At 46.0% G+C, this 71,039-nt stretch overlaps 1 protein-coding gene across 2 annotated transcripts; it reads left to right on the top strand.

Moving 5' to 3' along the window:
- Positions 1-11,204: 11,204 nt before the first annotated feature.
- Positions 11,205-32,893, top strand: ACKR3 (atypical chemokine receptor 3). Of its 2 annotated transcripts, none has more exons than XM_075094134.1 (2): positions 11,205-11,228; positions 30,912-32,887. In XM_075094134.1, the coding sequence occupies exon 2, from the start codon at positions 30,939-30,941 to the stop codon at positions 32,031-32,033; it is 1,095 nt and encodes a 364-aa protein (XP_074950235.1). In that variant the 5' UTR covers positions 11,205-11,228; positions 30,912-30,938; the 3' UTR covers positions 32,034-32,887. The 2 variants fall into 2 exon arrangements, with proteins under 2 accessions (XP_074950235.1, XP_074950234.1); XM_075094133.1 differs by lacking the exon at positions 11,205-11,228 and adding an exon at positions 26,444-26,557 and having other exon boundaries at positions 30,912-32,893.
- Positions 32,894-71,039: the final 38,146 nt, after the last annotated feature.

Genomic DNA, 71,039 nt, shown 5'->3' with positions numbered 1-71,039 from the left:
TGGGCTGGACTTGTAGTCATCCCTGCAGCACCTGGATTGGTCTCCATGTTTTGTTTGAACATCATTGCACCTATTAAGCATCCGGCCAGTGCAGTGTCTATCCATCTGTAGTGGTTTTGTGACCACTTTGTCCAAAATTCAGGAGCCACAGGGGATTCTGGAACACCTCCCTCTGTATCTTCCAGCAGCAGAGTTTAGGAAATAATGTTTTTTTAGGTCTGCAAAAGGTAGCAGAGAACCTGCACAGATACTGATCTTCAGCAATGTCCCACTGTGGTCTGATGTCCTCTTAGGGTGGGATCTCAACAGGAAAACAGCTCTTCAGAGGTGTTGGCTTTCTGTGCCCATTGCCAAATACACCCCTCAGCTTGTGTTTTTGTAGCCTCTCAATTTTGTGGATTTTTATTGCCCTTCTGATAAGGGTGATTAGATCTGATTTGTTTGAATTATAGCATGGCAGCTTATAGCTCTCACAGACGCAACACTGCTGCGCTGGGCTCACACCAGCTTGTGTATGGGGGGAAGTGAGGAGGGGAGAGCCTTTCTCCTCCTCTGATAATAGCTAGCAGATGTGATATTGTTACCAGGTCAAGGATCTGAAAGTATCAAGCAGCAGAAAAAAAGCTGTGCTTGGATGGTACTTTCAAGCTGTAAAGGGGAGGATGTGGCAGAGGCTGAATCATCCTGTGCTCAGCAGCAGGTCTGAGCACTGCTCTGCAAGGTTTCACAAGCTGTAGTATATTTAAGTAGTCATTGTTTGGCCCCAGGAGCTATTTCTTTAGGTCTGTGCTAAACCATTACTAAACCATTTCACTTCATAAAAATCAAGTCTGCCTGTGGCTCATTTAGGTATTGGGAGCTGCATGCAGTCAGTTTATTAGTGTGTCTTGTTTTTCTGGAGGTGCGATGCCCCATTTTTTCCCCCTTTTTAGAGGCTTCTGGGCCACTAGAAAGAAATTCCCCTTCTAATCAGGTTTTGTCCGAGGTTGGTGACCTGCTGTGAGCCAGACCATGATACGTACAATATTAAAACCTCATTCTTCTATGCTATTACGAGGGTTTTTTTTCCTAAAGGCCTTGCAGTAGCTTTCCAGGCTAGTTCAAAAAATCTGGGGCAGGTCAGACTGCAGGTTATTACTGTGCCCCTTGTGCCTTTGTCCTTTGATCTAGTGGCTGAAAATCTGAAATAAGACAAGATTCAGCTGTGCGTTTGGTGCCATTTCAGGCTCTGGGAAGTGGCTGAGTTCTGCCTGTACGTGCATCTTTTCTACAGGGCTTGACCAGGTGCATCCCTATATCTTGCTCTCCTCTTCCCCCCAGTCTCCTCTGCTAAGTGAGAGTGGCACCAGATCCTTGTAGGATCACTCTTTAGAAAACAGGCTCTGCTAGTGGTCTCAGTAAAAGCAATATGATTTAAAAGCCATGTTGCAGTCCTGGGCTTTATACAGCTCTTGGAAAAAGAGCTTCCCAGGTTCTGGCTGAATGTGGTCATTAAAGAGTAAGTTGTTGCTCCTAGCATGAGGCTGGAGAGATGCAGGAGCTTTAAGGAGAGAACTGAGTGTGCCTACAGCGTGCCAACAAATAACAAAATATCTAAAAGTACAGGAAGAAGTTTTGAGGAGCTGCTGTGGGGTAAGAGAGGACTGAACCTTACTTGAATGCGGGTGAGTTGTATCTTTGAGAGCTTCCATGGGGAGGAGGTATGGGAGTGGGCTGGAAGGGAGGATGTGGCAGCAAAGCAGCATGACAGTTTCATCTTACATGGAGGTGTGTGTTGGGGAGGAGCAGCTCAACCTAGGCTATCTTTTCAATACTGCAGTGGGTGGCTGTTACATGCTGTAGTGGTGGCTTCATGACAAAAAATGTGTCCCTTTCTCATTCCTCTGCCTTTTGTCTTCCCTCCCCCGTCCCTCCGCTCACCTCACCTCCAGCAAGGTGCCCTCCACCTTAACTTTAAGATAGAGAAGCAAACTCTGTGTTTAACTTAATGGCTGTTTTCAGTACATGCTGCGTGAATACAGAAAAGGGGTTGTAAGTGCAGCCAAGAAAATACCGTGGGGACACAAGTGTGTGTATGTGTGTTGGGAGAGGCTATAAAGAGCATATAGATATGCATTGTATTACATTGTAGTTTGCTTTTCTCGTATGCTGATGGCACATTTTCTGGCTGCATAGATAGCAAGCCCTTCTGTGTGGTATTTACCAATATTGAGAGCACTTGAGAACTCTTATGCCACTGCAATTTGCCATCCAATGGACACAGGAAGAAAACTGCAGTGCTTCCAGTGCGCTTGCTCTCTCCCACCTCCCCCCTACATCTTCTTCCCCAGCTGATTTGACCAGGTCACTCCCCGTCTTTGATTCTTTCCTCTTATTTAAAGACCTCCCGTGGCTGCATTGTCTGGAAAAGCTCTGGTAGAGGCTTCAGAGCCGTACTTCCCCCTAACTAGAGAACATGCTCTCATTAACAGCCCTCGAGGAGGGTGAATATTGCTGCTACCTTCAAAGGAGAGACAGAGGCACAGAGCAAACTCCAGGCCCTCAGTCAGATGGAGCTCTGCTGAAGACATCAGCAAGATCAAAACATCAGCTGGTGAGAATAGAATTGATGCAGGTATTCCTCTATGATGCAGGAGCTGTGGTGGCTTTGTGGTTCCTGGAGACACGATGTGAACTGGCTTTAACTAGCTTTGGTACCGATAAAAGTGCAGCAGCCACTTGGGTGAACGGCCCAACTACTTGCTTAGCCATTTGGGAGGGTTTCAATGTACATGCTACACTCTGCTGCCGCTGTCAGCAGTGACTGATAGTTATCTTAAAGTTAGCTTAGGACTGCCTGTGCTGTCTGCAGCTGCACCATCTGCAGATGAGATGTACCCTCAGTTGCTGTCAGGTGAAACTGCGCTGAATCTTGGGAACCAAAACCCTCTTCCCAGCTGGTATCTGAACACCTTTGCCAGGCACTCAGTCTCCTTCCTCAAAGCTGCACCTCAAAGGATGAGCTCCAGATGGTTGAGTGGGAACCTTGCCAAGCACGGAGGGTTATCAGCAGCGTTAGAGATGACTGTAGGCTTCCTGCTGGGAAGTACGTAAAGATCTGTTAGCTTCTTATTTTAGTCCCCTAAAAGAGTGCTCTCACAACTACTTTTGGCTTTCCTTTTAGCTTAATAAGTTGTTCTCCCTTTTCCAAAAAGTCTGAGGCAAGTCAGTCCTAAACTATCCACAGCATCTATTTGTCTGATTTCCCCCTTCTCTAGAAGCGTATCAGATGAGTGCGGTGGGGTTGGAGGTAGGTTGGACTTCAGCCAACCGTTGGCTCCTGCCATGAGTGTGTATACTTTTATCTTTTCAATGTGACTGTTAAGGAGAAAAAGGAAATTAAACCACAAACAACTTAAAAAAATAATAATCAAAGCCTCACAAAGGCACACAAAACCCCAGTAAGCTCTCTGTTCTTTGAAACTTGAATCTTATCTCCCCCTGTCAAGGTTAATTGTTGCTGAGTTCAAACCATGGACAAGCTTTCATTACGCCTGGAGAGCTGAGCCATGGCTGGGCTAGGTTCATCTGCTGAGTGGTTTGTAGCAGGGTTGAGTTTGGTCCAGTCAGTTAAGGAGGGAGTTTCATCTGTAACTGTGCATTTCATTATATTTGTGGATTTAAATCTGACCTTTAATGTTTCTTGGGTATCTTTTCCCAGGGTTATAATCTGTGGAGCTATTTTAAAAGTGGACACTTTATTGCTTTCCATATTATGTTGAAGACTACAGGATGGCAGTGTGGTCAGACCTGGAATGCTTAGGAACAACTGATAGAAGGTCTCCTAACATAAGAGATGAGAGACCCTTCTAGTTTATGCAGCAGAGACTAAATAGTATGTTCTGGGAAGCAAGTCCTCCTAATTTCTCAGTTAATTAACCTACCAAGAGCCAAAGACTGAGGTTTTTTTTTTTCGGTTGGTTGGTTTTGGTTTTTTGAGGGGAGGGGCGGGTGGGGTGTGTTTTGGGGTTTCTCTTTTGGTATTTTGACCACTGCAGAGTCACTGTTGCAGCCCAACCTGCGTGTTCTGGATCCCAACTCTTCTAAATGTGGTTTTCGCTCCTGTAGTTCATGTTCTTCTGAAGGGGTGCTTGGAGGAGATGGGCCATTAAGAGCATTAACAATGAAAAAATACTAAACTACATCACAGTATTAAAAATACATTAAAGAAATGGGCATAATGAGTATTGGAAATAGTTGTATACTCCCTTGAGCTAGGAAATATAAATATACATATAATAAATTAAGTTCCACCCTGCCCCCCACAGTGTTGTATTTTCAGCTGGCTAAGTTAATTTGGGAGACAATATTTCACATGCAAATAAGTTGGGATTATGGTTCTGCTTGGGTAAATCACAGAAACTGTTCAATGCCTCAATTTACTCAACCTTAAAAGGGAGGTTATCAGTGTTCTCTTCACCTCTGCACTGTCTCCTGGGATCCTCAAGCACAAAAGGGGGCTGAGGAAGTGTTAGAAGAAAAGAAAATGAACTTATTTTCTCATTTTCAGCCATTTTTATGAGGTGGATAAGAGTTGCTTGTATCAGTACTGGAATCTTTCCTTGTGTTTGTGTTAGAAATAGCAATGGGGAAAACAAACTTGTTTTGGAAACAATTTGGGTTTTTTTGATTGCCCTCACCCTGGAATTTTCATGACTTTTATCAGAACTTTCCAGTTTTTAATACCAAACAAAATTCATTAATTCCTATCTGAACTCCTTTCCCAGAATTGCATAGTAACTTTGTAAAGCATCTTTGAAAGCGTTGATTTTACAGGACTGAGCCTTCGCTGGTTTCCAGGTTCTCCTGGTGCAAATCAGTGGAGTCGTGGAGCTATGGGATGTCTAGCTGCTGGCTGCCGATGTCTCGAAGGAGCCTGTGCCTGACAAAAGAGCCCAAAGTGCTGCAGGACTGACCATGCAGAATTCTTCCTTTGCTATGGAGGTGCTATTTTGACATGAGGGACCCTCAAACACAGCTAACGGGATGTGGCCGGCCATGACTTAACATGGTTGCTTAGCATTGCATTTCCATATTTCCCCCCAGCCCACTTCTTTCCTGTGGCCTGTTTTTGCTAATTCAGGCATGTCTAATGCTAATTCAAGCATGTCTAATGTTAGCAGGAGTTTTTATATGGTGTGGATAGGTCATGGAGATCTGCCTGAGACTGTATTTTACAGGTGACATCCATAAATACAGGTAGGGGAGTAGGACAACAGAAAGGTCAGGGGAACGGGACCTGTGAGAAATGCTGTTGTAGGTGGTGGGGAAGTCTGAAGGTGAAATGCGTAAGAGTAACTTGCAGCAGTGGGTGAAATGAGGTTAAAACGCTTGCGAATGGATGCAGATGGGTGCAATCCATGGGGATTTGTATTACTTTCTGCTGTCAGAGAGACGCAAGTGCCTGCTGCCTGTCCTCAGGCACCTGCCTCTGGCACCATGTGCCATCACGCGCTGTCCTTGGCCAGTGTAGAAGTGCTGGTGATAAGCAGATGTCCCTTGCCGGCGTGTGGAAAGAAGAGTCAGCTTGCCTTGCAGATACTTTCCTCAAAGACAGCTTCAGTCACTGCATTTGTAGGGCTTAGTCTATTCACTCTTGCTGTGAATTACAGAAACCAGACCTCTCATTTTTGTATGGACTATATCCACTAGCAACTAGCTGGTGCTGGTATTTGATATCAGCTGGGAACCAGGTCAGGAAGCTTTGATTTTTTAAATTTTTTAAAAAACTTTTTTTAAATTTCTACCACCTTCTCAGCCTTGCTCCCCACACCCTGCTTGGTCTGACTGGTTCATCCACTTACACGTGCCCCAGCAGTACGCTGTGGGTAGGTGTGAGCAAGCTTGGCACAGGGGACCTATGCAGTGCCAAGCTATAGGAACTTCCCTGATGCATCTCACTTTGGGCAGCCTGAATTCAGCGTCATTTCTATGAAGCTGGAGAAAAAGGCTCTGGAACAGATTTGTTTTTTTTGCCTAATGCATTTCCATGCCTGAAAACAGGCAGATGTACAATTTATTAGAAACAGTGCTTAGAAACCTAAGGGCTGTAGCTTTTAAATGTCTTGTGTGTTTATTTGTGAAAAAAATCCTGTTTCCTCCGTTAATGGATAGTATTTACTTTAGGAACAGCAGAAATCTGATGTTGAGTTTCAAATTAAGTAAATCTCCATTTATGAAAGCCCTAAGTGCTTCTTTCTAGGTCTCTTCATGGTACATTTAGGCTCTGTGTCTGTGTTGGAGACTTAAAGCTCAGCAGCCTGAGCTTGGATCTAGCAGGAAGGGAACTAAACATCAGTCTGACTTTTAGGCTGTATTAAAGACTGGTGCCGTGGCAGGGTGTGAAATGCCCTTCATGTGACTGAGGAGGACCCTCCAGAGACAGCCTTGATGGAGGAAAGTCTAGGAGCAAGATGAATACAAGAATCCTGCCTGTTGGAGGCACAGGAAAAGGTTTCACTTCTGGGGGTTGGTTCCTTTGCTAAAGCAAACAAAACATTGCTTTTGACTTTGCTCATTTGGTTTTTCTTTTCCTGGAAATGTATTGCTTTATCAAGCGGTGCAGGAAGCTTCCTGAAACTCAGTTTGCAACAGGGACACTCAAGAAATTTCTTTTCGTTTTAAAGGATTTCTGTGTGTTGATTCCAGTGAGCTGAGCATGGACCACCGGACCCTCTTACAGATTTAGTGTTTTGGGGAATTAGTCATCAACAGCATCATCCTTCAATATGTTATTCATGGTGGCCATCACTTTACCCAACACCAGTGGCATGAGAAAGCTGTTTCGCATGTATGTTTGCTGGATCAGGACCAAAGTACGTGGCATTTTGCTGGATGGGGTATGAAAGTTCTGCACTCCCTGTTCTCCAGTTTATTAGCAGTTTCTGAGTAATGAAGTTTAAAGGAAAGGTAGCACACACCTCTAGTGCCAGCGCTGTTGTGCTTTCTAAGCTCAGTGTGACTGTGGGCCTTGCAGCAAGGGTCGTTCGCAGATAATTGTCCTCTTCTGAAATCAGGTTAAGCCTTTGGACTTGCCTTTGATTTGTCCAATATTAAATGAGTGCTGTAAGGCTCTCAGTCCTGTCTGGAGAGGATTAGCTCCCAAGGATCTCAAGATGAGGGTTAATAGCAACTGTGAAAATCTGTCCTTTTTTTCCTAGCACTTGATGCTGTGTTAAGGTGGCTGAACCAGTTTTTAGCTGGCGCTCTCATACCCCTTTCCAGAATCTAGTGTTGGTTTTATTATTCTGAATGAATATTAACCAGAACTGATAATAATAAAAGTAAATAATCAGCCAAAAATCAGTCCAAGGAAAAAAAAAAGGCAACCAAAAGCTCCAGAAGATGTTGACATCTTCCCACCCCTTCTTGTGTTAAAAATGTCAAAAAAACTTCTGTGTACTATCGGCTTTGGAAAAATACATTAGCAAATGAGTACTGCTGCTGTTAGACTGTACAGGGACTAGCATCCAGATGCCACGGGTGATGGTTGTGAGGAGCTCTGTCCTCTGCACTCGCGTGTGGAGGCCTCCCTGCAGCAGTCTTCCTGCCCTAGAATGATGAGGCATCATTCCTGCCTAAACAAATCACATTAAATACCATACCTTCTCCACATCATCTCTGCCAGGCAAAACCCACCCTGAAGTGCTAAGCATTAGCATAAGCAAAGCTGATTCACCGACTTATTTCCAGTGTACCAAATAATTTATTTCATCAAAGAACATCTGTGTAATAAAGCTGTAGAAGCTAAGGGAAAGCTACAACTTAATTGTAGTTCTGCCAGGAATCAATTTCTCATTTTCTTTCTTGTTTTCTGACAATTTCTGCTTGGTGGTGAGGGCCAGAAAGGGTGAAGATTTTACAGATATTGATATCCTCTGCATTAGTGGCGTTTCATATCCAGACCAAAAATGAAAGGAAAACTTTGCAGATATTTTTTTGGATCAGCCACAGTAGGGAAGCATCTGGCTCAAACCAGTTGTCCAGCAATGAAGAGCTTTATTCTTGTATAAAGCTAAATACGGTTTTTATCTGTAAGTTTTTGTTTTAGTTCTTTCTGTAGTTTCCCCTGAATGCAGAGTTAAGGACGAAATGGATTAAGACTAGCTTTTTTTACACTGTCTCCATTTCAGAGACACAATAGAAATTTAAAGCATAGTAAGAAGTTAAAAAGTCAGCCCTATTTTGCTGAATGAAGATGTTTAGGAAATGTTTTGGATAAAACATCTGCGGTGAAACTCTGCAGTCGTTCAAGCTGACAGATATTTAGCTTTTCTTTTGTTTTCAGTTCAGAGTAAATACCATGTTCAGGAGGAAAAAGGAGGGGATTGGACCCCATTTTCGGGGATGCCTGGGTAGTCAGAGGATTGATGGATGCTGTAGGTGAACGGCTGTTGCATAGGCATAAATTGCCTGTGAAATATATGCTGTGGCAGTGCAGCCCATCCAAAATGCAACATGTAGTTTTTTTCTCTAGATGGAACTGTTTGCCTTCCGGGTGCTATTTTAGAAATGGCTTGGATCTGTTCAGTGGGTATGTCAGCTGCAACTTTTGAAAGCTTTACGAGGCTGATTCTTTTAGAAAACCTCCATTCTACTCAGTCTCTCAATTTGTTGCTGCTTTTCATAACTGGAGTGAATGCAAGATATGCTTTGGCCAAGTTATAAACATTTTCAGAGGAAGATGCTAAGGGGAGTGGCGAAGTGAGAACTGGCATCTACTCTCTCTAATCCTGTCATCCTTGGGATTTTACTGTGGGCTGAGTAAGAGGTGGCTGCTCAAATGGAAGCATCATCTCAATTCAGATGGCATATCTTGCTGAGACACTAGTTCCTCTCCAGGTAGGTTGAATGTGCCAGATGCAGCAGCCTGGGTTCAGTAGGGTTTTTATATTTTTCTAAAGCAGTCATACCACTGCAGGCTTTTTATTTTGGGGACGCCCCATGTTTGTTCTGCAAGCTGAGAGACTGCACAGATCAGGAACAGTCAGAAGTAGAAGGAGCAGGAAAAATGAGCGTGCTATCCAGAGCCCTAAATTTCTCTCATCCACCATCCACCTTGTTCTCGAGCTGACCTCTAGCCCATGTGCTGCAGAGCTGGGCTTCACCAGAGATACTTCTCCTTCCTCACTTTGCTTACACAGCTGGTTTTTAAGTATGCTCTGGAAAAACATACATTCAGTACAAACATTATGCCTATACGTCCTCCCTGTTATTTCTTGCGTGCAGGATCAGCAGTTTGCAGTGCGTACCTCAGATTCCTGAGAAACATCGCCTTAAAAAACAAAACAAAACAAAAAAACCCCACCAATCAAACAAAAAAACCCCACAAAACCAAAACTTTTGTTGGGCCAGCTAAGAGGAAAATGCAAACAGTGACTGAAAGGTACAGCAGCGCTGGTGTGGGCATTGTTCAGCCAGGTCATAAAAAGGCAGTGGATCCTGAGAGAGGTTTCAGTCTGCGGGGAGAAATGGCGACATGTGAGATGGCTGGCTTTGTGCAGCTCATTACATTCCCGTTGCTGATTTCTAAGTGGAGTCCTGTTGCTGAGAGAGACCAGGTTTGCTTTTACTAAAAACATAGGGGTGGGGTTTTTATTTTTCTTGTACTGAGGTATGTAACTTTAGATGGCTATCTCTGTGCCTGGTCACTTCTGAGATTTTTTTCCACTGACATTCACCTTGACAAGCTACAAAGAGTTTGACAAGCTACAAACTACAGTGGCTTGCCGCATCTTGGCTAGTGTCTTTCTTTGATATAAATCCTCAGGGTAAAAAAGCACCTTGTGCAGCAAAAGCAAAGGCTGAAGTAGCTTTTGTGAGGCAGGCTTAGTTCCCTTGGAGGACTAACATCCCCATTTTTGAGGCCTAATTGCATGAAGTCTCCTGTGATAATTTTGTAGACGGCGAGGGAAAGTGGCTGGAAGCCAGCCTTTGCCATTGACTGGTATGAGCCCAGCAGGTTGGTATAGTGTCTTGATAGGGCAACAAAGAGATCCAAAGACTTGAACAACTGTGGTCCTGTCGGATGTGGTTAAAGATTTTTTTCATCCATTGCTAACACAGATTCCTTGGGTTGATCAATATTAAAACGCTTCACTTAAAGGTGCATTTCCTTTGCAACTTGCAGTGATATTCTCATGACAAAGGAATGCTCTTGTATGAAGTTAACTGTTGTTTGTGAGCGGAAGTAGTGCATTTAAGAGTCGTCGGTCTGATGCTGGGCTGATATTGTCAGCTTGGCCACGTGGGACTATTGCAAATACCCATCAGCAGCATCTGCCCCTGTGCTAGCCTGGTGGGACCATGATCCAGGCTCCTTCTCACTACCCAGATCTGTAGCAGGAACCTGGAGGTCCTGTGTTAGGAGCCTCCCCTCCTTTGCTCTGGATTGCAGGATCAACCGATGCCATGCTTCCTACCTGCATGCTATCCTGTGCAGAGGGGGAACGGGCTGCGCCTGGGCCTGCCAACATATCCGTTCTTAGCTTTGCTGGTGATATAATGTCATGACTCCCCAGCTCAGCTTATAGCTATGTGTGGGGTATTGATTTCTGTTTCACAGAATGATAGCCTTCAAAGGATGGCTGGGCATAATGAGTTGGGCAGCTGCCAAGAGCTCAGTGTCACCAAAAGCCTATAACATTCCATGTGTTAAAGCTTTCCTGCTCTTCAGTAGTTCAGATGGCTTTGCGTCTGTAAGAGCCGGCACAATTTCTCAGGTTCTTGGGGTGTGCCTACACCTTCTGAACCCTTTTTGAAGCTATTTCTGCATTTGATTTGACAGCCTAATGCCCACAGAAGGGAAGAACGTAGCTGGTTTGTAGGCATGCAACCCCCACGTTCAACTTGGACAGCATAGCCTGCTTATAAACCCTAAGTAACAGCCGTTTTGAAAGCCCTCTGCAGTATTGATTTATATTTTTCTGCAGCATCAGCATCACTTTAAAGGACAAGGGATTTTATAATGCAGTTGTAAATTATTCCTGTAAGTATCTTAAGTGCCTCATGGGAGTGCATGATCACTCAAGATGCTTTGTAATTTATTTCTTCTCATGTTTTCCAGCTGTGCAATAAACCATTTGTAAATACCCAGAAATGAGGGTCCTTACAGATGGCACTGACATGTACCAGGCTTGCATGAAAACCCTTGTATCATCTGTGGAAAAGAGAAAAGGAAGATAGCAATGGTAAGTCTAAAATTTTCCTGAACCTGCATGGCAAGTGTGTGCCACTGAAGCTCCTGAAAAGGCTGTAAACATGGATCCTCTTCCTGGGGTCCCCATTGGAATCTCTCCTTGTTATGTTGTGGCTCGTGCTCTGAAGTTAGCTGCTCTCCTGACCTAGTAAAAATCTAGGCAGGTGTGAGCCAAACCTGCTAAAAGCAATTAGCATCAGTGCTTACATCCCCCAGTTTGTGCTAATATGTATCCTGATGATGAAGTACAGGTGAAAGACTTAATGGTCCTGTTGTTCCTCTGAGAAGCAGAGGGTTTTGTGAAGGGGACTGTCTCTGCCAAGTACAACTGCTGCTGCTGGGACTCAGCTGCACAGGCAATGAAAAGCTCAGGTTGTTCTGTGCAAGCCTTGGTGAGCAATTCCTTTTCTCAAAGAGTGTAATTATCTGTGGACATAATCGGTTATATTTCAAAACTATACAGCTTTACAGTTGGTGGTAAGAGTATGTTTGTACAGATCTAACCTTGGATGGCTTGGACAAACATAACTTGTATTATCTTCAGCAGAGCCATGTTTTAAGACTCAGTAGTGTCGTTTTACCCTCTTTCTGATTAAGTACCTGATGGGCTGTTTTCTGTTGAGCTGGTAGTATCAGGTCCTAAAGGATGTCAAAAGTGACCATCCGGTGTGAAGTTTCAGGTGTAACTCGGAGAAGACCTTAGTGACCAAATGTATGCGAAGGATGAAGGGCCTCAGTTGCTTCTTGCTGGTGAGGGAGTCTTATGTCATCCCAGATAATTTTTGAAAGTAAAGAAAGACATGGCTTTGCTTTCCATTATTTGAGAGAAGCCCACTGTGAAATTTGCTGGAAGAGTGTTCTGCTGACTTCTAAAAAGATAGGCACCTGAAGGGACTTTACTGTGCAAGAGGCTTGAAGCTCAGCAGTGCTGTGTAACAGCACTCCAAGATATTGACCATCTGAGGTTTTGAATCAGCACAGCAGATCTGCTGTTTTATCTTCAGTCATTTCTCTAAACTGCCACTTTGCTTTCCCAGTGCTCCTTATCACCTGTATTTTGTAGCTTTTAACAGTAATGACCTCAAACACTCGTAGGCAATCAATCTAGCTGTGTTCGTCTGTTAAAGTTCTGTGTTAATCTGTGGGGATTTGTTACAGGGATGCAAATGCTGATGGAAGTCTTACAAGGGCATGTTTTTCTTGAGCAGGGAGGACAAGAGATTGCTGTTCAGTAAGTAAACAAAGAGAAATAATCTTTTTCTGCCTTGATGTTGGGATTTCTAGCTAACCACTCTTCCAGGTGCACTTACTGAATGCTAGCAAATTCTTGTAGGTAAGGCAGGGCATGGTGGTCCTTTGGCAAAACTAATCTTGAGGGGTTGAGATATCATTAGTACCCTCCCTCCCGCACCCATCTGCTTATATTAGCTGGTGCAAAACTGATAGTGGTTGTATCGCTTGCGGCATAAAGTAAATACCAGTCATGGCAGGATGTTGATCTTTGTAGCAAAGGAATTGTTTGTGGCATGTTGACCTGCCCTGAACTCCTGGGTGATCACAAAGCATTATTGACAGTTAGAGCACAAGCGCAGTAAGTGGTACCTTTTGCTGTGTGCAAACATACTGTGCATGCTTGTGAGACCAATTATGAGCCCCAGTGAGTGAAATTCATTCTTGTTTTGCTTATGACCTCCCAGCATGTCCTCACTTGCACAAGAAGTTGTTCTGAAGCAACTGGTCGTGGACTCCAGATGTTTGCCCTACTGCAGCTGGCTGCCCCTGCTACCAAATCCCAATAAAACAAAATGTCTGCCTTGAAAAACCAGGAAAGTCCCAAAAGAGTGTGTACTGTCTGTTTTGCAAGACCAGTCATACTTGACATGTGGGACTCTTGCCTTGAACAACTAACTGCTTGGTGAAGATCTTGCAGACCAATTGGAAGTGCCTTTTGACTCTGCTTTCATCCATCTGGCCATTAATAGTTTGCTTGGGTATCCAGAGGATTTAGACTGACCAGCAGAAGTTGCAGCTGGTCTGGTGGCTATCCTGCTGCTTGCAGCTCTGTCTCCTGGCTTCATGTAATAATTCATAAATAACCCGCCCTTGCTTCTGGAGTCAGTTGTGGGTGTGTGCGGATTACACTGCTGTGGTTGACATCATCTTAACTCTCATCATTGCAGTGCAGCTTAACGCACAAATGTATCATTTTCTTTTTCGTGTCAAGAACATGATTAACTCCTCCTGTTTCTGTGCAAGAAACACCATGGGCCTGTACAAGAAAAAAGTAATCCACTTGGAGCAGCTGCCTCCATTCTTCTCTGGCCGGACTGTGTTTCTCAAGATAGAGGAGGGATGCCAATGAAGCAATGTCTCTCCTGGGAGAGAGTTGGATGAATCATGTTAAAAGAGCTCCAGCAGAAAGCTTCACCCGCAAAGGGTGGGGAGTAGCAGCTGATCTAGACCAACTGATGACTTAACCTTGCCTGAAGATTAAGATGTCGTTCCTTCAATTTTTTTCCTGCTGGAAAACTGAAATATTTCCATGAAACCCAATGTGAAAAACTTCAGTGTTTTTTTTTATTTTCTCTACAAAGCCCGCCTGTTGGAAGGCTCCCCACCAGCACTATTGGTGGGCCAGAGAATTTTCCACGGCTGGCCTGAAGTTTCTATTAAGCAATGCAAGGCATTGTTGGGGTTTTTGTTTGATTGGGTCTTTTTTTTAAGACAGCCAAGCAAAACAACCGCTGGTGAGAACTTTAATACCTGATTTGTCTTTATAAAATTATCTGCTAAGTGAGAAGGCATTTTCCAGAGTGATCTGCAACTTGTTTTTAAAACTTAATTTCCTCTAATGCCCATAAGTAGGCATTAATAAACAGCTTGGTTGTTTGTTTCATTTTGGATGCTTAATCAGTTCTCAGTTTGTTTCAGATGAGACATGTTACATTTATCGCATGACCCTGTAAATATAATCTTTCTTTCCACCCCTTAAATAGCCACCCGCTCCTTTCAAACATTATTTTTTGTTCATCTCCCTGGCATCCAGTTTTAAGGAAATATTCTAAACTCAGAGGTGCGTGGTTCTCTGCTTTCTGCTCTCCTGGCTTCCTTGAGGGACAGCAGGGTCTCCCATCAATTTATGCCTATAGAGTCGAAATCAGCTCCAAACTTCTTCCTGGCCTTTCATTTGAAAGCTGTTCTGGTGAAGAACAACTCTGGCTATTTGAAGAGTGGAAAGGAGCCTTGGAATATCTGTTTTTTTCTCTCTGACAAGTGCTAGTAATATCATGCTTGGAAAACAATTACTTTTTTCTTTCTTTTCTTCCTTGAGAACTTGGTGTGGCTGAAAGGTGGTAGAGCAGACCCTGGAAATGAAAGGTCCTGCAGAGGAGGAGAGGATGGGCCGTCCTGCTTGCAAAGGGTAGAGTGAGGTGGCTGCTTTAGCTCTACAGTAAATCATATGTAACACCACCCATCACATTCTGTGGATGACTTTGCACTGGCTTAGGGTTGATACTTTACTTGCATTTTTAAAGCTCTAGACAGAGTCTCTGGTCCAAGTCTGGTTGGTAGCATGTCAGTGTGCACTGGGAAGGCTTGTGACTGAGCTCATAGCTTTTTATGTTTTTGAGAGGGAATGCTTGGATTTCACTGCTTCACTAGGGGTTTTTTCATATGCCTTGAAATGTGACTATCTGTGAGGTAGTCCCAGGTTCCCCCCACCCCTTAGTGACTTCCCTTCTTTGCAGTTCTTGTCATGTTCCCTCTGCTACGGGCTTAATTACACTGATTGAGATAGAGTTGAAATGGCTGCAGCTTTAAGTTGGAGACTGTTTGTTGCCTTAAAAGAACCCTTAACTCTCTCTCCATCAAACTTATAATATTGAAATCAATAATTCTCCCTCTCTTCCAGTCAGTAGTATTGGTGCTAGTTGTCATGCTGTGCAGAAAGGGCTCAGATAATTTGACTACAGTGCACTTGATACCTGAGCGGAGAAGGGCAGGTAGTGGATAAAAGACTATGCAGATCCCCTCATCACTGTGACCTCTGCTGATGGGCAGAAAAAGTCCAGGATTGGTTTGCCTCACGTTTTCGCTGATGTGGACAGAACTGACTGTTAAAAAGGAGGGCTAAGTAGGTCCTGCAAACCTATGTCTCAGGGAAGGTAGAGGTTGAGAAGTAGAGCTGCTGTGGTGATGGATGTTTTTTGTGAAGGAAAGATGTGTCCATTAAAAAATGCTTGTATTTCCACGTGTATAACCTCTAGGCCTGTCCTCAGCACAGCAATCCCCACTGCACTGCTGGTTAGATGAGAAGAGATCATCCCAGAGCTCCCTGAGATGGCTGGTGTTTGGGAACCTACCTGTAAAGCCACTGTAGGGAGACTGATCCATGCCTTTCTTCTCTAATTCCTGATATGGAGGAGAGATGTGTGCTGGGAATGTCTGTGCTAGAAAGCTGCTGTTAGATGGCATTGGTTGGCTGTGAATATTCATGTGCGACTCATTTTTGGAGCAAAAGTGTTAGCAGGGCTGTGGTACTGCTAATTGCAATTGAAAGTGTTAATTTTCACATGGTGGTAAAAGAAATCCAAATTTGCAAAGATTTCATTTGAGTTGGGGTGAAGTTCCTGACAGTTTTAAAGGGTGTAGATAAGAAATGCTGAGTTTGAATATTGAGTCCCTCTTAAAATACTTTATTTCATCTGAAAGATTCCCAGGCTCTCTGTGTGTTACTTTGTCAAACCCACCTTTTTTCTTCCCCCCCTAGAGAAGTTGGAGTCTTATTATTCAACTTTCTATTGCAGCTTTGTTTAATGGAGTTTATACATTCTTAGATCAAACATTATACAATTTGACCAGGAATCATGCAATCACAGCGGGAGATGGGAAGAAGCTGCATAGTCTATCCTATAAACAAAGGGATCATCTACATTAGAGCACAAGTTGGTTAATAAAATGGGTTTTAGTGAAATAAAAAAAAGAAATATGTAGCTTTTCCTGGGCTGTGTTTAGAAACAGTTGCACTCAGATGGGGAATGTGGTGCTTATGTCTTAACAGGGGATGCAGTCGGTTTCTATGGAGAGTAGCTACCCTGGTCAGACTTGTCTGGATTGAGGTCGGTTTTGTCTTGTCTGGGTTGATGTGTCCTTGGTGAAGCTCCTGCCCTGTCTGTGTTGCCAGGGCTCCTGGGCACAGCCCCGTGCATCTCTGCACTGCAATGAGCTGAACTGCCCTGTGTCTTTCCTGGTAAAGCACAGAAGAAGGTGTCCATCTGCATGCTTGAGAGAAGGGGACAATGAAAGGGACTGGAAAGACTAGAGGAGTTTGACCAGATCCTTACTGCAAAGTGGGGTGGATAAGGAAAGCCAGCAGAAGGACTAAACTACATTTCATGTTTATCCTGAGATGAGCCTGCTGTTCTAGGTTGGAAACGCGTGCAAGCTTGAGCTGGGGATAGCTCTGAGGACACTTATCAGGCACAACAAAAGGTGATGTTCAAGGCCCACTAAATCTTGTTACTATCTGTGACTTGTTCTAGGGTTGTATGTGTGGATTCTTGTAGGACAGCTTTGCACTCTGAAAGTGTTAAGTTTGGTAAAGTTACCAAATTACTGTGGTTTGACTGCTGGGTGGATAGAGGATCTTCCTGAGCATTTGCCTGGCAACCAGCAGCTCCAGCCACATTAAGAAGCTGGAAAACTTATTGAGTGGGGTATATGTTATAGGTCTGGGCAAAGGGCTGGTGAGTCAAACTGCTGCTTCTGGATCTCAGGTCCGGGAAGGAGGAGGGTCAGGGGATTTTCTTCTTTTTTCTGAGGATATGTTGCAGCGTGGGTAGGAAACATCTATCAGCTGGTTGAAAATTTGCTTTATCCAACAAACATTAAAGAAACAAAGCTCCTGAAAGAGGAGAAAGGCTAGCTTTAGTGAAGTTAATGGTACAACTCCCCTTAGCACGAGCCAGGAGCAGGATTTTGTCTTGGAGCTGCAGCAAGCACAAGCAGCATTTCTCCCGGACCGTAAACTGAAAGTTGCTGAGAGTTATTACTCACACGTGCACACAATAGTGCTCAGAGCCCGTCCGCCGAGATCTTTCCTCAGGGATCCATATAAAATGCCTCTCACAAAAGCTGCCCTGTGTGCAAGCAGAGAAACTCCATCTAGTGACGTTAAAAAATAATAATAATAAAAAAAAGCCCACAGAACCTTTTTCGCACACATATGCGTCGTGTACCTCTTATCTTCCTGACGGTCTGTTGAAGATATCAGCACAGCTAAACAGCACGCACTTACCATATGGGACACTAAAAGTGCTGCCTGGGAAGCACTTTTCAGTCCCTGCTCTGAATTCTGCCAATGCAAAAAATGTCCCCTTTGTCATGGTGGTGAATGATTTTTCTTGTTCCCCTTTCTCCTTGGATTTACATTAACCCTGGGTTTCAGACGAGTTTGATCTCCTCACTTTATTGTATTGCAAACAGTAGTCAATAGCTCTTCAGCTTAAGATTGCCTGGATTTATTTTCAGGTCAAGTCAACTCTCCTTGACCCAAGCCTGAACCAAAATACATTCCCAGAAGATTCCCCCACAGGATATCACATCCAAAGACAGAGTGACATTGTAATGAGTTCAAGGTTTCAGCTCAGTACAACGGAGTCCCTGTTGGCGTGGGGAAGGCAATGGAGCCATCCTTCTTATTTCAGAGCTGGGACCTCTCCTGGGGCAACTCACAGCAGATTTTGTTATCTACCAGTCACTTCTCTTCATTAAACAATGTCATCAATTGCATTCCTGGTGTTTGTGGTCTGAAGGAAAGCTGGTATGTACGTGTTTGCGTGGCTCTAACATGCATGCGTGGAATTTGGTGTGCAGGCTTTGAGCAACTGATGATATGATCTGCATTTATGCTTGCTCACTCTGCCTTTTTTTTTTTTTTTGTTTTATGGAAATGTGGGATCTCTTTTGGGGACCACCTGGCACAGAGGCAGAACCAACTGATACTGCATCATGAAGTAAAAACACCACTTTGAAGACTGGGGACAAAAATGGAATGAACTAATGAATTTATCCTGGATGATAAATCTTCCTTCAAAAGAAGGCAGCCTTATGTTTAGTACAAAAGGCTGTTTATTTCTTCTATGGAAAAAAAAAAGCAGCAGTGTAATCGGATAGGATTAACTTTCCAGGGGCCCTGGACACAGAAGCTAAAGCACAGGCTGCTGCCTTCTTGTGCTCGCGTTGGATAATTTGAGTAGTCTTAAGACCTCCCTGGCTTTGTACGGCATTGGTCCATGAGCTGCTGCCAATGTGCCTTGCACCTAAAGCTAATATTAAGGACCCCAGCAACAAGAGTTTCTACAGAAACTAAAATTGTCCAAGTGTTTGGCTAGTATAAACTGAATGTCTTAACCGGGAACCTGGCCCAGGTATGGAGAAAAACACAGCCTTATTAGTGTTTTTCGTCTTGCACAGGTAGTTGAATACACCTATGGCAAATACATAAATAACATAGAACTGACTTTATGTTGCATTAAGAGTCTTTGTAGTTTGTGTGTGGTGACTTTTTTGTTTTGACTGTTTATGGTTCATGTTTCATAGCCCTTTTTTATTTTACCTAGTTATCTCATTACCTAGGAGCAGTCTTGGGTGCAGTTTTGTCAGTGGGAGCAATGACGCTTCAAATTTTACACCTCATTGGCATGGATGGGGAAGTCGTTATGAAGATAGCTGGGTTGGCAAAAGGAAGGAGAAAAGTGAGAAGTCCAGCAGGAGTTTTCACGTGTATGCTCTCTTGTGCAGAGTGTCCCGTGCAATTCAGGTGAAAAGAAAATCCCATCTGTTCTTATGGGTCAAGTTGAGTTATCTGTACCTGAGCTGGTTAAGAGTGTGACATGGTCAAACTAGCATGAATGGTGCATTTATGGTGCAAAAGCTGCTTGGCAGTTACTGTTATTTTGTGCAGTAGAATCACAGAATATCTCAGGTTGGAAGGGACCCATAAGGATCATCCAGTCCAACTCCCTGCTCCTTGCAGGGCTACCTAAAACTAAACTATATGAGTAAGAGTGTTGTCCAGATGCTACTTGAACTCTGACAGGCTTGGTGCAGTGACCACTTCCCTGAGGAGCCTGTTCCAGTGACTGACCACCCTCTCAGTGAAGTAAGCTTAGGCTATCTTTTCGCCTTGTTCCTCTGGAAGAAGGTACTTTGGCGAGTTGTCACAGAGGAAGAACATGGTTGTGTATGGTAACTTGTATGTGTGCTGAAGACCTCCCTGTAGCTGTTACGAGAGCAACCATATGGCAGAACAGCACTGCTTGGGATGATTGGGAGCGTGCTTATGGTGCTGTGTGAATTTGATTTGAGTTCAGATCTGCACATGGGTTTGGGTTTGCTGGGGTGTTTTAGTTTGTTGGTGTGTGGTTGGTTGGGTTTTTTTGTTTTTTTTTTCCTTCCTATGATCCCCACAGCCTTCTCATGAGATGTGCTCCAAGAGACAGCAGGCTCATCAGGGACCTGAGCATGGGCTGAGTGTGTGGAGAACATGCACAGTGCGCAGGAGTCCCATCCCCATTTCCTCCACACCTCCTGGAGCCAAGCTAGAGGAGATTTGAGCCCATGTCACCTGTGGGGCTGTACTGACCAACACGCTAAAGGTACGGATGGAGAAAGGGGGGAATGATGCTCCCATTTCAAAGGAATACAAGATTTGTGGGGTCAGGAGAGAGGTGGGAAGCCAAAGGTGGAGTATGACTGTAGCTGGGAAAGGGGGCCATGAGACCAGTTCCAGCCCAGCATTGTGTGGAAGCTGCCTGTTGTGAGGAGACCTCGCCCATATGCTGTGGCTGGCTGTGTGCAGGGTGGTCCCCAAATGTCTGCCAGGTATGGTCCCTCAGGGGAGGGAGGTGTTTATTGGCCTTGATCTGCTTTAAATTTAGGCAGGAGATGGGTGTCAGTCTGCTGCGGACACCTCTGGGTATTTGCCACAGCAGGACTGGAGCCTCCTGGAGAATGGAGACCAGGCACGTAGGCAGTCTAGGTTGGGCAGCAGCCAAAGGAGGGCTTTGGTGAGCCCATGCTTTGTAGCTGACTATCCAGTTCTACCCAAATCCTGAGTGTCTGTCTGGACCGACAGCCAGGAGAGCTCAGCAATTTCCACTGCTGAGCCAGAAGTGATCCAGAAGATGGCCAGATAGTTCCCAACCAACGAACATCAAACTGAATGTGGCTGTAATGTCTTTGTCTTCTCACTTGCTGTTGGTGTTTGCTAGTGGGCAAACAGTGACTGTTCACAATGGCCCTAGTAAAGAAATACCCTTTGGTGTTCAGTTACTTAATGTTTTCAAGGAGTTGCAGCTAAATGGAGGTGACCTTCATTCTCAGCTACCATACATGGGCTTAGCTCCAGCAACTCCAGTCAAGCTATGCTGACTTTCTGCAGCTGGGACTTGGGCCCTGCTTTTAATGTCCCTTACTCAGTGGTCATGCAGTTAGTTTTCCTTGCCAAGTTTATATTTGCTTTCCTTCCTAAAGGACTGCTCTAAATATCATACTTTAAAACAATATGTCTTTTTCGCCTGCAGAGAACAATATGATATGCCACCGTTGAATTAATATGTCCATGAAAAGCGAACATAATCTCCCCAGTAGATCCCCTTTCCAAAAGATTTACGATTTAATGAATTTTTTTATTTCTTACTGGTGTATAGTATTTAGTCGTTTTACACCTAGCAGGACTCTTTCCCATGGAAGCAAGCGAAGGCATGGAAGAAGGGGGGATCCCATCATACTAATTCGAACTCCGTTCTTCCCTCTCTGTCCCCAGTGTGCCACTTGTAACCTTTGCTGCCAGTGCAAAGTTAGAGTCCAGCTTTCCATAGCATGGCTTCTGTCAAAACCTACCCCTGGCACATTAATGTCACCTTACTAATTTGAGACAGAACTGTGTGGAGAGAAGTTTATGAAATAGTGTTTATGTAAAAATCAATGCCTCTGAAAAATCTTCACTGATGGCTGCTTAGCTGCTGCAGGTAGGATTTCTGGCTCAGGGTCCTACTTGATCTTCCTTGCGGTCACGCTCTGGCACACTCTCAAATAAATGGCAATAATGCCTGTGACAGTAGATTATGAAGCTGCAAATAACATCTATAGGTAACACCTTTTATTTAGTGGAAGGGTAAGATGGAAATGAACTGTGAAGGAGAGCGCCATCTTTGATAATTATTAGCTACATGGGTAATATTCCTTAGCTACATGAGAGATATTCCTAATTACACCAGCTGATTTCTCCTAAGAATTGGTAAGTTGATTGCTCTGCCAGCCCTTTCTTTAGCAGATCCTGCTGGGACGTGTGCCGTACCAGTGCTTGGCTTTTGGGAAGCTCGCTGGGGATGATGGCTGCAATTCCTGCTGGGATTGATGGAAGGTGTGCTGCTGGGTGGCTGAATGAGGAGTGTTAGCCTCTCTCCTCTGTGTCTTTGGGGGAGAAAGACAAAGAACAGTTCAAATCCTGGGTGGCCCAGTTGATTGAGACCCACGTGAAGTGCTGTGTGCTTTGTGTTGTCTCTCTGAATCAGTGCTGTTCACCGTCACTTGTCAAGAGGTGAATGCTGACAGCAGTGTCCCTGGGCTGAACAGTCTGCCTGGAAAACACAGATCTCTGCCGGCAGGTTTTCACAAGCCTTTCGGCATGCAGTGCTTCAAACCACAGATGCTGGAGGCCTGTGACATCCTAAGGAGCTCAGCTTTTGTGCTCTAAAATCTTCCTCTTAAATTCTGTCCTTATTGTTGCAGCAGGGAAGTTAAAAATACAGCTTTGGAGCTACAGCATAGATGGAAACTAGGCTTTCTGCTGAAAGACATGTATCTCATGAGCTTTTAAACTAATGGGTGGGTGGTATGGAGGAGAAAGGGTGGCCCTGCACTGTGGTTTCTCTTTAATTGCTTCATTTGGTGATTAGTCTAGGCTAGGCGATGCTGGAGCCTTGCCCTGGGATGGGTTGTGGTCACACTGGCAGCCTCTGCCTGCACATCTCTTCCTTTGCTTTTCAGTTTTAAGAGGTCATCTTCTTTCTGCCACAGTTCCCCTAGCTGTAAAATAGGGTAATGTTGTGCATTTGCAAATGTTGAGCATGGTGTCCCAGGGCATGCTGAGCAACCCACCCAGCACCACCACTGCCTCTATGGCCTCTGCTTTGGCTTTCCCACTCTTCTGGGCCATGGCAGCTCCTTCACTTTGGGGCACTCCTGGCTCTCTCCATCCTCCAGTGGGGAAGGTATTTCTCCTTGTTCTCTTCCCCTCGGTTTCCTCATCTTGCATCTCTTCCAAACTGTACGGGACAGAGCTGGACAGGAGACCAGCCCTGTGGCTTTCCTCACAGCTGTCTGGGGCTGCTGATGCTGCTTTAGGCATGGTTTGGCATTAAATGACTTGATTGTTTTCTGTCGGTAGGGGAAGTGAAGCTGGGCAGTACCACAGTTGCTGCCTGCTGGAAATTCACCATTCGTTTCCTTTTTGCCTGTGATTTCAGAGGTGACTCCTGATGTAGTCATCTATTTATTCCTTTCGTTAGTCCAGTGGCTTGTTCCTCCATCCATCATCCAGCTGATGCAGTGAGGAACGTGACCGGGAGAGGACAGAGAACTAGCTGTCTTGGAAGAGGGAGGAAATGAGCACTGCGTTTTCATCCAGCAGCCTGCTGGCGCTGGCTCCCAGGACTGCAGGAAGCTCTTTTTTACCTTTGTACACTTCACGGATCACAGCCTGATTTCCTCCAGGGCTCTCCCTGGCTTTATCGTCTCGATGTGGGTGTTTGCACTCCTGGCCAGCACGTTCTCCGCCTGCGCGTGAGACTGCTGCTTTTGGACACCCGCTCAGTGATGCTGCTCCCGCCTTGCTCTTGCTGCACGCAAATCTTCTCTTGTGTAATGGAAAAATGTTTCCCTTTTTCCCTTTTTGACATTTGCTGTGCTATTGAAATGCTTCCCCACCCAACACATATATGCACTTTGCCTTATTGGCTTTCTCCCTCACCCCCAAAAAATATTTCTAGCACTTAAAGCTGCCAACTTGCTTTTCTTTTTTTCATCTTTTTTTAAATTTCTCAGTTGACTTGAGTAGGCAGGGCTGGGTGTTAGCTTCCATCTGCCTCCCAGTTGGAAAGGGAAGCCTTAAGAAAAAATGAGGATGCTTTCAGCCCACATTCCCAATGCCAGCATGGAGAGGCCCAGTAAAAACCTGTGCTTTTGGAGAAAAAAAATCAATATATTGCTGTAGCTTAGGCAGCTAAATAAAAAAAATATAAATGCAAAACAATTGGATAAGCAGTTAAAATAATAATCTGGCTTTCAGTGCCACATTTTGCCCAGGACCCTGTGCCTGCCCCTCCTGCTGTACCTATCTTTGCGGGTCAGAGCTCACCCTTAGGTGCGTTTTACTGCAGCTCTGAGCCTGTTGGAGCCTTGACCTTGCGCAGGGCCCCCTGCGGTCCTGCCCATGGTCCCCATGGGGATAGCAGAGGCTTGTTATGGAAGGGACCCCAAGAAAAACCCAGTGAGGTGAATATTGTGCCCTGTGAAGGTGACTGGTCCCTCCCCAGAATGTTGCCACAGATGACTCTGTAGCAGGGTGAAGAGCTGCGGAGCTTTTGCTTTCCCCTTTTCCTAAATATCTGGAGCCAACTCCTTTTCAGTAAGTGCTGGATCACCTTGCTTGGATAGCTGCATCTCCAAGGAGTTTCTGGTCGCTGTACTATTGCATCTCTCGCAACATCTGCTTGGACTGGCTGTAGCAGCAGCCTAATGGCAGCAGATACGAATTAATCATGGCAAGCAGGTAGCATCAACCCTCTGCTGATCTTATCTGGGGTGCTCAGCTTCCCCCCAGTTCTGCTTGCTGGGTTGTAGGGGGATGGTTTCATACTGAGCAGTTGGTTTTTTTCGAGACAGCGTTGTTTTGCTTACCGCCCAAGCATTTCATCCCTGAACACTGAGCAAAATCTGGCTTTCATAACGGAAAGGGAATGGGCTCCATCTCTCCTGCGTGAGGAACGTGCTTGCTGTGAAAAGATAGCTGGAGGGAGGAACCTGGAAAGGGCAGCAAGGGCTCTGCTCTCGTTGAATGCAGGAGAGGGGAGGTTGCCTGTGACTCCTGGACAGCCAGCAGCTTTGTGGTTGCAGATGCTGGCCAGTATTTTTGGAGAGCTGTGGAAGAAATTGTACTACTTGATGTTATTTTCTGGCACACTAAGTAAGGAAAAACCACTCCGCTTGCTTTTTTGGCCAAGTGACTTGAGTTCTGCTAGAGTGCCTTTATTTTTATTTTTTTTCCCTAGGATTTGCAAAGCCCCATTTAGCCAAGAGCTTCAGTACAAGCTTATTTTTAAACCTAGTCCTGTTGTCGTCTGAACTCATTGTACTTCAATTCTGCCAACATCCATGGACTTGAGTGAGTGCTCAGAATTTAAGCAGATGCCGAAATGCTTTTCCTCACTGACAGCTGTGAAGTTTGGAGGATATGTCTGCCTTCATCCAGGGAGTGTGGAGGTCAGGGAGGGCGACAAGGGTCCTTACATATCACCCTCTCCATCTGTGGGATGGCAGGAGACTCCCCCCTCTATTCTCCTCCTTTCCTGGCACCGAAACCTGCAGCAGTGTTGTGACCATGGGATGGTCCAGGTGGACCTTGGTGGCTTCTTGAGGTCTTGATACAGGGTGGCACTGTGAGCTGGTGGCAGCCCAGATCTCGGTGGGGACCGAGGCACCACCAAATGCCCAACCGGTCTGGCCTTTCTCCACCATGTTTCTTTGCCATGTGCTCCCCAGGACACCTGGTGAGGTGACAGCTGGGAGATGTTGGAGGTCTCTGGGGATGCGCGGGGCTGAGGGGTGAGGCAGCACAGGGTGAGCACAGGGCAAGCTTCAGTGCATGCTTGGAGCTGCAGGAAATGTAATATACCTATGGTTTAATCTCCTCATTGCTGGTAGAGAAACTGAAGCTAGTTGTGCCTTCGCTTGCAGGGGTGTAAATTTGATGCATTTGACTCCGCTCCTTGATGGGGGCAGAATTAAGGCATTGTGGGCTGAGAAATGGAGCACATTAACAATGTCAATTTTTTTTTTTTAATTTTAGAATTAAGACTGTTGTGCTGGCAACTACAAGACCTTTTCACCCCCACCCTCACTCTTTTTACGTGGGTCCCTTCTGCCACAGATCAAAACGTCTGGTTTTTCCGCATCCCTGACTTGCTTAAAGCTTGAAAACTTGTGCTAGGCGCTTTTTCATGGGAAAATACGTTCTCTTTTTTTAAGCATGCATTTCCCAGAAGGTTTTAATGCGAGCTTTTCATTGCTTGTGGAAATAGGATTTAAGCATCTTTGGGGAAACCAGTTACATACTTTCTGGGGGTGTTGAAGCCCTCGGATTGCAAGTGCTAAACTGCCCTGTGTCTTCCAAAAAGTGCTGGTTAAAATGTGTTAGCTAACCCATTTCTCCTGGCTGGACGGTGGCTCAGTAACAATGAAGTGATTTAGGCTCTCGGAGCCGTATGTGTCTACGTGTGCTCCAGCAGCAGGGCTTGGGCAGGTGGGAGCTAAGCCCGTGCCCTACAGGTTATCTGGTGTTCTTGGAGCAGCCAGGTGGTACGTGCATCAAATCCCTCAGAGCTGTCAGCACCGTTGTCAGGCTTCAGCAAGTTGTATCATGCGACCGTTGTGTTGGTAGGGTAGACAGATTATCACCTAATCCTAACATTTTACCCGGGGCAGAGAGACAGGCTGCCCCACTGGAGCTAACACAGACCTACTCCTTCCCTCTCCATGGGCCATTTTAATCACCTGCCTTCCCTGTGCTGAGGAGGAGTGCCGAGGAGTTAGGGAGTTCCTGGCTTCCTGTCACTTCTCCTTGGTGTTCATTTTTCTTGCCCTGGGTAAGGGAGTAGAGGTGAGAACCCTTTGCCTCCCCTCGCCTTTTCTTCTCAATATTTTATGGGGGGGGCGGAACCAAAACAAACCTGAAACCACCTAGAAACCTGCTTCTCTTTTTTACTTTTAAAGTTAATGTTTTAATTGGTTTTAATTTTCTTCCCCCCTTCTTTCTTTTTCTTCCACCCCCCCTTAACTCCTTTCCCTTGCCGGGGTGCAGCGGGGCGCCCCCTCCGTGCTCCCCCGCCCCGGGGCTCCCCCCGCCGGGCCCGGCCGGGGGCGGGCGGCGGGGCCGGGGCCGCCCCCGAGAGGCGGGACCCCCGCGCCGATATAAGGGCGGCGGCGGCGGGCAGCGCTCAGTCGTTCCGCCGGCGCCCGGTGCCCAGGCTGCGGGAGGTAAGAGCGGGCCTAGGGGCGGGGGAAGCGGAGCCTAAACCCGGCTGGCTGTGGGGAGGGGCAGCGGGGCGGGCGGGGGGCGCGCCACAGGTGTCCGTGTGCTCCCCCCGTCCCCGTGCAGGGTGAGAGCGGCGGGAGGCTGGAGCCGCCGCAGCCGAGCCCCCTCGGGCTGAGCTCACCGGTGCCCCCGCAGCCTCCCTCGGCTGCGTCCCAACACCCCCCTCATTTTTTTTAGGGGGGAAGCCTCCTCGCATCCCACTTGGTTTTCCTGTGGCCAGGTTAGCGGACTGGCACACGTCGCTGTGGTGGAGGGTGGTGGCATGCTGTGAGGGTCAGAGATTTTGGAGTCACCTGCTTCAGGCCACTGCAGCGTCCCGGCACTGAGCGCTGCTTGCTTCTGGGTCTTCCTTTCCCCTGCGTGCCTAGGTGTGATCTAGAGCTGCATGGGACACTTGTTTCCCAAATAATTTTTTTTCGACTTAAAACGGCAGAAGAGAGTTTAAGTGTGCTGGGTTTAGTCTTGCAAAGCTCCTTGGGGGCATGGGTGTCCACTTGCAGTGGCCAAACGGCCTGGAAGGGGCTGTGCTGCCCACCTTCCCGTGCTGGAAAACTAGGCTGGACCTTTGTCATGGGAAAAGCGAAGGTGTGTAGGTGACAACCCAACCAGCCATCCTGGCTTTTCCTGGCATAGCTCATTTTCCCCTGCACTCAGGAAGGGTAAAGCCCAGTTTGCCTGCACCCCTGAGCTGCCTGGAGGCAGGACTGGGCTGCAAGATGCTCTGGGTGGAAAAGAGGGTCTGGAGAAGTTCCCAAAGGCGTTGAGGGCTTGAATGCTGCCGCGTGGTACTAGGCTGCCCTCCTAGGCAGGGATGCTCATGCCTCTCTGCTTTTTCACAGCCTGCAGCGGGTCCTTGGCAGGAGGTGGGATGGGGAGGGTGCAGTCCTGCAGGCTGCATTGGGCTTCAGGGACACTCCTGGGTGTCTGGAGCAGGATTTTGGGTACACCTCCTTTCCTTCATGCGATAACACCTGTGAACTAGCAGTGACTGGCCATGCCACACATGCCGGCCAGGTGTAAAGGGTGATGGCCTGCAAGAGCTTGCAGTGCCGTGGATAAAAAGCATAGTTCCAGCTGCCTTCATGAGTTTTTAGGATATTGTGCTGTCTGCAGAGAGCGCTAAAGGTATTTTTTTAGGAGCAGCACAGAGTGGCTTTATTGAGTTTGTCTGGTAGATTCTCCCCACACCACCTCCCAGCTAATCTGGGTGGGAAGCAGAGATCATGTTACAGCAGCTAATCCCAGACTATAGAAAGCCCTGTCTCATAAGGCTGTAATCTCTGAATATGGCCACTCTCCGCAGCAGGACTTCGAGCCTGGGAGGCCGTATCAGTTTCAGATTTTTATTACCACATGGGGGATGTGAAAGCACACAGGCATGCGAGCAGCCCTGGACAGATGGATACATGTACATGCAACAGACCTGCCCTTGGAGTTGGAGGCAGGCTGAGATTCAGTCTGTGAGCATCGTTTGTGTTCAATATGATCCCCAGGGTGGTTGTGAGGGAGCAGCTGGGATGGCATCACCTTCTCCTAGCTGCTGTCCTAGGCTGGTGGCTGTCCTGTCCCCAGCCCTGGCGTGAGTCCCAGCTTACAAGGGCTTTCTGCTGTCCTATTGCTGCCCCTGCTTGCCCTCGCCGTCTCTCTGTTGGCACTGGTGATCTGACACCCCGCAGCCAGGTCTGAGTTTGCTCTCTGTTAGGGGATGCACCGGAGGCTTGGCAGTGAGCGGTCACAGCACCGTCCTGCAGGATGGTTTGAGTTGGGGTCTTGAGATGTGGAATGAGCCCACTCCCCTTGTTGGACCTTGTGCCTTCCCAGAAGATGCCCAGGTCCACCTGTGCCACTTCTGTGGGGTGTTACAGGGGTAGCCTGGTGTTTCTGCTGCTCTGCTCACCTCACTGTCCACAAATACCCACAGAAGATGGTGGCCTGTGCCATTGGGCTGGGAGTTCTGTGGCTTTTAGGGAGTTTGCTTTAGTTGCTTTGGGGTTTTGAGCTACAGGGACTTGGGCATGGTGCTGCTTCTTCCTGTGCTTGAGAGGCCTTGAAAAGTGTTTTCCCTGGGGACGCAGTGGTAGTGGTGGGACCCTGGATGAGGTCTTGCAGGAGACCCGTCCCTCTCTCCCACTTGCAGCCCTGGGCTACAGCGAGCATCCTGGGGAGCTGCGCCTGGGCAGCACACATCCTTGCTGTCTGCACCAACCAGGTAGTACAGCAGCTTGAAGGTGGCCTGTGTCTCTGCAGGGGACAGGATCAGCCTTTCTGCCCTGCTTAGGCATGGGTTAAATCACACTCTGTTTTCCTGAGCTGGAGATGGAGGATTATCTATTCCAGGACAGAAAGCTGCCACTGTCTCGGCTCTCTCTTTAGCCAGCATTTTAACAAAATCCATGCTTAATTTGGTTTGAATCTCAACTCCGTCTCTCAGCAGGCCAGCAGGATGAAAGCCTGGAGGGCTGCATAGGTTTGAAGCGATAGGCTAGATCTCCTTGCAGGGCCAGTTTGGGCCCTGTTCATGGAGAGGTTTGATCTCCCCTGGATGCATGCCTGGCCCTCCTCATGGTTAGTGCCACCAGCTTCCCCTCCACTGGAAGACAATAGTGCCTTGAGTCCTCCCTGGTAATCTCCCCCCTTATCTCCCTTCTGTTCTGTAGCCTGTATCCCTGGCAGGAGTGGAGGGAGGGATGTTTGGGAAGAGCCAATTATGCAGATAGAGGAGCCAGAGGTGCTGTGTCATCTGACGTCCCTTTTTGGGAAGCAAGGGTGAGAAGAGGATGCTCAGTGCGGCAGTGTGTGCGAGCTCTTCGCTTCTCACTGTCCCCTCTGTGCTCCCGTAAGCCCTGCCAAGACGTCCTGTGGTGGGATCAAGGATGTTCAGAGATACAGGGGGCTGCAGGAGTTGTGTCCTCCCTGTTGCTCTCTCCAGCTGCTTGCTCATACTGGTGTTGCCCCCAGGGCTGGGTCAGCATCAGGGATACCTCTCACTGCTTGGGCTGGGGTTATGGGGAAGAACAAGGTGGCCGTTGTTCAGGATGCCAGAAGTGTCCACAGTGGGGACTACAGGTGGGTTGGCTGACTTGGTGCTCCAGCTCAAGTGAAGCTCTGGGGGAACGAGATGGTGTCCATTCCTTGGAAACCCACGTCTTTATCTTTATTTTGGTGTGCCCCAACCCAGAACCTGCAGACATGGGGCTCCAAAACTTGCTTGGCTGAAGCGTGGTGGTCATGGGCCAAGTCGGCCGCCACTGCGGCTGTGGGTGGTACTGTTTGCCCTGTGGGGCGGGAGGGTCCCGGCAGGGGAAGCAGTGTTTTTAAGCCACTCCAAAAGCACAACAGGAATTAGCAGCCCAGCTTTGGATTTTGCGTAAGCTGTGTGGGTCTGCTGGGGCCCTTCCTTCTACAGGCAAGGATGTTAACAAGGAGCCCCTTCCTTTATCTGCTGCCTGCCAATGGAAGAAGGCCCTGAAGAGGCAAGAAAAGTAGATTTAGAAAAGCAAAAGGGTAGGGAGGAAGCAGTTGTTGTGGAGCCAGCTGTGACGGGGGAATGTTTTGTAAATCAAAGTGCTCTCCTAAAAAAAAAAAAAACTTAAGCCCAGCAGATCTACTCAGAGGTCAAGCTCTGACTGGTTTTCTTTTCTTTTCTTTTCTCAAAGCTACATGATAATGGTTAAATGCAGGGGATGCTTTGTAAAATAGAATTGAAGGGAAGGGGTGAGGACAGAGCAGGATTTAAATGTAAAATTGGATGAGGGTACAAAGCCCCTTAGTTCCCCATTTCTCCTTAATGCAGCTGGAGCTGGGCTTGACAGGATGCTGACCAGAGCTTGTGGTAAATGTTTTACGGTACCGTGTATCAGCCAGATCAATTCTACTATGCTTGAGGGATTGCAGATAAAATGGCTTAAAGATTCCCCTGCTGAAAGTGATAGTATCATCATTTATGCTGGAGAAGACAGATTTAGTCGCCTGACATTTATTTGGCCACAGTGTGCTTTGCGGATTTCATACCCGGGGACGATAGCCAACCTGATGATGTCAGATGTGAGCTGCAAGGAAAGAAAAAAAAAAATCACACAAAAAGCTAGTGCTGTTCCTTTTTTTGTTGACCAGATGAGTTTTGCTTTGTGTCTGTTTTGGTTGTTTTACTCCACGGATCTCTATAATGGAAAGTGCCTTACAAGAGTAGGACATCACTAAAACAGCATGACCTGCATGTGCTTTATGGTATGAAGATGGCAGCAGAAATATGTCTGTTAACTTAGGACATTTCTTTTGATCCTATTTTGCCTGTAGGTCACTTGAACTCCAAACTGAGCAAGCATGAGTGCACTTGATTTGACTTCCATCCTCGATTTTCTGGAGACGGCCAACTTGACAGAGATCAACTGGACGTGCAACAACAGTGACTGCATCACGGTTGATGCAACAACATGCCCTGGCACGCTCAACAAAAGTGCCCTGCTATACACCCTGTCCTTCTTCTACATTTTCATCTTTGTCATAGGGCTGGTGGCCAACTCGGTTGTGGTATGGGTCAATCTCCAAGCCAAAACGACTGGCTATGAAACCCACCTCTACATCTTTAATTTGGCTATTGCCGATCTGTGTGTCGTCGTCACCCTTCCAGTGTGGGTCGTCTCCCTTGTCCAGCATAACCAGTGGCATATGGGAGAAATCACGTGCAAGATAACTCACCTTATATTTTCCATCAACTTATACAGCAGCATCTTCTTCCTGGCATGCATGAGTGTGGACCGCTACCTCTCAGTTGCCTATTTTACCAATTCCAGCAATCGCAAGAAGAAGATAATTCGTCGCTGCATCTGTATCTTGGTATGGCTCCTTGCCTTCTCTGCATCTCTCCCAGATACCTATTACCTCAAGACTGTCTCTTCGAACAACGAAACCTATTGCCGCCCTGTCTACCCAGAGGAGAGCTTCAAAGAGTGGTTAATTGGCATGGAGCTCATCTCCGTCGTGCTGGGCTTTCTTATCCCTTTTCCCGTCATTGCTCTCTTTTATTTCCTCCTTGTGAAGACCATTTCCACCTCCAGTGACCAAGAGAGGAAGAGCAATGGGAAGATCATTTTCTCCTATGTTGTTGTGTTTCTTGTCTGCTGGTTACCTTACCATGTAGCTGTCCTGCTTGACATCTTCTATAGCCTCCATTTCATACCTTTCAGTTGTCAGATGGAGAACTTCTTGTATGCCACTCTTCACGTCACTCAGTGTTTCTCTCTAGTCCATTGCTGCGTCAACCCCATCCTGTACAGCTTCATTAACCGCAACTACAGATATGAGCTCATGAAAGCCTTTATTTTCAAGTACTCTGCCAAAACTGGTCTCACTAAACTTATCGATGCTTCCAGAGTGTCAGAGGCAGAATACTCTGCTCTGGAGCAAAATGCAAAATAACTGCAACCCCATGAGGAAACCTCCTTGACTCTTTGATTTTTTCTCTTTTTTTGTGTGTGTGGTGATGTGTTGTTTTTTTTTTTATCTCTCCTTTTCCCTGTGTTTGTTACGAACGGGGCATGAATTCCAGCCTACAAAAGAGAAATAGCAAGCTGTAATTTAAGAGTAGAATCAGGTGCAAAGTGGAAGTGGTACCAAAATTAAGCTTTTCGGTGGTGTGTTTTGTTTGATCTCCTCCTACCCCAGTCTGGACTTTTCGACAATGCTATGCAAATGGAAGTGACTTTCTAGCAGACAAAGCCATTGTGTACCATAGATAACATGCATTTCCAGGATAAGCTTTTTCTTCCACGTGTAGATTATCTCTGTCTCCTTGTATATGTTATATATATAGTATGTTGTATTTAAAAGCTCGAGACTTTATTTTCTGGCTCTTGGTGTACCTTATACAATTGTATTTGAAAGTTAAATATATTTTTATCATGTATTTGAAGTATATTGCTGATGAGTGTATCCAGAGTGCTGTAGCCTGAGTGTTAGGTTGCTGTTTGGTTTAAACTATCATAGGTAAGAGGATGCTGATAATTAGCAGTATGGAAATGATCTCTTAGGTGCATCCTCCCTGGCTAGAACTCTTTATAAACCGTAGCTTTACGTGGTGGTCATACCCACATGTCTGGAGCGTGAAATGGATGTTCTGTAATACAGTTATCATCATGTTAATATTAACAGTATTGTAAGAGTTGTTAACTCCTACACCCACACTTCACAAAGCTGTATCCTTATGCACAGAATGAATGATCCTACTTCTGAGAGTTGTCTCTATTTGTAAGTTATTTTTGTAAAATAAAGATCTGGAGAAAAAGAAAAATCTGTGCCTACCAGTGGTTTGACTTGTCGTCCTCCTCCTCCTTAGGGGGGAAGGAAAAAAAAGCCAGAAAGAAGACATGCCAAAGCCACCTTCCCTCCTTTGTTTGGTGCAGGAGCAAATACGTCTGTATTTTCCTGATGTTTGTTGTTGGTGGGCAGAAACCATTGAATGGAGGAATGTGAGACGGCAGGGTGCATGGTGAGAGGGGAAGGGGTGGGAGGAGTGGGACTGCGGAAGGCTGTGCTGTTTGCGAAGGTGGAGGCGATGGATTTATAAGGTGAAATCTGTTGGGAGTGATGAAAGGCTGTGTCTGTAGCTTAGGAATAAACAGGTGGAAGGAAAATATGGAAGTACGCACATGGGGTGGTTATTTGGACTAATCCAGGTTCAGTTTTCTACAGTGTTTGCTTGCATTGGAATTTGGGGGTTAGCAGTCCTGACAGTATTAAATCCCTTCTTATATCTTCTTCTTTTTGTTGTGGCTTGTGTTGAGTTTGCAATGCCGTACTGCCAAAGTGTGGGGCAGGATTCAGCCGCTGTGAGATGTATGAAGTAGGTCTTAAGCCAGCGAATCATGGTTGTCTTAGTCTCAGGACAAGGTAACTAATGTTAAATTGATATCTCACAGCCATTGCTGACTTGCTGTTGCTGGTTTGCATGTTTTGCAACTCTGGAGCCGTGCTAACTGCTTTGCTGTCAAGGCTATGCTTAAATTCCTATTAAATCAAAGCATGCTGTTAACCCTCTGAGATACTAACAGCCAAACAATTTTGTAATGAATGTCATGTTTTTTCTTTTTATATGTTACATTACTGCCTTCTCAAAGATGATCCTTTAAAAAATAGATGTTTGCCAACTTTGCAAACTCTACTATCCCCTCCTCGTACTTGGCATTTCTGAAAAAGCACTGGTCCATCTTAAATGGAGAAGCTTGTTGCAGAGGAGGGCTGCCAGCGCAACAGTTGTGACATTGGTACACAAGTATAGCCTTTTGTGCGGATGCTTCTTATAAGAGATGGTTATTTTCAGATTCCCATAAGCCTTTCTTAAGGTACTGATGAACTGCAAGGAAAGTGCTCCCTCATGCTAATAGGTAAGATTGGAGGTGGTGTGTTAATGCTGAGAAATTAATGTTCCTGATTTAGCAGGGCATTGCTTCCCATGCCCCAGCATCCGTATGTGTAGCTGTGTCCTCCCCTAAGGTGCTGGGTATGGCTCTGGCATCCTGCTCCTGTGTGCTGGGGTGTGCCTACAGGGTATTGCTCAGTTTATAGCAGTGTAACTATTTCAGTTCAGGTCCTGTCTCGGGCAGTACGATGTTTTCATGCTATGCTGTAGCTGGTTTTGGAGGTGTGACTTGACAGAAGCTCACAAGTTCTTTTTTTCTCTGCAGTTTAGTACTCGCAGCATGGCGTCAGCTCTGGAGATCCTGGGCAGCGCTGAGTGTTGGATGAAGGTCCTGCAGACCTGCTGCATAGACCAGACTGATAAAGTGTCCAGCTGCAGGCCTCTTCATTGTGGAGCTGAATCATGGTGGGACAATGCCTTTTCCAACAGCAGGGTCAGACTGAGAGAGCAGGTAAAGGTTGGGACCATGATCCTTGCTGTCAACAGCTGTAGCATCACAGGCGTGGGTCCTTGCCGGCTCCTCAGATGGTGAGTCCTGGGGGTGAGCACTCACCTTGTTTCCTTGGTTCTTGAAAGGGCAGGTGGAACTGGCAGGCAGCATTCTCCTTTGCCAGCAGCACTAGAGCTGGGGATCAGCACTACGTGTGAGGGGTCAGGTGGCCCCTAGGTGGCTGTGACTCACAGAGAAGGGTGGTGGTGGACAGATAATGGGAAATCGGTGAATAGCAAAACATTGCAGAGGGATAGAAGGATGGAGTTTGTTGTTATTGAGTATTTTTCATTAAGACTTGTTTTCATGCAGAAAATTCTCAAACATCAAACTTTGGCAGAGGTATAATAGGAAAAAACATATGTATACGTTCTAGGAGGCTTTTCTAATGGGTGTGTATCACACAGTACCTCAGCTGGTATCTTCACTGAGACCAAAAAAATGGATTTGGACCCCTTGGAGTTTGATATGAAGGGAATTTATTGGCAGATGACAGGTGAGTGAAAATACGGATCCTCAGGTAGATGTGACTGTGACTTAGTGATTTACATTATGGCTGCTGTCACCTCATTTGGCCAAACATCCTGGCCGTGGAGCTGGGGGGTGTTAAGAAGACTCCGTGCTTCTTCCTGCTGCAGGTCTGTGGCTTTGGGGCAGGACTAGTGGGCTGGCTGCCTGTGCCTGGGCATCTCCCTGTTCCTCTGGCAGTTACAGATGTACCTAGGCATACAGGTCTTGCCTTTGCAAAGATGTCAAATTCGCTACGTAAAGGCCTTGGTGGAAAAATGAGTAAAAATTGAACATAACCCATGCTAGAGCAAGTTCTCCTGCTTAACTCTTGGACTTCATGGCTGAAAGCATCTCAGTGGTGTCAGACTCCACGTGCCTCTGAGGCAGGCTCGGAGCAAATAAAAATGCATCTGCTCTGTGAGAAAGGATTTTTTTTTTTTTAATGTAGAAAGTACAGTCCTGCTTTATTTTTATTTAAACACAGATTTCCTTTTATGAGCCATAAATGATATTCAGGTGCAGCACAGTGACTTTAAATCAGCTCCTCTGGCAACCATCTAGATAATAATATTGTAAGAAATGCCTAACTGGCCTGTTTCTCCTTTGGCTATTTCATCATTTCAATGCTGCTGACTTTAGATACTAGCCTTTCATGAGTTCACTGAGCATAAAAGCATTTAAAGTTCCTAAGAAGCAAGAAATAACTCAGCTGTGAGCAATATTTAAGCACGTGGCGGTGGCAGCACTGCCAAAGCCAGGTCCTAATCAGTTTCAGAGAGCTTCTTGATGAGAGGAGTTGGGCTGGTACTTTGAGAAGTGGGGCTCAGCCCCTGTGATGGGGATGGGTTTTGAGGGGAACAGATGTGTACAGGGCGTAGGGTCTGCGTTTTAGCCTCAGTGTTGCATTATGGTGTGTGGCTGAAGAGCATCTGAGCCAGAGCCTGCTCTGATTTACACCCCGGATTTACAGTAGGATAATGCTGCCGATTTAAAGGGAGCTATCCAGGATTTATAGGGCTTTTTATAAGTAGGATCAGGAATTTTAGCCATAATCCTGTGCAAATGTATGGGTGTGAGTGCAGATGTGCGCATCTGCATTGCTAATGCAATGTAATACCCCATGTACAGCAGTAACACAAAGACATAATAATAGTAAAACAACAGATAATGATGTGGGTTTGCTTTTGTAAAGTACTTGCATTACAGGGTTGTAATACGATTCAAACCAGACTCACAAAGTTCCTGTGATAGATAATCCAGCTGTAACCCTAAAGCATGTCTGACTCTTCCAACACCCACTGTCATGAGAAAAATCAGTCTCCTCCTATTTTGGTAGTTGCTGTTTGAAAATAGTTCACTTTCTTTCTCGTAGGTTTTGATCTATTTGGTTTTCTGGGATTATGTAGAATATGTGCAAGGCCTTGGCTAAAGGCCTCTATCCTGGAAACATTATAACTTTATATTACCAAAGAGATATGAACATCCCAGTGATGCTGTGAATCCAGGGAGACCACTCAATCGTATGGATAAAACATTGAGTAGGATGCTCTTCAGCACTGGAGTAGGATGCCCTTTATCCCTGGAATAAAAGCATCAGAACAAGGCCCTTCTGGTTATTTACGTAACCAAGCACGTATATATCTTTACAAGAAAGTGCTGGGAAACCAACCAGACTCTCTGTAGATGCCAGTGGTCTTAGCTCCGATGGGAAGTATGAAATCGGTGCAACTCAACAGGTGCACTTCAGCAGAGGATCTGGGCAGCTGTACATCGTACACTTCTTGACATCATCTGGTTTTAAGCCAACTCTGATGGTAGATGTTTTTATCTCTTGCCTCTAGGTTGGGGGGGGGACAAACCTCTCTCATGTTTGCTGTCTGTACAGTGCTATTTCCAGAATAAAGAAAAAGAGTTAAATCACATATTAACAGAACAATACCGACAACAGAAAAAGTCAGGAAACTTTTAAGTAAGGTCACCCTATCGATTGCAACAATGAAAGGATAAATATCAAATGCTTTTCTGTGAAAGGCTGACAGAAGTAAATTCAGCATGATATATTGAAACCCAAGTCTCTTTCATATGTTACAGAGCCTCTTACATAGCAAGTTTACTGTTCAAGCTGAGATATGTTGCCTTGCCAACATATATTCTGAGTTACCCAAGCAGATTTAATGTTTTTGCGGTAGTGACTTTTCCCTTTTTTGGGGGGGCGCTTTTCTTTTTCTCTGCAAAAAATTGTTGCAGAAGATTTCAAACCTACCTAGGAAATGACCTTAATCAATTTAGTTCCACCGACGAGTATGAAAACTCAGATCTTTCCTTTTGCTTTCTCTAAACATTGTCTTGCTTGCATTGAGTAGGGTGACTGAGTCACAGCTTGATAGAAAAGTACGTTTTGTTTGTTGTTTTTTTTTTTTTCCCTTTTTTTTTAATCCATCCAAGTGGCAGCTCTGTTTTGTCCAGAAGGATTGACGTGACTGACAAGTGTTTTGAATTTCTGAGCTCCAAGGTCTCAAAATGCATGAAAAGCAAATGACACACACACAAAAAAAGTAAATCTTTGGAAAACAAGCACCAACAACACACAAAAAATAACAATTCTGCAAAAGGGTGACAGGCGCTGCATTCATTCTTCTTTTCCCCCTCCGCCCCTTTTTCTTTTCAATAAGTCAATGTTTCTGGGCCACCTACAGGCACATTTATGTCTTCGTCAGCGGGGAATCAGGATGCAAAATAAGCCAAAGTCACGGTCGTCGTGCATCGGGGTGCATTTATCTGCATCTCAGGATTATGGCTCCCACTGACACCAGCTCACCAGGATCTGTTCCATCAGCTCCGTATCAATCGAGGTGATGCTGTGGGTCTTAGTCCGATGGGCATATGACACTTGAATATTCTTTTTATATAGGGCTTGGGTTGCAGGAGGACCAAGAGACTGAAACTGTAGAGATGGGCTGTGCAAACACAGCTGGAGGCAGCACCTACCCACGGAGCTCATGTCCCAACCCTGTTGAAGGTGGGTAAGGTGGGCTTTGAGATGGGGGAGCCCTGCTGGTCCCAGCACTTGCCTGGTGTGTGTGGGTTGGTGGGCGTCCCAGACTGGAACTAAGGTATCCCCTGGGCTGTCCCCAGACAGTTCTGCTGCAGGCTCCTTTGGTTAGGTCTGTGGGATGCTGTTGCCAGAAAGCAGAACCTATGAGAGAGAAGGAAAGTCATATTTCTGGTTTCCCAGCCAGTGAGCTGGCATCTTCCTTCCTCTAGGCACTCCATCGCAACCGTGTCACTTGCTATCCTGGGTACCGATTGGGGCAAAGTCGAATTGCTCAGCCTGGGATTATCCATGACAGCCATATGAAACTCCTCTGGAGGGTATTTTAACCATTTTTGTCTCCTTCCATCAAGGACTGGCAAAATACCTGAGACCATGCTACCTGAATGCAGGATGTGACTTCACGACGCAGCTTCTGAGCCCTCTGTGGCATGGCCACACTCCCTCCTGGCTTGCTGTTTTCCATGTGGCCTGACTCTAAAACCGACGCAGGATGAAAGGTATGGGAATCCCATGCTGTGCGCAGGATGCAGAGCCCTTGAAGACATGGTCTGGAGCTCTTGTCTCTAACCCAGACAACTTGTTCCAATGGCTGGCTTGAATTTCAAGGTTGGGCTGTTGCTTTGGTGGGAGGCGGGGGAGACAGTTTTATAAAGAAGAGTGGTGATGGAGAGAAAGTTTTTCTTCTCATTTCCCATCCTGTCTGACCCAGTGAATGCGGTGTTTTTGGTTGAGGGGTTTAAAGGAGCGAGGGAGGCAGTCAGTTGGAAACGCCGATTCTGCAGGCTCCCAAGAGCCACCAGCCGCTGCTTCCTTTTGGTTCAGCTCGACCGGTTCATCATGGGCCTGAGGTGGCTGCTTTAATGGGAAGCTGGCGAGCGGAGGAGAATCTATACCTTCCCTTTGCAGTGAATCAATAAAAAGCTGGAAGGTTTTGGATTCTTCCTTCCAGGAGAGAATAGCCCTCATTGTAAGTCTGGAGAATAAAATAGTAAAGAGAGAGAGAGAGAGGGAGGATCTTCCCTGTGCACACTCCAACTATCTTGGCTGAGAGGCAGCTTTGCTCTGCATGTCTCAGCCACGTTTGATTTTGGCATTACTTGAGGCTTTCTAAAGCTCGCCTGGGAGTTGTGTCTTTCTATGGAGGCAAACGCCAGGCATTGTTTATTCAACCTAATTATGGGATGAGGGTGATGGAGCCTAGGAGATCTCTGGGAAAGGATGAAAAGTGGGCATTTAGCAAGAAAAGCATCAGCAGCCCCATAGTTTGCTATCACGACCTGTTGTCTGGACACCATCTCAGCTCTGCCTGTCAGCCTCATCACTCCTTTGCACCCAGTGATCTCTTGGTCCTGCTTCTATAAAAGGTGCTTCAGGATGAAAGCCTGTATTTCAGGTTGAAAACCCTCCAACAGGTGAACATCCTGAGCATCTGAGAGGGGTAACTGCTTGGCTCAGCCTCTGAAAGTCTGGATGCAAACCTGAAGCGCATTAAACCTTCTCCAGGGAGTGGGGTTTCACTCTTGGAAAGCTTTGTGAGGTTTCCAGTGCTTGCTGCTTCCAGTCAGGCTGGAATCCAAAACTGCAAAGGCCCATGAAAATTACTATTAAAGAGAAAAAAACAGACCCTGAGACAGGTTCAGCTCTGATTCCTCTGAAATTGTAGGCTTGCAGAAGTCTCATGCTTTACTGTGGTAGATTTGGTCTTGTAAAGTTGAAAATCAATTCTTCAAACTGGATTCAACCCCAGGTGCTGTTTGTATAAGGGTTAAGAGCATCTCCAGGTCTAAACTGCTAGTATCCATCAGCATCAGTGGGTTATACACCTTTATGTGGCTGCAAAGTCTGGTCCAGGTAGTTCGGTGGAAGTAAATGGGATTTACTTGCATGGGTGGGTAAGTGCTTCTGTATGCTGTGCCATCTCCCTGCAATGTGCCATTGTTCTTGATGGAAATCTCTTTTTATCTTCTGCCAGTGAGAAAGTCCTGGATACCTCTTGGCCTGGATTTCTTCATATGAGGCTTCTTGCTTCCCCTCTGCTCTGTGAGACCAGCAGCTTGTTGCCTGCGGCATGTGTTGGACCTGGGAGGTGATTGGGGGAAGGGGAGTGTGCTTCCCATTTAAACCATCTGCATTGCATGTAAGGAAAATCTATGCAGGCAAAGATGCCACGGGAGACAGCATAGCCCCAGAGATGAATTGTTGTCATAGAGAACATAAAAGGAAGCAAATGCTTGGGATTATGAGTCAAGTTTTGGTGATGATTTAGCATTGGCTGGAAAGCAGTCCTGGCTTTGAAGGGTTCTTCTCTTTGGCCATGTATTTTCTGATCCGCTTCCACGTGTTGAGTATTACTCCATGGCAGAGACAGCTCCTGTGAATAATGGGATATCCTGTACATCAGCGGCTCATTGTCTCCGTCAAGGGATGCCCACTCCTGAGTAACAGGTGGTGCTCCTGTACTCCTGGCTGATATCCAGGGCAAGAAATCTTGGCCTGGCTGAAGCTAATGGGATGCCATTGACAAATGGGAGCTGATCTCTGCTCAGCTAATCCTGACTTGTAGGATCAGACCCTGGGGCCTTCAAGGGATTCCCTGGGACCTCTTTTAATCGTCTGTTGTTCAGAAAGTTGGGGCATCTGGCAATGGTACAGCAAGCTCTCTTGAGGCTTGTTTTGTGGTTGGCATGATGTGGTCTCAGTCTGACATACTAGGGTAGTAATAATCCTCAATAAGAATTGTATGGTTGTCCATAAAAGAGACTGCTAGCACTTATTGAAATTGGCTTCTTTATGCTATTTGTACTCTATGTATGTATACACACGCTATACTGTGTATTTATACTAATAATGAGCTAGTCCTGGGGGTGGAGAACATGGCAACATACAGCACCAGAAATATTACTTGGGATCTCACAAATCCCTTCTCCTTTCCTCGGGTGAGTGACCAACCACCTCCACAAGGCATTGGATTGCATCCATGTCACTTAGGAGCTAAAACTGTTTCAACTTGCACAGTGATGGAAAAGGGAACTTTTAATGAACTGCAAGTCGTCAGATTTGTGTTACACAAATAGTACCTTCCTGCAGGGAGTTATCATTAGCTGACTTAATCATCTTCCCCCCTTCCATTGACAGCTGCAGTTATGCCTTAGAGGAAGACAGCAAGGGAGACAGGTTCAAAACAAGACTCTGAGGTAACCCATCATCCCATGCTTCAGGAGAATAAGGCTGGAGACAACTGATGGGGGAAGAGCAAAGCTGTTGACTATTTCCAAGACCTGTGGTTCACAGGTAGGGAGTTTTTTTTGTCCTTTGCTGCTGTATGATGTAAGTTAAGTTGCCATCTTAACTTAACCAGAAACACATTCAGTTCTGATTTTGAGTCAGCTGAGGTGTTGTTCAAGCTTTTTTGTAGTGCACAGTCCCTCTGTTTGGTTGCTCTTGTTGTCCATTTGCAGGGGGTGAAGACAGGGCTGTGGGTTTGGGAGAGCCAAGGAGCCCACGTTGAAGCAGTAGGGTTTTGCACTATTTTTAGCAGTAGTATCTGCTTCATAAGCAGCACTGTATTTGTCAGGATAGATAAAACTTATCCAAGGTGTTCTGCTGGATTGGCTTGACTGTAATCTTCCTCTGCCTCATGTGGCCACCTTCACCTCCTCCTGCAACCTGGGACTGATTCATGTCCTGCCTTGCCATCGATCCCAGGGACCTTATCTCTGCCTTGCAGCAGGAGTAGGACTGTCCTATCTCTGCTGCAGGCACAGCTCCGCACAAGCCAGCACCTGAAATCCTAACAGCAGGGCTGGTAGCGAGCACTAAGTTCTCTGCTTATCTTTTCCCTTACCCTTGCAGGCCCTTTCCAATTGAGGGTCATTTCTCTGCGCCCCTTCACAAATGTGCACAAGCGAAGATGCGTTGTAAAAGTCATTTTGCAACTGTACTGCTACAAGAACACGAGCGATGTCTGTTTCAAACCAGCCTTATGCACTAGTGGTCTTGCTGCCTGCAGTGCTCCCACCTCTTGTTACATTAGCCAATAGATTTGGGAAAAAAACTGGACAAGCCATTCTTGAGCCTAAAAGCACACCTGTTTTTCCCCAGTTGTATCAGCACTGTGTTTTCCAGTGGTATTTGTGCATCACATATAGCCAGCTGATAAAATACATGCACCAATTCTCCCCATGCTCTCAAACATTGTAAGACATTGCTGGAGTTATATGCCTGTTATTGGCAGCAACCTGTGATCTGGTAGAGTCCAATTCTTACATGCCTCTGTCTGAAAGCCCCTTGGTAGATGATCCCTGCTCAGATGGGGGCTTCCCATCCATACTCCATTGTTTCATTGCTTACAAAGGTGGGAGGGTTTTTTTTCTTGGTAGAAAGCATCCCCATAAGCGTATTCCTCAAGCAGCTCATGAGAACCACAGTTGTATGTGACCCCACTCCAATCCACATTTGACAGACTGAACTGGCTTGGTATGAAACTCCTCCAAGATAATATCATAGCTGTTTGAAGTCTCTTCTGTTTTATAGTGTAATCCACTTACTTTTTTTGCCCCCCGGCCCTACCCCCCCGCCCCCAGCTGCAAGAGCAGCCAGTTGTTTCTGTGCAAGTCTAATATGGGTTAGTAGTATATCATGGGGTAAAATGACAGGTTTTTCTCTAGTGCCAGACATTTGGGAGCACCTAGTCAGATAGAGACATACCCAGCATGGATAAATCATGTTTAAAAAGCTTGTAAGTTTTTTTTTTTTTTTTTTAGGTGGTTTTATGGTGCTTCCACCTCCTGGGGCATCTCTCCAAGCTGGCTGTGGAGGAGTGATTGTCAGTGAAAGCCCAGCCCAGCGGATGCTCTGCTGGAAAGACAAGAAAGCAGTGGAAACGCTCTGAATTCAGTTGTATACCTCATTTATTAGGGACTGCCTTTAAAAGCTGATTCTTCAGCTGAAGTGGGTTTCCTTATACTCTTTTGGCAAAGGGAACATTTTGCACCGGGCTTTTCTCAGAGCATCTGTTCCCTTCATTTAACAAATGGCTTTTTTAAGCTATGCTTTGTAAGTCTGTGCTTATATAGTAATTTTCTGCTCCTTCTTATGACAAGATGCCCTTCTCAGTTACACATACCTTTGCCTGTTGGGACTGGAGTTTTCCACCTGAGGTGTCTGCCTTGGACTGAGTTTTTCTGGGGAAATACTAGCTCAGAGTGAAACAGTAATTTCTGAGAGTAAGACTGTGGAAAACCAAATAATTCAGTCCATGTTGAGGCAAACCTCTCTCTCTCTTGTGGAAAAAGCAAAGGGAAAAGAAGCTTTAGAGCTTTCCAGTTAGTTCCCTCAAAATGCTTATACATGGACCATATTTTATCTTACTGATGTTTTCCTCTGCACCCAGGAGCACAGGGCAGAACTGTCTTTATGTTTGTGTTTGTGCAAGCCTGAGGGCTTTGGCCTGAAAGAGATGGATGGCCTGTCGTTGGGGAGAACTTGATCTCCATTTGGTGGCTTCCAGTAAGACAAAAGGAAGCAGTGAACTGGCTGGAAACATGACAGTTTGTTGCAGTTCGTGTTTTCTCATGTTTGAGACCTTTTTTTAAAAAAAAAAACCAGACAGACCATATCACAAAATGGAATAAATTATATGGTTTCCATAACACGTAAAAGCCTGGATGGGGCTAATCAAACTGGGTTGTGCCTGGGGCAGTCTGTCATCCTAAAACCACGGGGGATGTAAAGTTGTCTGCCAGAAGGAGTGGAGCTGGTGTCGTTCAGGCAGCAGGACCTGCAGCGGTGTCTGGGGGGCAGCCTCTATTTCTGGCAAGGAGCAGCACCAGTGAAGAACTGGTGTGTCTAGTGTGGAAGGAGCATCCCAGTGAAGTAGGTGATGGGCAGCTTGGACTGCTGGGCCACCTCCAGCCTGGGACTTGTAGTTTGGGAAGGAGAGGATGGTTCCTCTGTCTGTGCCCCCTTTGCTAATTGCTGCTAAGCCAAGCTATCCAGCATTTGCAGATGGGAAGATCAGCTCTGTCAAGCATCTCCTTTTTGGGTTCATTTTCCTTCGTATTGCAGAGGGGGGGATCAAACTGTTTTTTATTAGAGACTCCACACCAAACTGCAGCAATTCTCCAGCACATGTGTGTCTGCATGCAAAATGACCATGAGTCAGTCAAATGCAAGGTCAGATATGAATGGGGTGGGAGTCAGACCATATTGCCAGGTCTGCTGTGTCTGGCCAGAGCTGAGTCCAGGTGCAAGCTTGTCTCTGGATTGTGGGTGGGCAGCCAGGCAAAACCAAGCCACACTGCTTTCGGAGGAGATGCCAAAGGGGGCAAGGACACCTCCCTTGAGGAGCTGTGTCACCCTGTCACCCTGCGAATGGGTGCAAGCTGGAATCATGCACTGTGTTTCCCAGCCTCCAATAGCAGCCATGGCGGAGTAAACAGCCTGGGGTGCAGCGAGCTGGCTGTTACCCGAAAAAGAAGACCATGACACTTTTCTCTCCAGGGTAGCCCTGAAAGTGAAGATATTCAAAGCTAAACAAAAACCAACAAACAAAACAAAAAATCATGTTTATATGAGCTACAGCCCTGCCTGTTGTCTGTCAGCTGACGGGCAATTAAACTCTCCCAACAGGTTGGGTGTCTGTACGTGATAAGGTAGGAGGGTTCCAGTGGGGTATTATTGATAGTTTCTGGATGCTCCCTGTCCTGGGGATTTACGCTGCGGAATGATATCTGCTGGAACACCCTTTGTGTTTCAATTCACAACCAATTTGCTTTGAACAAATGATGATGAGTGTAATCTGCATGAAAAAAGCTTGCAGAGGGACAGGGGCTAGGGGGACTTCAGCTTTGAGATCTCATCTGATACTGAACGTGTGTATAGGGTAACTGGGTGGGCTGGGAAAGGTCTTCCTGGCAGCAGCCCAGCTTCCAGGGAGAGCGTGAGAGGCAGCTGACTCTCAGAGCATGTTTGATAGCTGAGGGCTGAAAACTTGCTGGATTAGTGGGTCCTGCAAATCCAACATGCTAGGGAGAATTTGAGCTGATTTCTGCAATGCTTGATCTCAGAATTTATATATCTTGAAGCAAAGAACAGCCGAAGCCTGCAAAAGGCATTGTTATCACTAACCGTAAAAAGCAAGACTGAGCTTCTGCAATGCTGACCTTCCTGGGACAAAGGCAGGAGTGGTGTTTTGGTGATGCAGAGGATGTCGCGCAAGGAGTGAATTCCTGAAGTTTGTAAACATACGTGTAGAAAGGCAAAGAAAATGCATGAGCTTGTAGAGGAACTATAGTGACAGACTTTTTCAGCAGTGACATGAGGCTGTGTACATAGTACCTCAGCTGTGTGCTTAAATTGGGGTGAGTGCGCACCCTCGCCAGCCCGGAGGATGCTGCCACCTCTCTTTGTCGTGCACTTTGCTTTGGTCGGACAAGTTTGTGTGCTGAGCTGCCTGCAGTGTCTCACAGGCACAGATTGAATTAGCCTTAGGGAGAGAGGTTTGGCCTTTCCTGCCTTGGGGATGGTGATGGAGGGGACTGAGCCAGGCAGGAGGATTAGGGGAAGTCAGAGTGTCTTTCTACCTTTGAGATGAGACAGACAGAGGCCGGGAGCTGTGGCCACTCTCTCCAGCTTTTGCTACTCTGTCCCTTTCCATCACAGCACTGACTGGGTACTGATACTGGCAGGAAATGTTGGTACTCCAGCTGTGATTGCCTCTGGCAACCTGTTACCCTTGGCAACATCCTCTCCTGCCTGTATGCTTGTGCCCTTCGAACCTGAGTTTGGTGTTGTAGCAGAGTAAAAGGAAGGTGTTCTGCTGGCGTTACTTTACTTCTGTTTGAGCTGCCCTTTCCCAGTTCTCTCATCTCTTAATCCATCCCCTGGAAATCCTTACATGCAAGGGCATTACTCAACAGAGTATTTAGCCCAAGTAGATTAGGGAAAGGCAGGAAGAGCTTCTGATTGTGCTGTATCTGTAGCATAGGTGTTAAAGATATAGCTGTGAGCCAGTCAGAGAAGAATGCTGAGGAAATCCTGTTTGGGTTAATCTTGTTTAATTTTACAATAAAAAACAGATGGCTGGCCATCTGGTGCTTCTTGCAATCAAATATCTCACAATTAACAGTAATTTACTTGCCCTGAGACTTCCATGATCTTTATGTGCATTTTTTTTTTCCTTCAGCCTGAGTATGTGTGGTCCCTTCCTAGAGCAGTACTCAGCATAAGCCTAGCTCTGGAGCTGCCTGTAGAAATTTATGGTGGAGAGTGGTGCAGGGCTCCCAGGAGGCATCTGCTGGACCTTCCACTTAGCACCCCCCAAAAAAAGAGGCAGGCAGCATATCTTCTGCTTTTCAGACCCCGGAGGAACCATGTTCAGGGTAAGCTGAGTAAATCTCGGTACATACTATCTATGTATGCATTGTTGTAAGACATATAAGATGGCACTTAAGGGGAATGTACAAATTAGATCTGCATTTTCCGCTAGGCTATGGGATTTCTTCAGAGCTCAAAATGATTATAGCTAAAGCGGGTTTTCTCTCGCAGTTTAAGTTACTGAATGTAATTAAACAAGACGCAGGCGATCCTCTGCACTAGGAAAGCTTTCTGAGGGAATTAGCAGCAAAATGGGATGCAGAATAAAACCCATGGTCCAAATAGTGCTGTTCTTCTATGAAGTCTTTCCTCCAGGAGATTCAGACCCCCAGGATTCATCCCACTTAGGCTGTTCAGTGCTAATGCCAGGTGTGATGGGCAGTTACCAGCTGCAGAAACAGACACTGCATCACTAGCTCGTCTTGGTTGATGCCGTGGATGAACTTGGACCTTTGTGACTTGTGGTATAATAGAAATGCTTTCTATTCCTAATAACACTAATGATTTTGCAGACAGGAGGCAGAAGTATCCTGCCTTTCAGGGTGAAGGGAGCTATATCTGTTTGATAACGCTGGATTTTTAGGTGATGCTGGTGCTGCTGAAAATGGCATTTCTTCTTCTTCTTCTGAAATGCTAGTCTGCTGGTTTGGCTACATTATTACCAGAGGCAACGTTGGCAGTGGAGACTGGCCTCTTCAGTAACTTCAGGTCTCTTTTGAATATGTCCTTCCCCAACCCCCTCTAGTTTAATAGCATCAATAGTGAACATGAATAAATGAATTCCAGATGAGAGATCTGCATGCCAGTAGGTAGGAGCTTTTCCAGCCATTCCTATGTGATTGCTAGCTGTTTACTATCCTAATATTTTTTTTGCTAGCAGATGAAGAAAAATAATTGAGCTCTCCCCCTCCTCCTCCATGAAATCACTGGCTTCATGTGCAGTCAGTGTCCTGGTGATAGCTTTGTCAGGGAATCAGGTCGTGGAACTAAAACATATATTCAGATAGCAGGGTATGTTAGACTGCCTCTATGCTCCGTCCTCCGAGTTGTTTATTTAAATAGAGAGGAGCCTTCTGAAGGACAAGAGCTCATTTTAACAGGGCTCCCAGAGGGGACTTCGGGCCATCGGTGGGATCTGCAGAGCTGGCAGGTATAGGGTTTCACGCTGCCCTGGCTGTCAAATAATCAGATCTCAGAGGTGCAGCTCAGGAGTGGATCTGACATCTGTCCAGAGCAGCTCACCATCCAGTCTAGATAACTGCAGTTAGAAAACCAAAGTGATTAGTGGAATGGCATGAACAATGCAGGTCAACAGAATGGTTTTTACTAGAGCACTGGAAAAATGCTGCATATGATGACCTGGGACCTGTGTACATGAACATTTCTAGGTAAGCGCTGTTCAGCTTGGCACAGACCACGTTTTGGAACTTCTCCACCCTGTTTCCCCCTTTTTCCTGGTGGGACCAGGGCAAACGCTTTTGTCGTTTAGTACTTATATTTTCCACCCTGTGCAGCCTGTAGGCACAGTATCTTTTTCAGAAGAAAGATAAGAATGGACGATCTAATGATTAGGACCTGTATATGGCAGGTGACCCCTCAGTGGGTGCTCTGCTTTTTCTGGGGTATGTGCCAGTTCAGGATGTCACTAACGACGTGATTATGAGCTTTGGTCCAAACTCTGCTCAAGTTCAGGTTTGCCCACCGTCCCGGTTATTTATGTAGAGTGCATGGAGGCCCTGGGGCTCGCTGGGTGGGATTGCTCCCACCTGAGCATTTTCCATCCTTGTTCCTGCCACTGGCATGGCAGAAGCCCACACTGCTGGTGGAGCTTGGCTTCATCTGCTTGGTTCGCATGCTGCCCAAAGGATGTGCTCTTCAGCTTGCCCCACGGACACTTGGAGTTGTTGACACTGCCAGGCTTATCACCCCATTGCTGCTGCTCACCAGGCTGGGAGAAAGCCAGAAAGTCCAGCAGACCTCTGATGCTGCTTTGAAGGGACTGTGCTATCCCTGCTAAGCAGAGGAAAGTCAAGAGGCACTGGGGACAAATAAAGGATGATGAATCAGCCATGCCAGGAAGTGAACCTTGTTCTTTAGGAGAGCTGGATCTTGCCAGCACAATAGCTAGATTACAAAGCCATTTCCTCCAATTACCTTCTCTGTCAAATCTCTGTGTCGTCTGGCACTAGGAAAGCTTGGATCCAAATTCATTGTGAACTGGGGCAATGACACCAGAGATTTCTAAATTAATATCCTGCCAAGAGGAATTGAGCTTGTTTTTTCCAATCATGTCAGTTCTGATTCCGGTGCTTGTCAGAGAAAACTTTGGCTTGCCATCTGGTTTCAAGGGCATGAGTTAGGGAAATTGTAGGTTGCTCAGCTCAGCATGTTGAGCTTGCAGTGCAGTAGCTGCTGGGGTGTTTGTGGACCCTTCTTGGCACCTGGCAAAGAGCAAAGGGGGAGGCCAAAGGCACGGGGTGCTGGTGAGAAGGAAAGAGAGGGCACGACCTCTTACTTCAAACAGTGGGAATATGCACACCAGAGTGGACTGGGATGAATTACTGCACTCTTCATGTCTTTCCAGTAGAAAGTCATCAGCCATTCTGGATGCATTTAAAGAGCATGGTGTGTTTGCTCCACAGGCTGGATTAGATATGTTCAACTGAATGTCAAAGGACTCCTTTGCACTGCAAAACACGTGGACCTTAAAAATTCCAGGAAAAGAGCAGCACGTCAACCAGCTACTGTGCTCTAATATCACCTAATTTGTGTCTGGTGCCCATGTTGCCCAAGATACATGCTTTTACACACTGGGATGACTCAGGACAGCATCTCCACAGGTGATGATGGGAATGCTGTTGTAGGGTTGGTGGGAGTTGGGAGAGTCTGCATGTCATTGTCCCATTGCAGACTGGGAGAGTCTTCAGAAAGAGGAGGATGCAGGTCAAAGGGGAGGACCACACAGTGGCAGGGGACAGCTTGGTGCCTGGCATGTCTCCTTCTCTGGGAGCAGATCTGGGGTGCCCGTGAGCCAGCCAGCTCCATCATCAGAGTACACTGGGAAGAGGCAGAGCCAGGGATGCAAAATAGTACAGACCTCGAGTGCTGACCACACTGCTATGAAGGGGACTCTGGTGCATGTGGCTGGGGGAGAGAAATCCCATAGGAGTTGCCAACCCAAGCAATGCGCTCTGCAGCAAAGGCTTTTTAGGAAGGTGAAGCTGATCAGCATGTGGGTGTGATGGTTTAATGTCCCTCCTATTAGCATTTCTTAGAGGGAGAAGGAGCCTCGTGGGGTGCACCAGAGCTGACCGCATTTGTCTGCTGGGGATGCACGGCTCCTTTGTCAGGGCATCAGATGTTGGCAGCAGGCACCCAGCCAGCAGGTCACTTCTCTTCAAAGGCACCAATGGCCCTGGGTGCCAGCATTCCTGCCCAGCCATTGGGATGGGGGCACCTGCTTCCCCCAGGCATCCCTGCCATCAGCTGCAGCTGCCCGTGTGGGGGCTGCCCCCATGCCCGGGGCTGTGTCCCTCCCTTCCCAGCCCCTTGCAGCTGCAGGCAAAGGATCTCCATGCATGCAGCATCTCAGGGCACACAGCAGTGCTATCGGTGCCAACTGCCAGCCAGGCAGGGAGGCTGCTGCTGTGCCAGTGAGGAATTTGGAGAGGCTTCCAGACATCTCCCCCATGAGCTGTTTGTACAAAGCCATCTGTCTGCCCTGGGTACTAAGCTGGGGTCTGGCACAGCCGTGGCAGAGCTGGAAAGATGCAGCAATGGGGTGACGACCCTCTTCCCTTAATATTAAACCCACGTCCTGCCTGTGGCTGCCTGCACTGCTCAACTCCTTATAAAAGGATGAAAGATGGGCAGTCCCACACTCTCCAGATGAGCCAGGAGCTGTGGAAGTGTTGGTGGTCAGTGCCAGGAGCGCAGGGGCTGCGTGACCAAGCACCCCATTTATCAATTCCCTGCACACCCAACAGCCATGCCTCCTTATCTTTCTCCCCAGCACTGGCGTGGTCTCTGCCAAAGACTGGAGCAGAAGAAATTGGTCTCTGTGTCATCTCCATAGCCCTCTTAGCCGGTGTGTCCAGCTCTGCCTGCCTCACAGCACTCTGGCTTGCTGGGTGGTGGTGTCCCCCTTGCTGTGCCTGGGTGCTGGGGTGGTTTTGGATGCTGTGCTGGGAAATGCTGATCACAGCTCCTTCAGTGAGGGGCTGCTGGGGGCTTTCTCAACTGTGGCTTTATAAATTCAAACAGATGTGTTTTTGAAAACTTCAGCTCTGAGGCATGCTCTCTTTTTAAATGGTTTTGGTGGAAATTTGCACTTCAGTGGATGTGTGGAAAAATGGTGTTTTCAAAGTGCAAATTAAATGAAAATCAGCCTACCCTCTCCTCCCCCTCCTTTGCCCAGTGAAATGTTATTTGGAAAGTGGGGCCTCTATTTTGAAATATCTGAAGCACAGAGACATCCCTCTTTTTACTTCCTCTGCTTTGCTGTTCCTTTCTTTGCTTCTATTTGCCTTATTTTCTTTACATCTTAAGTCTGTCTCCAGCCAGCTCACAGCTCCCCTTGTCACTCATAGGGTGCAGGGTGTCACAAGAGGTCTGCTGAAGTGTGCGTTAAATCCCTATTTTTTCCTTTTTTTTTTTTCTTTTTGGTAAAACATGCTCAGAACTGAAACTCTCTGTAGAAACCTTTTACTTTTTACATAAATTAGGCTTTGTAATTTATGCCTGCTTCCCTGAGGCTGTGCTTGTGAGCCAGCCACCTTGGATCCAGCCCATGCATGGGAAGGAAGATGAATGGCTTCCCAGGACCTGCTGATTTACCTGTGGATGGGGAGGCTGTTTGGACTGGCAGCTTGCTGAAATCCTCACATCCTGCTGCACATCCTTCCCTCTCTGACTGGGGAGATGATGCTGTGTGCTGCAGTCCCATGCCCGCAAGATGGATTTAACACAGAGGGGCTGTACTACATAAATTTCTGTGTGTGTCAGCTTGGACATGGTGTCCTGACCATCATGTCTGAGAAATGCTTCTTATTCAGAGCTTGTCCTCTTTGCTGGGGAAAGTCTGTGTATGGAAATAGCTCGTACTGGTGCCTAGCTCTTCTTCCACCTAACGGCTGTGTGGCCATGCAAGAGGAAAGGGCAGGACCTACAAGTTGGGCTGCAGTGGATGATGCAATGTCAGTGCTTTCATAGCTGTCTAGACAGAGGTGCGAAGCGCACGCCGGCTGCCGGCTGCGCATCACGGAGCTGTGCTGGTAGAGCTGAGATCGGAGGGATGCTGTTGGGTGTGGGGGAGGATGAACCCGGTGCTGCGGATCGGTAGCAATGAGACGCTGTGTCTGTGCATTGTACGAGGAGCTGCTCACGTGGTTTCAGTTGAGCCAAAATATTCTTTCAGAAAGAGAACAGACCAGATGTCTTATTATTGCTGCTTACAATGCTGTCCTCCGAGTACAACGATCCATCAGGGGGCTCGGCACAGCCCTACAGAAAAGTCCCTGACACGTTTTTACAGCAGGGCCAGATTCTCACCACTTGTGTGCATTTGTACCCCTTGACAAATAGCTGTTTGACTTCGGTTTTGTTCAAAGTCTCAGTGGTGTCAAGCACAGGGCTCCTATTCAAGTGCCCACCAACGGTGGTCCACAACTCACTGTTTCCTCTTCTTTTCTTGCTTTGTTTCCCCGTGACAGTCACTCAGGAACTTTTTCTATCTCATAGGGTTTTTGAAACACAATTTTAAAGGATTTATCCACAGCAAAACAGTGCCTCTAATAAGGACTGTAAAAATGTCTTGGGAGTATATGGTATGAGGAATTCCCATTTGCATTGTGATGTTGCTGACATGACACTTAATTGCTTTTTTGTTTTGGTAATTTTTCCAACAAGTTGATTTATAGAATTGGCTGGCAAAGCCTCGTATACACTGAGAAATGGAGCTCTTTCTACAATGGGCCAGCTCATCCTTAATGAGTGGCTCCTCTTAAAGCTGGGAGATGTGTTCCTAACTGCTCTGAGCACCTTGGGCATGGAGGAGAATTGGTACCAGGTTATGAACTGTGGTGTTTATCCTGCAGTATAAACCTGTGTAGGTAAAGCGTTGACTTTAAACTGCTTTCTAAGTTATGTGTGTGCCCAAAGTTGCCTGTAGAGAACGGACCCCAGATGTGTCTTGGGCTGTACAAACGTGTAGTGGAAGGATGTCCCAGCCTGCAGCAACTGGCAGCGCGAGCTCCCAGGGCGCTGGTAAAACCCATGCAGATCAGTCCATGCAACCCAAGTTATGCAGTGCCAATATGATTCTGTCTAGGACTCCTGGTTATTAAAAGTTTGGCTTTATAAATGAGGAGTCCTTTGTATTCTCCAGACTGTGACTTTCTGCTGTTCTTCTCTAGCTGAAGTTCCCCTTTGACTTCAGTGAGTATTTTGTGTGCTTAGAGAGCATTTTCCATCACTTGAGCCTGAAAGGGAAGAGGATTTATGGAATGGGGAGCAGGAGGCACCAACTCAGCAAATACCAAAGCGTGTATGTAAGCGTTTGGAGGTTGGAGATGTAAGTGTGCAAGTGGTCTTGATCTTCTTAAGCCACTCCATATTGCTGGGTCCAAAGACTGAGCTGAGAACGTGCAACACAGTTTGCATATTGACATTTTCAGACATCTTGTCTGAGGAGAGCTTTCTCTCTGCTGTGGTCTTGCATCTTCTTTGAATCACTCTCAGCCTGTTTAATAGACTTACAGCTACTCAGCACCCTCAGCAGATGCTGAATGTCCATTGTCAGTGCAGTAGGTTCATTATTTTCGTATGGTCTTAGTCTCCATTCTCTTACATTATAATTTACTTGCCAAAATTTATCTGACCTATTATTGTTTCTCTCTCCTTCTACCTGTCGATATCCCCCAGCTATGGGTCATCATTATGGAGGTCTTTGGTGGCCCTTCCTATGCTCTTATGCTTTCTCTAGAGATTAGCTTTCACTCCAGCCTTCAAAGTCATCTCTCAGTGCATTGCAAGCTTCTTTGTGGCCAGGTAAAGCCTGGAGGGGTCTTGTGGCAGATAATGTGAGCATCTTGACTGGTAATTGTAAAGTCAGGGTCTGTAATTAATTTTTCTATAAAACTCTCAACCTTAAGGTGATTCTTTATCCATCTATTAATTAGCACAGGGAAGGGGATGCTCTTGTCTAGAGGAAGAAGACAGAAATGGGAGCAGGGAGGAGAGAGAATTAGCTCCTTTGTTTGAATAATAAATATTGTTCCCTTCATGCCTTAAATAAAATGAGGGTTTGGCTAAAACCAGTGAGGTTTTAACTCTGGGAAACACAGACTTAAAAAAGATTGGAGAAAATCATACTGGAATAGGCACCAGAGACCCCATCCAGCAGATTCCTCTCGTTCCAAGGCAAGATCAGCAATACCTGTCTGGTTCTTTGTAAATGTTTATTTAACCTGTTTCTGGGACTGTTGAAATGTTCTTTTTTGCAAATGCGAGGCTCAGGAGCACACACGATTGCTTGGGGTCTCGTGTTCAACCCCTGTGAGCTGGGGCTCTGGGAAAAGCACCAAATATTGCAAGAGCTGTTAATGCTTCATAATTTGCATAAATTTTTTTTTTCTTCTTTTTTGTTTATAATAGCAACTTGGAAACAGTTTAAAAATCCTTCCATGGAAGGCTCTGTCAGAGAATAGATTTTTTTTCACAGATCTTCATGCGGAATTGATTATACAGGCCTATGTACTGGAGCCCTCTGTGAAAGGAGAACTTGATGTACCTCCATATAAATATACAGGCAGTAGGACTTGTTCTGCCAGATTCAAAGGAAAGAGAAGAGTCCCCTAGGGATGAGAGTAATACCTAAAAAAAGCAGATAGTCTCTCGTGAATCTTATTAATATTGAGGACTCAAAGTCTGCTGAACTGGAGAGCATGGCAGACGGTAAGGATACCTGCTTGAGGACCCTGCAGCTTTGCCAAAGAAGAAATGCAGATTAAAGAAAAGTTGAAGCAGAGAGTTGAAGTGTTTGTTGGTTGGCTGGACTGACTAAAAAAAACCCCAATAATCAAAAGCTGTTTCAGTTGACCCTATTGAAGGCTTTTGAGAGACACTTTGGAGAAAAGTTAAAAATGCTTTTGATTCAATATCTTTCATTTGCCCTGAAGTGAAGAACTATGTTTTTTAAGACTAACTTAAAAAAAAAAAAAGAATCCCAAACCAGCAACACCACCCCCCCAAAAAAACCCCACCAAAACCCAAAAAAAACAAAAGAAAACAACAAAACCCCAAACCACAACAGAGTTTTTTGTAGGTAGAAGGTAGCCCATACACTGTATTTGGTGTGACTGTAATCTATTGCTAAGCACAGCCTGGGGTGATAGGCTAACAGCAGCTCATAGAAACGTTGTCTCTACAAGTGATGGCAAGCTGACTTCACCTTCCAATCTGGGCTGAACGCTACCTTATGAAGACCCTTGTGGTGATTAAGGGATGTGCTGTGATTACATTTCTGAGCCTCTAATACTCACTTATCCCACTAGAAAGCTAATGGGAGAGAGCAGTGTTGTAATACCGTGAACCACTTTGGAGACATTTAGGTGTAAGTGCATTAAGGTGTGATTTGTATTCACCACTGAGCCTTAAAATTTCTTCCAGAAGATCCCAGCATGCTTGTATGTCTTGGCTCTGTAAGTTACAGGGATGTTGAGAGTTAGCTGAGCTATTGTGGGTGGTTCTGATTTGTGGGGTTCCTTGAGACAGGCAGCTTCCCTGATGGGTGTGATTTTTTTGTGTTTGGTTTGTTCTGCTCATTGCACAATTCCTTGGCATAATGCCTTTCACCTTGTCTCCAAATAATTGTTTTTTCCTCTTCTTCCCACTCAGTGACTCAGGTTGGAGGCATCTTATTCAGTGCAGTATGTTTCTTGGTGTTTTCTTCTGCTTTTCCAGATGCGTTTGAGTTCTAGGACAAAACCTGGAATGGAGACAAGTCTTATGAGTGGCTTTGGTGCTCAGCTGTATTTCTTACAGGAGGTGAAAATTGATGAGGCTTTGATGTAGTACAGAGGACTCTCACTTTCCATCCAGTTACAGTTGATGGCTGTACCCCTTTGGAGCTGGGCCAGGTGCCAGGTAACCACTGAGTTGTTTTATTCTCTTGCAGTGCCACAAGAACTTCATATTAAACCACCACCAAAGTAGTGGCTTCAGTGTACTCTCTGCAAGATGCAGTGATTCAGCACCAAATCCTCTTTAGAGCCAGCTTCACAAAATGAGGGTCCAAAGTCCAAAACTGGAAACTGCCTGGGCCTCCCTACTCACCTCCCAGCTGATGTTGTGAGTACCTGTACTCAACCTGGTTGATCTTGGAGTCTGTAGGGTGGCTTAAAGTTCTACCTCTGCATAGGCCTCAACAACTTAGTGTCTGTCATCTGCCCAAGACTGATCAGAAATCAGGTACCTGCATGTCTCAGGTTGAAGACTCAGCTTCCCCAGTATAAGCTCATGGGAGTATAAACTCAGTATAAGATCCTTGTAAATCCAGCTGTGGCTCCATCCATTGGCCGTGGAGCTGCAGGGCATGATGTGCCCTCACTCTCCCCCTGTAAGGACTTGTGTTGAAACACTCGCCCAAGGGAACAGGCAACCTGGGCCACTTGCCTTTCATTCCCCAGCCTGAAAGATCCCTACTACAACTCCACCTCTGAAATCAGGCTACTGTACGAAAAGACATGGCAAGGCTGATGGGCAAGGAAAGCAACCAGCACCACCTCCTCCCACCACCTGGAGCACTTGCCTTTCCCTGGGCACTGCAAGGGGGCTGCCCTCTGGGTCATGATTCCCCTTTTAGAGAGCCCAGCGCCATCCATATCTCCCTACAGCTAACATCCAGGATCAAGCCACACAGATACCCAGCTTGGACTGTCCACAGCCAAAGCAAACCAAACTCTTAGAAATATTTCTAAACTCTTGAAAGACCTTCAGATACTCTGATGATAAGCCCCGAAATGCTTGGGTTATTAGCTGCTAATAACCATGGAGGTATGCCAGTTCTGGGAACAGCTCATGCTATCATCACAACATAGGGAAAAAAGGCTGGCTGAATGTTCGAATGCCTTCATGTAGATGTTTCTGAAGAGCCTAGGCTGGTGTGCTCAAAAAGGAGGGTTTAGCTACAGGGCTCTTGTGTAGCTCCTACTAATTTCTGATCCGGCTTTTGAAATCCTGGCCCGTATGCAAGTCAAGCTGGCTTTATTCAGCTTATGCTTTTGTATACAGTAGGCAATGTTTTACTCCGAAGTGGGAAGGAATGTGCCTCTGGTGTGCCGAGACTATGGATTTCTGATGATATCTTGTGAAAATGTTTCTGGCTGGGGTTCTGGCTTCTTGCTTCCTGGGATACATGTTTCATTTTGCACTGACTTGCAGTGAAAAATATGCAGTGGCAGTTTGAAGACTTGTGCTTTCCACCCTGCTATCTGGGCAGATCGATCTCTGTTTTTTTTATTTCCGCCCCCCCCCCCCCCCAAGCTAAGGTTTTGAACTGAATTCCTACTGATAGAGTTTCCTCCCTTTTGTGTTGTGCAAGGACCTGGCAGTGGGGTCAGGACTTGTAATCTGCAGGTGGCCTGAGGTCTTGTGATCCAAAGCACCATGAAGTAAGCTGGAAATGGACAGGGGGAATTTCTGTGTATTTCAGAGGGAGCAGTGTCTGATGCGGAAGCACATCTCTCTTGTCTAAACCAAGTCCGTGTAGCCACACCCCTTCACTTTGGAATAATAATGTTAATTAGACCTGGCTGGGCCATTTCCCAACTTTGATATACAGTGATTTTTGCAGATTGAAATTTCCGTCTGAAAGTGCATTGAAATACTGGAGAGGTTTTGTAAAATCATGCCTTTAAAAAAAAAAAAAACAACCAACCAAAATCCCCTTTTAGCACACACCTAACATGACTTTGCCATGTTTTCCTCTAAGTGACATGGCCAAGGTCCCACAGGAAGTCTGTGGCAGAGCAAGGAGAAGGAGCGCTGCTTTTTTCCTCGGATCCGCATCTGGTGTTATGGGATCACTTGTTCCAGCTAGGCGTGACCTCAGCCAGAGCTTGGCTTTCCCAAAGCAAGGTTACTGTGTTTTCACCGTCAGTGCTTCCACCGGCAGAAGTGGAGGAGGGGGTGGAAATGGAGCTGAGATCATGTAAAGTGATCATTACAGGAAAAAGAGACTGAAACCACATCCATTTCTGCCTCCTGTCTGTGACTTTTCAGCTGTATGTGAGTAACTGGATGACTGCTGGGAATAGCAGGAACCCCACTGTTATCTCTGCTGTTCTCTGATGAGATGAGGCAGCTCTGAAAGAAATTAGGAATAAGTTTTTTCATCTCGTCGTGATAAGAGCTTATATAAGGTTCTCGTCTGCGCTCTGACTCCTGACTATCGGTGAGGTGGTTCCCATCTCACTGCTCATCTGGCATTTCATGATGGTACAGCTTCATATTGGTGGGAGGAAGCTTCTTTAGGTGACACCTCTGTAACGGCCTTAGAGAACCAAACCATTAAGAAGTCTGAAGGGTTTCTTGGACTGATCAGCGTTTCTAGCTCATGTTACCAAACACACTGTACCATCTCCCCTCATCCAAGGCTAGATAAGGCTTAATAGAATGTACAAATGGCAAGGTCTTATTTTTATGCTGCAGCATGTCTAGAGCACCAGACACTGATTCATGTGGTAAGTTGATACCGACTGGTGCTGTAAGTTGTGTATTACATCATTACCGTAGCTCTTGCTTGTTACTTAACCATAAGGAGAGCTTTATTCATTGCATGCATTCTGATTATAACTGCTACAGATGTTTATAACCTACAAAACTGACCTTTTTGCAACTCTTTGACCTTTTACACATGAATAGCCATGCAATCTTGGCAGCACCCTGCTTTTCTTAGCACTTTGGATGCCATAAAATTACAGAGCGTCCCAGACATCTCAAGAAAATGGCTGTCTTAAATTGTTCCAGCCTTGAGAATATTCTTAGGCTGTTTCGCTAATCAACCCTCCAAAGGATGTGCATGAAACCTTGTCCCCCCTGCCTCCCACTGCCTCTAAACCTTGGCTTGGTGAAAGATGCTTGTCTGATATTCAACTGTCCTGAGCCTTGAGTTGAATCAATGTTCCTTATCTTTCTGTGGATGATGATAATGACTTTGCAGACCATGTACTCCTAATGTTTCTCACATTAAAAGAAAAAAAAGTTACTGAAGTCTGGAGAGAGTGTCCTTATTGTTTCTATTCAGAAGCCTAAATGAATATGGGCCATGTGGAGATCATCGTCTCCCGCTGCTTCTCCCAGGTCCACCCTGTGTGTTCCTTGTTAGTCTTTGGCTTTCTTTCCACTTTCTAGAGCAGTTGTCATGCTGCCCTGAAAGTCCTTGGATCCTATGTTTTGCCCATCACAGGTTGTTCTTGGAAAGTGTTTGTGCACTGCAAATGGTTTAGCAAATTGCTGCTTAAAGCAAGGCCCATGTGGCCACCCTGACATCTCTGCTGTTCCCAGATAGGAGCTAGTTTTCTTACAGAAGTTGTCTTCTCCGTGGCGCTATGGGTCACAGCGTGAAAAAAACCAAGCCAAACAGCTCAGTCCTGAAGACTTACTGTTGACTGGGAACCTGACCAGAGATAAACCAGTACCCAGACTGCATCCCACACCTTGGCTCAGGACTGGAGCTATACTGGTACAGGTAAAAGCCTCCTGTCACCCTGTGGTGGGTGAACATCCAGACATCGGAAGCTGAAGTACCTCCAAGCTGAATGACTTGATCTTAAGTCAGGCCCTGCAAACTGTGTTTGTTCTCCTTAGGCATTTTCTCCTGCAGCCAGAAAAGCTTTGGGACTCTCTGCTGTTTGATTATATCTTAAATTCTTCTCAATCCCAGCCTCAATGTGTGACCCAGGCTGGTTACCAAACAAAGGGTGATTCAGACTTTTCTCCTCTCAACCTGCAGTCTTGAAAGCTTAAGCAAAGCCTTTCAGGCAAGATTTGACAAAGGATTTTGCTGTGGAGGGTCACGCTTTAGGTGCTGTCTTGATTAAATTAAACTAAGCGATGTGCATGATGTACTCATGTAAAATTAATGCTCTCAGCTTCCCTCAGTACTTCGTTAGGTGTTTTAATTGTTTTGCACCCTTTTCTGCATGTTGTCTTAGATGTGCTTAACATCAGGATCTTTGTCTTCCTTTGTACAATAGTTGGTGATGGGTTTTGACTGGTGGGATCTTGGCATCAGTCTTCTGCTTCGGGAGATGCATCAGACCAGCCCCATGAATGGGCCAGAAGTTGATGACATTGCTTTTCCCAGAGGCTGCTGCAGCAGAGGAAGTCTAATCACAGACTTCAGCAGGCTTTGGATCAGCTCTACAACAAAGCTGCTCTAAGAAGACAGTGTCAACATACTGTTATTTCCTGCAAAATCAGTCTGGCTTGGAGCAGGAATCACAAGATTTCTGATTCAGAGGGCTCTAATCAGTCCTCCTCCTGGCCTGGTAAGTGGGATCCAACCCATAAGCTCTGTGATTATAGCAGATACCAAAGACAGATGTAAGGGCTGAGTGACTCCTTTTATTTATTTTAAGCGTTGCTTCAAGTACAAGGTTGGTTAAAGTAGGGCTGGGTAGGGAAGAGCAAAGAACTTATGCCTCTCCACATGAAACGTTTCTTCAATTTCCAGCTACTTCCTATGCAGGGAAATATTGTTTGCAGATGGTGCAGTCACAACGTGGTTGTACACAGCTCCATTATTATCAAGATGGATTTACTGCTGCAGAGAAATCTTTCTGCTATCTCATTTCCCCTCTTCCCTCCCCGAGGTTCACTCTCCCCACCAATGTGTGGAATGGTTCTGTTCAAAATCCATCCAGTGGTGAGATGTTAAAACTCAACATCTGTAAGGTCCAGAGGAGGGCCACAAAAATGATCAGAGGGATGGAACACCTCTCCTATAAAGGAAGGCTGAGAGACTTGGGGTTTTCAGCCTGGAGAAGAGAGAGCTCCAGGGAGACCTTAATTGCAGCCTTTCAGTACTTAAAGGGGGCTTACAAGAAAGATGGGGACAAACTTTTTAGCAGGGCCTGTTATGATAGGACAAAGAGTAATGGTTTTAAACAAAAAGATTTAGACTAGATATAAGAAAGAAATTGTTTACAAAGAGGGTGGTGAAACACGGGCAGAGGTTGTCCAGAGAGGTGGTAGAAGCCCCATCCCTGGAAACATTCAAGGTCAGGTTGGTCAGGGCTCTGAGCAACCTGATCTAGTTGACAATGTCCCTGCTCACTGCAGGGGGGTTGGACTAGATGACCTTTAAAGGTCTCTTCCAACCCAAACCATTCTATGATTCTATAAACTGGACAGCCTGGTTTGCTGTTGTTTTATTTAAGTCCCAGTCTAGGCTTGGCACGGTGGACAGAAATGCCTGGTGCTTGTCCAGAAATGCCTGGAGATATTTAGTCCTTTTGGGCCAGATATGGAGAAACTCTTTTCCTTGCAGGAAAAGCAGTTGCCATGGTAGATAGCAGCCTTGACGTGAAGTGTTTTGACCTCTGTCACATCACACCTCTCGGAAGAGATGGAAAAGTAAAAATGCTCAGCATTTCAGAAGGAAGGGAAGTTGAGTTGCTGCAAGTCCCTGCCTCTGACTTCTTTGCTCACCTGCTGGCATGAGTTGGTTCATCTGCTTGCCTAAGACTAGCTGGTAGAGGACAGTACCAGAGGTAATTGAGGATTTTTTTAAGAAACAGTAGACCATATGGGTGTAACGCCGTGAGGCAGACCAAAGCTGGCAAGAACTACCTGGGAATCCTAGGAAAGGGCCCCTCCATCTCCTGGTGTAGCCATGTTTGAATGGTGCCAACATCTGGCTATGGCTTCCATTGAGGCCATCTATGAAGGCACCCATTTTTAGGCTCCCATCAGCCTGTCTTGAAAGCTAGGACAGGTCCAAAACACCATTCTACATTCAAGCCAACTGGGACATGTCTCACAGGTGAGATGAATTTCTTCCTGGCCACTGTAGTGGAGAAGACCCAAAGTATCCCAGAGAATCATGAGTCTGAAAGAGCAATTCTCTCCTTTTCCACCCAAAGCAGAGGTCAGACAAGCAGGAGTTATGCAGGGTTAGAGCTCCAGGCTGGGTTATGTATCTTTAGCAGGTTATTTCTGAGTCTGTGCAGGTCTCCATGCCCTGGTTATGCTCTCTTACATTTCCAAACTTTCTTGGCTATCAGCAGTATTATTGAAACAGCATCCACGGAAATTAGTCTTGCTTCACTGCACACACTTGTTATGTGATGTATCACACTATATGGCAACTGGTTCTGGTTGTGTCTTATCCATAGCTCTTTAAATCTAGTGGCCTGCATTTAGGTATGTTTCATTTATTAAAATCAGGTGAAACATAACTCTTCCCATAAATGTTCACTTTTTTCTTGAGACCTGCTCAGTGATTTAGTAATTTTCTTTAATTCAACATTTCAATTAATATTTTTTAAAAAAGGGAATATGTAGTAGTTATTTATGTGTGTACAGACCATATTTGTGTGGGTTTGGTGCTGATCGGCTGCATGTGTGTTTACAATAGCCCGTGTGTTATCCCAGCCGGCAGCCTAAATACAATTCCAAATTATTCCACATCAGAAGCAAAGAGGGTTTGGATAGACTCCTAGGGGAAAGTCTTGAAGTGGTGCCCAAACCTCAGTCCCAGTGCTGTAAGTCAGGCACGTGGCTGATATTTTATCCACCCCAGCTTGGACTTTTGCAAGATGTTTTGTTTGTGAAGGAAATGGGAACTTGGGAGCAATTTTATTCAGTGATTTCTTGGAGATGGGCTTCTCCCTTTCCTTTGTCCTCTTATCCTCTCTTGACGCATGTGCTTGCACTCTGCCCACATTTTCTAAGAAATAATGGAAAATATGTGCACATAAGCACAATGGCTAGGCTGTACTAAAACCCCTTGGTGGATAGGGAGTGACCTGATTGCAATTTCTGCCTTTGGAGTGATGCTGATTTTATGCATAAAACATTTGAACGACTGTATATAGATGTGCACTAGGGATTTCAAGTTCAGCTCTGTCACTAAAGTTTGGTTGGCTGCTAACCTCAAAGTGGGTTGGGAAGTTCAGAACTAAGTGGTGCTGTTATAAAAGGCTGGAAATACTCCAGTAAATGCTTCAGGCTTTGTCCTTGTGTCATGAAGGTAATGATCAAAGCTTTTAGACTGCAACTTCTGTGAAGGAGAAATAGGAGGAGGACTGCTGCTCCTCAGATTCCTCAGCTCTCAGGCAGCTTTGTTGCATGGCTGCCCTGGAACCAAGCATTGCAGGTCTGAACTTCACAAGCAGTTCCGTGAGACGTGGTGTCCTGATTCAGGTGTCTCCCAGTCAAGCTGAGCTCTGCAGCTTGGAGGTACATCTGCCTTTTGGACCAGACAACCCACCCTGTATTCCCGTGAACAACCCCAAATCTGCAATGGTCATTCAGGAGACCATGAGTCGTCTGTTTCACAGCTGTCTCTTAGGCCAGTTTAGGTCAGCAGTGGCCAAGGATGTCAGAGGGGACAATCCTACATAAATTGAAAAAAAAGCAGTGTTGTGTTGTCACAAAAACAGCCCTCTACAGTGTGATTTCAGGTCTAGAAATACCACAGTTCTTTGCTTTTTAGCTGGACTAAAGATGCCATTGTTTTCCAAAAACGTTGGCATTATTGTGGCTTGGAAGCTCCATACCTAAGCTAGCTCTAGTCTTGGTCCTTCAGTCAGTCATATAACAGCCCACTTTACTATTGGAGTACAGGTTACTTTTAAAAATATAATTTAAAACCAGCACACGCATTGATTTAGGAATGCAAAATGATTTTATTACTATCTCATCTCAAAACCTTTTCCTTGACTGTCTGTAATTCTGAATTGCAAAACGTGTTACAGAAACACCTCTGTCATGCTTCATAATGTGAGGTAGGACATCCTGTGGTGGTTGTTTGTCTCAAAAAATATTTAAAAACCCAGAGTAATGCAAGAATAATACATAGAGTGTCAAAGCTAGAATAATGTGTATAACATTTTGCCCATCTGGCTAAAGGGTTGGGAGGATGATGTGCTTTGGATAGGATGGACTAAGAAGTGTCTCCCTGATAATTCCTTTAGTTGAGTCTCCTTACACAGGTCATGCTCTGAGGCTGAGAGAAAGATCTAAACTTCTTCCTAGGTGGTGCAAAAGTTCAGTAGAGTAGGCAGATGCATGTGATCACTGGACTCCAGGATCTGGAGCTTTCTTGTCTTTTCCTCTGCCATTTTACAAAAAGAAATTCAGGAATCTGGCGACACTGAATGACCTTACAGAGAAAAGCAATAATCGCCATGGAACCTGGGCCAATCCTTTTCATCATTAGGGCAATGAAGCTTTTATCGCTCCTGCAGTAATGATGCATTTTTAAAGCATTTCACACCTACTTTAAATCTCAGTAAAGACCATGTAACTTCTTTGGTCGTGGCCACATGGTATCTATTGTTAAGCAGACTGTTAAAATGAATCAACTCAGATTAAGCAGCCAAAATTACCACTTGCTATCACCCGCCTGAATCCGTTCCCTCAGAGACAGCCCTGTAAAGAGGCTGAATGCTGATTAAACACTTCTTCGACAAGTGGAGTCCGAAAAATTCTGGCAAGAATTGGCTGTAGAAAGCATGGAAAAAATGTACAAGATGTAAAAAGCTCAATGTGTCGGTCTGCTTGAACACAAACCGTCCCCCGCTGCAAACCCCTTTGTTAGCAAGCCTTCCATCTGCCTGATGAGAGCTTCTGTATCCTGGCCCTGAATTTCCTTGCTCTCTCCCCAGGGGTGTTATCTTGTGAGTTCATTATTACTGCTGGCTGTAATTCACACTCCAATACGCAGTGCTATTAGCAAAAAAGATTTACAAAAAAAAATATCCATAAATGGCCTTGATTTGCCTTGGAGCTCAGATTGAAGGCTTAAACTCTTCCTTAGAGGGAACCATCCAGGGCAGGACTATGGGAAGAAAGCTAAGCCCATGTACCTTCAAATGCACTTGTTGGCAGTGGAGGGCTGGAGATTAAGGAGCAACCTGCTTGTGACCTTCCCACTGGGCTACTCAAACAGAAGCATCTGGTCCACCTCTAAAAGGTCTGTTTCACCCCTGGGCAGGCTGGATCCTTGAGTGAAAGGGTGCTGCTTTGTGCTAGCTGGGCATGTGGCTCCACAGCCTCCAAATAAAGCTTGTGGAAAGCTGAATGGAGAGTAGCTGTCTTGCTTGCTGGAGAGCATGGCTTTGATTTCACCTTCCTCCACTGTGCTGTGACCAGCAGCTGTTATTATCTCAAACCTTCTGAGCCCCATGTTGGGCCCCAAAAGAGACTGTTGTGGTTTAGGCAGCAACTCAGTCCCACCCAGCGGCTCGCTCGCTCCCCCACCGGCGGGATGGGGAGAGAATCAGAAGGGTGAAAGTGAGAAAGCTCATGGGTTGAGATAAGAACAGGTTTATAATTAAAATAAAACAATAACAACAACAACAATAATAATGCAATGAAAAGGAGAATAACAAGAGAGGTGACACCTGAGGAAGGGGGAATGAACACCCAAACCAAACCGCATGTGATGCAGCCACTCATCACCCGCCGACCCGATGCCGCCAGTCCCTGAGCTGCAACCGCTCCCCGCGCACCAACTGCCCCCATTAATGTGCTGCTCGTGGCGTCACGTGGTGAGGAATGAACGTCCCGTTGGCCAGCCGGGGTCAGCTGCCCCGGCCGTGGCCCCCCCTCCCCGGCCTCCTGCCCACGTGGCAGAGTGCGGGAAGCGGGAAAGGTCCCTGACCACTATAAGCGATACTTAACAGCAACTAAAGCATCAGTGTGCCATCGGCACTTTACCAGCTACAGTGAAGAGAATTAACTCTATCCCAGCCAAAACCAGCAAAGTTGAAAAATTGATTCGAATGCCTTTTTTGGGAGCCATCCCAAATAAAATTGGGCTGACTTGGCATGAAGGTGGGAGATGAGTTTCATGTGGGGCTTTGCCTCCTTTCCACTACTCTGGTATTGCTGTCCTTTCAGTAAAGCTGCTGTGGTTCTGTGGGAACGGCTTTACAGAAGAGGGGAAAAAAACAAACAAAAAAAAGGATGGAAACTGCTCTTCTCTAGGGTGTCACCTGGTAGAGGTAGACTGAAAAGCCCTGCTCCTGATAGCCAGTGTGGACCCTGGCTAAATGGCGTCACACATGGCTCACCGCAACAGCAAGATGATGTAGATGGGAGCAGGACGTCTTGCTGAAGACAGGCAGCTTCAGGGGCTTGGTAGCTTTTGAGGTATTTCTAATTCCTTTTAACAATTTACTTCGCCTTTGTTGGCAACACACAAGTTGGACTCTGGAGACAAAAATATCTCGCTGCTTGGCAAATTCCCTGAAGGCCTGTCCGAGCTTTTTGTCTGAGGATGTCAGAAGGCTCACTTCTTCCCTGCCATCATCTTTTGGCAGGAAAAAGCAATGATGGAGCCCTGGAAGATGGTGCATTAGCTCCATCAGTGGGACCATCCAGCACATCTCTGCAGCTGGAAGCCAGGGCAGTGCTTGCATCTCTGCCTGCTTTGCATTACCCTCCCTGAACCTAGGACTCATTCACACCAGGGGCCTGGAGGGCCCCTGCATGCCAACGCAGTTGGCCTGGTGAGCAGTCTCTAGGGCTAATTTGCGTTCCTTTTGGTCACACCAGCCCACCTTAATGAGCCGTCATGCCTCGCATTTGACTTTTTTCTAGGATGACAGATTTTGGAGGTTGCAAAGAGGCAGAGAATCTGAAAACTTTACAAAAGAGGAAAATGTTTAATAAAACTCTAACACAGTGCATATTCTGCGGTGCTCTGGAAATGCTCTCGGCGTTCCCTGGTGTGAACAAGCAAGGATGGGCTAGCAGACTCTGTGGCACCTGCAGGATGCCATATTCTCTTCGAACTCCAGATTTTACTAATGCAACTTTACTCCAGGCAAAGCTATTGCCTTATTAAATAGAGAGATAATTCGTGTGTTCCAGCTCTCTGCAGCTGAGCTTAGGGAGTTATTCACCGGTGGCTCTGGTCGGCAGTCCCATGGCATGGCAGTGACCTGTAGTGAGGAAAAGTGGAGAAACACTACAGTTGGGTAACTGTCCCCAAAAGAGAAAGAGGGAAACAGATAAACAGGTGCTTGGTAATGGGTATCCATATTTTCCTGATAATTAACATTTCTCTCTTTATTTCTTGCAAGCTCTGCCTCAATATCTTATATCCTTTGGAACTAGCTTGGCTGGTTGCATGTCATTACATCTATTTTATGATGTTATGCTTACCTGTTAAAAATAGACTTTTAAAAGCAGATTTTTCTCTTTCTTTGTGCTTCGCCTCATAAGACTCATTGCCAAGCATTTAAGCCCTGCATCAATAAACAGTATTTTCTACATGTGGAAAGGGGAATAACTTGAATTCAAATGTGACTTCCAAACTTAGAGTTTCAGGGGTTTCCCCCAGGGTTTGAAATAGGTATAGTTTTAAGAGAGTTTCTTATAAGAACTTACGTTAAACTAAGTTGTAACCACAGTTATCTTTTTTAACAGAAAATTGAAATTACTGATAATGAGACTTTTAGACAACTTCACCTGAAACATTGACACTTGGCAAGCTGTGAAAAATCTGGTAAACACTGTCAACTTTTTTTAGATGCTTAGGTAAAAAATAATAATGATTCTGGGTAAGGGCTTATTTATCCCTAATGCCCTGTATTGTCACTGGTGATGGAAACCCATCCCAGGTTGCTGTGTGTTCTTCTCCCGGACCTTGCTCTGTAAAGGACTTGCTTCTGGAAGTTCTGTTGCACATAACCAGAGCTTGGGGCTCTTATAACTTATTCAGAGTGAGCCATCCTTGCAGGCTGGCTTCATCAGCGGGGTAATGCCATACTAATTTAAAAACTGCAACACTGAAAGGCAAACAAAGAAGAGGATTAGACCAAACTAGTTCCAGAGCACGCATTGTATATACTAATGTCTTGTTGAAACAGGAGAAAGCTGAAAACATACTGCCCATGCTTTAATGAGAACGTAAGCTTACTTTCTGAAACCCTGCCACCTTTTGCCAATCAGATAGGTGGTATTCTGTATTGCTAAAGGCGCCAAGCTAATAAGATTATGGTTTATCACTTTGGAAAATAAAACTGTACTGCTGGAAGAATAGAATTTATTATAAAAGAGTTATGCTAAACCATCAGTATGATGGCTGGACTTTCCTCTTGAGGTTGTTTAGGGGAAAGCACTGAGTCTTGCAAATGTTTCCATGTAGATGACTCTTGCACCTCCAAGCAAAAAAAAAACTTGAGTCACTTTACATCCTGAGTTTCATCTCAGCTAAGCTATGTCATAAGCAAAGTCAGGCTTCGTGAGAAACAAATGTACACATTTCAGATCTGGTGTTTCAAATATGGCACGTCACAGATCTTGTATTGACCTAGCTGCATACACTGTGCCTGCTGCATGACAGAAAATGTAGTCCTTAGGATTTTCCCCAAACGCTGCCACCTAATTGCACAGCTAGATGTGGGGCAGCAGGAACAGTCTGTCTGCAAGCAGAGGAAGAACAACTCTGCAGTAGTCATCTTTAGGAAGAAGACCTCTGCAGCAGTCATCTCGACTCATGCCATACACGTGTAGCATCCACTTGTGTTTGTCCACCTCTGTAACTCTGCAGTCTCCCACCACTCCCACGCTCCGGGCAGCGACTGCCCTGCTGTGCGGCAGCAGCTCTGGGACCCCAAAAGGGGTTAAGGGATGGGAAATACTTTCCAGCTCTGTGCCTGATTCTGGTGGGTTTAAAAAGTAGTTCTACAATTGCATTTCTTTATCTTTTCCTTATGAAATCCCCTGCTATGCAGAACAGACAGTGCTGCAAGAGAGAGATATCTCTGGAAAGTAAGAACGTTCACCCACCACAGTCACTGAAGGTAGTAGGGGGGCTGTCTCAGCAACCCTTAAACTACTAACTCAGTAGTAGTTTAAGCGTGGGAAGAGCAGTTGTATATATAATGTGCCTCGATGGTGGGCTTTATGGGTGAGGATTTAACCCTCTCTGCTTGGTTTCCCTATTGGTATGCTAAAGGTCTGGCTTATAAGGTCAGGGGATACAGCAGCAAGCTGAACCTAGCCTTTAGCATCTTTCAATTCTTCCCTCTCCTGTCGTGCTTTTTGCTAGCAGGAAAATATTTGCAAGAGGGCATCGGGCAAAAGGTAGTTTGCTTTAGCTCTGACACAGGCCACATGAACAGCTCCTTGGGGCTGAATCCCAGGACCACCAAAGTCAGTGGCACAAGTCCCACCATCACTTAAGGCTTTGCTAGTCTTGTTCCTAGCTGGTTATCGGAGAACACATGGGCCGTGGTTTCTGTGCTAGAAATTCCTGATGTTTATGTACTTTTGACTTAGTTATTTTTGGAAAACATTAGCTATGGCTTGGCGTCCTGCCTAATCTCTGCTCCTGGAGTGTAGGTAATTTGCTGTGTTTGGGGAATTTGGAGGCTTCCCCGGCCTGTGTCCAATTTTTATTTATGGAACCTTGTACCAATGTAAGAGCTAACAGAGGTGCCAGTTTTCCATTAGAAAGCTAATGGTAATCCCCCCTTCTCGCTTTATCCAAACAAACCTGGTGTGCCACATTCCTCCTGTCTGCTGTTACAGTGGAGAAGCAGTCCCAGGAAAGCCTAAGTGTGATGTGAAAAGAAGCAAGATATGAGAGGGGAAAAATTGGAGGTCTTCTGCTTGGGGGAAAGCTGGTGCTCTGGTGCAAATATCTGGTGATGTCAGTCCTGCTGCTCCCTTGGGTGGCAACTTGAGTGCAAACGTTCTAGTGGAGCTCTTGGAAACTCCCACTGGGGTTCAGGGTTATTTCAAATCAGTTTTGCCCTTTTTTTTTTTTTTTAAACTTGCTGTGTGCCAAAGCTGAGCTGTGAAGCCCTGGGAGTTAGCTTCCTACTGGGGACTCTCCAGGTCTCCCCACCCTCAGCTCAGGAGCAGTATCTAAACTCCCAGAGTTTTAGGCATGAATACATTTGTGTTTTCTCTTTTCTAGTTCATAGCTTTTAAAGAGAAAGTTTAGAAAGAATTTTTTCCCCTTTTACAGAGGAAGTTGGGTTTCTCACCCACAAGTCAAGAACACAAGATTTTAAGATACAAGTACCAAAGCAGAGTTTTGAATTAAAGGACTTGGCGCTCTGTGCTTGGTGTTTCTCCTCCTCTCCCCCATCCTCACTAGGTCTCCAATAAGGTACTTGGGATTTCTCGACGTCTTTCTAAAGTTGGAACTCTCTGTGGTTTATCCTTGCTAGCCTCACTGCAAAGCATCACCATCCTGCTTGAGCTCTGCTGGCACATAAATCGCTGGGATCTATGGGATGGGAATGGGATTTGAGGTGATTAAATAGTGGGTATCTGCTAAAACCAAACCTCAGCCAGTGGGAAGCAGATAGGGCTGAAGCATCTTCCCTTCTGACCTGCAGGTGCCCGCATGAGTTGGACCTGCCATAAATGAAGCCCACATCCTGCGGGCTGATGTTTGCCTTGATGTACACCCCTTCCACCTCCCTCCTAATTAACGGAAGGTTGCAGGGTGCCTGTCAGGGCAGGATTTGCCCTTTAGTGTAAATAACTTTTCTGAAGGCCTATTTACTCTTTCATCTCCTGTCTCTAACTGCTGATTCATGCAATTTACAGTGCTGAGCAATGCAGCAACTGCAGAGAGGAGATTGGAACCAGAAACCCCGCAGGCTTCCTAGGAGACATCTTCTCCAGTAATAAGTCTGGGATGGAAGAAAGCCTGCTCTGATCCTTTGTGCGTGCTCTGGTGTGTCGGGAAAGGACCAAACACCCAGACGATGCTCTCCAAAACAAGACATTGCCTCTTTGTTTCTTTCCTCTGCAGCTTTTTGGAATGCTGGAGCCTTACGACTCTGTTGGCTGGAAGATGCCATTGATTCAATGATCACCTAATGCATTCAGCTGTCAGCAGCTCTCACCATACACCATTCTCCCTCCGTCATGCATGAGCACTTGCATGTAGAGCTCCCCAGGCATGGGCTGGAGCCCATGGGGATTACAAAAGGAAAGGGAATTACAAAGAAATGTAATATCTGTCAAGTTGGAGACCATGTGGCTCTGATCAGTGATTAGAGCCACACAGTGCAAGGGGCCATACAAATTGCTACTGATGGAGATGTTCTTTGCCCTACAGATGTCGTGGTGCTTGGCTGTTAATCTCACCATGGGGGCTCTGGGTCATTTCTGCCACCACTGTTGAATGTAGGAGATTTTTATTGAGTTATTCCTTGTGTTGCATGAGTGAGGGTGATGGAAATGGTGGGCTGGATGAATTTAAAGTTGATTGCCTGTTGATGAGGCAATGCTCATCAACATTATAGTTGATGCTGTGCCTAATAAAGGTGGGCTGTTGTCACCTGAGGTGCGCCCTGGGGAAGATTGACAAGG

This window comes from Phalacrocorax aristotelis, chromosome 5 (genome assembly GCF_949628215.1).
Source record: "Phalacrocorax aristotelis chromosome 5, bGulAri2.1, whole genome shotgun sequence".
Taxonomy (NCBI): Eukaryota; Metazoa; Chordata; class Aves; order Suliformes; family Phalacrocoracidae; genus Phalacrocorax; species Phalacrocorax aristotelis.
This window is presented reverse-complemented; position numbering and strand designations above follow the sequence as displayed.

Coding starts and splice junctions, on each gene's coding strand:
- ACKR3 (XM_075094133.1), top strand. CDS start 30,939: ATGAGTGCACTTGATTTGACTTCCATCCTCGATTTTCTGGAGACGGCC.